General features: G+C 53.9%; 1 protein-coding gene across 2 annotated transcripts; it reads right to left on the reverse strand.

Annotated features, from left to right (window-relative positions):
- Window positions 1-15,637: 15,637 nt before the first annotated feature.
- On the reverse strand, window positions 15,638-56,808 carry RUNX3 (RUNX family transcription factor 3). Of its 2 annotated transcripts, XM_052811589.1 has the most exons (5): window positions 56,184-56,808; window positions 54,960-55,116; window positions 50,106-50,210; window positions 31,623-31,787; window positions 15,638-19,288 (listed from the first exon to the last, which is right to left on the reverse strand). In XM_052811589.1, exons 1-5 carry the CDS (start codon window positions 56,442-56,444, stop codon window positions 18,765-18,767), a joined length of 1,212 nt encoding a protein of 403 aa, XP_052667549.1. In that variant the 5' UTR covers window positions 56,445-56,808; the 3' UTR covers window positions 15,638-18,764. The 2 variants fall into 2 exon arrangements, with proteins under 2 accessions (XP_052667549.1, XP_052667550.1); XM_052811590.1 differs by lacking the exon at window positions 31,623-31,787.
- Window positions 56,809-70,344: the final 13,536 nt, after the last annotated feature.

Below are 70,344 nucleotides of genomic sequence, written 5' to 3' on the forward strand. Positions count from 1 at the left end.
TACGGCCATTGGTGCGAGCGCCTTGTGGTACATGTACCGGCCGGCCGGAGCGAGTGGCTGGACCTCAGCGTTCCCTCTGGGAGATGGGACTTCTTGGGTCTTTTCCCTCAAACGAGCTATTTTCCCCAAACCTGCAGGAGCCTGACTCCTCAAGACCCCACCCAGCTCTACCAACCCTGGAAATGGGCTGAAATTGTCCCATCGCTCTGTGTTTCCCATCCAGACGCCCGGAGATGGACGTGGGGGTGAAAACTGGGAGACCCAAGAGCCGATGGTGGGTCAGGGTGCTGCCACCACGCAGCCCGTGAGCACGCGTGCCCTTGGTGGGAGCAGGGAAAGGAACATGGGAACAGCAGCGTTGCCCAATCCACGCGCATGGAAATGAACTGCTTTGTGCGCAAAAAAAGTCGTCGTTTTGCAGAGGCGCTGGGTGTGTGCGTGTGTGGGTGTTCAGACTCTGCAGAAGCAACCTTGGATGCCTGGAAAAATCTTCTTTGTGCATTTAATTAGTGGTAAATCTGATTTACATGCGAGATGCCTCTTGGTCTGAATCTGCTCGTTGATTAGCAATTGCAGCCAATTTATATTGTGTACTTTGTTTGCCTTAGACCACAACAGCACTACTTGAACGTAACAGATCTTTCTGCCTTTGCATTTCAAAGCCCGGCTGGTACCGGGGTGTTATTGCACAATCTGCCCGCGCTGCCCCGGGACAGGACGGGGAGTTTGGGCCACGTTCCCTCCCGCTGGCTGCGGCTATCGCCTCCCATTTTCCCTTTTTTTTTGCGAGTTGGGGACGGTGTGGCTGCTCAGTGACTCAGGTGGGTGGTGGGTCCGGCCCAGAAAAAACAGATTGCGGGGCTGAGCCGGGCCACGCTTCTCCCCGGCCACCAGCTGATGTGTCTGCCCAAGCCAGACGTGATGCTACACCGCGGCTCTCAAACCATGCTGGGAGTGGGTAGGGGCTTCTCCACGTAGAAAAAGCCTTGCCGAATTTTGTTGCGCGCGGAGGGGATGCCAAAGCACCTCAGCGGCTCTGGTGCCGCGTCGTCGGCGAGACGAGGGGAACGGGGATGCTCCACGGCCGGGTGTACGCGGGCACCGCCGAAGCGGCGGCACTGGGATCGGCGCATCCCTCCTGCCTTCCCGCTGTGCTTTTCCTCCGTGGTGCCGACCGCGCCGCGTCCTCGGCCGCAGGCTGGGCTGTGACCCCAGCGGCTCCTGCCCGTCTCGCCTGCCCGAGCGCTGCCTGCGCCGTGCTCGTGGCCCTGCCGAGGCTGGCAGGAGAGGGCTGCCTGGACGTGTGTGTTATTTCCTGTGGTCAATGCAAACAGCAGTGTGTGGTTTTTGGTTCGGGTTCCTTTTTTCCTCCTCTCTCCCCTCCAGTGCCTGTGCTAATAAGCCGGGTCCCCTCCCCAAGGCTGCGGAGGAGCACGGGACGAGATGGGCTGCGCTTTCCTCTTATCCTGGCAAACCCCAGCGGGGTGTCGGGAATAGCCGGCTCCGCTCTGGCCGCTCTCCACCCGTCCCATCCACATCTGGGTGGTGGGATGGGTCCTTGCGCCGGGAGATGGGCGAAGCACAGCTGGTGCGGAGCGGGGTGCAAGCGTGAACCCCCAGGTGCAAGCCCCTGAGGTTTGGGTCCAAAGGGAACCGCTCCCGGCTCCTTGTTCTGCTCCCTGATGCAGCTGGAGGGGCTCTGCAACTTCTCCATTCCTTGGAGGTGGAGCGAGGAGGGGGCTGATGGTCAGCAAAGGAGAAAAGGAGCTCCCCTTCGATGCCCAGATTTCCCCCCCCCCCGCTGAAAAGCTGGGGTCAGAATCAATTCTGTATTTCTACCGTCTTTTAGAGGAAACGGGGATTTTTTTGGGGTGTTCTCAGAGCTGGGCAGTGAGTGGATGTGGTGTGTTGGGATGCCTGAGCCCAGTGGCTACCGGGTCAAACGGGACCTGGAGCGGCTCAGCCTTGGCAGCGGCCCTACGAGGACCTGGGTGACAGCCCGTGCTCCAGCCCACTCACCATCTAAACAAACAAGGAGGAAAGAGGGGAGCGTTTAACCCAGTTTTGCAGAGACGGAGCGAGATGAAAGCAGTTGCCCGAGGTCATTCCATAAATCTGGGGCAGAGCTCAGATCCGAGCGTGCGCCTTCCCCATCCTCACCCCAGCACGGCCAATCTGGGGCAAGTTTGTGTCTGCTCATCCTCTCCCTTTGTCTTGTCCATCGCTTCGAAACACTCTCGGGCGCTTTCATCTACACCATGCCAGCTCTCGCCGCTTGAGGCCAGCATCTCCTCCGCTCCCAGGAGCCGGGCTGGCGGGCACGAGCTCTGCGCATCCCGGGAAGGTTCCACCAGCTTTTTCCAACCACGGGAGAGGTCAGCCCTCACCTGAGCCAAATCCTGCGATGCTCTTTTGGAGTGGGTGGGAAAGCCGAGTCCTTGTCACCTCAGTTAAAGAGGTGCCCGAGGTGGGTGGGAGGCAGCCGAGGTCCTTTTGCTGAGTTGCAGAGCAACGGGGCTTTCTCTGGGGAAATAGAGGTGAGTCAGGAGCCTCGTTTGGCTCCTGTTAATTGCTCCTGCTAGGCTGGAGCAGGGCAAGGGTTCGCTGACGGCATGTGCCCCCTCTCTGCCCTGTGCCCTTGTCCCCTGCGGGGAGGGGATGACGGGAGATATCGGGCTCTCTGCAGCACCCCGAGGGCGGTGATGCTCAGGGTGGGAACCATGTCCCCAACTTCAGTGCAGCGCCTGCACCCGAGCGGCTTGTCCAGCCTCCCATCGCCGTCATAATTCTCGCTAGATGTGGATATTCCGGTCAGCATGGAAGCCGCTGTCTGCCTAGTTCAGTGAAGCTGGCACTACCTTGCTGGGAAAGACCCAGCGTGGGCTTGTGCATGTCGCAAACCCTTGCCCATCTCGGCTAAAGCTCTGTTTGACAGCGATGCTCTGCCTGCTCCCTCCGTGCCAAAGCCATGGGAACCGGCCGCATCCCGCCTGCCTGACTCAGCGAGGTCCCAGCTGGTCTCTGCAAGGCAAAAATCCATCCCTGGTGGGAGAGGAGGCTGGGGCAGGGGAAGGAAAAAAGCCTTCCTCCCCTGGGAGCCACAAACCCCGTGGAGATGAGTAATCCCCTCCCTTACCAGCTGTCCCGGGTCTCTGCGTGCCGGGAAATGGCTTCTCTGCAAGGGTGGTGGCCCTGGAGTCAAGGGGACCAGCAAAGCCACCGTGGTCCAGAGAGGTTCCCTGCTCCCGACTCTGCATCCCTGCCAGCTTCGCTCATGCTCCCGCGGGAGGTTTGGATGCTCCTGCTCCTCTTGAAAGGTTGTTTGGACCTCCACGGCACATGTCCGTCCCTCAGCGATGTCCTGGCTGTCAGATGCAGGTGTCCAGGTCCCGTCAGTGTTTCTGTCCATGTGTTCAAGCGAGGCCAAGGCTGCCGTCTGGGCTTGCAGGGAAATAACAAGACAAAAAGTCCGGACTCAGCCCCGCCATCCTGGTCAGCCAAGCCTCCACACAGCACGCTTCTTACCAACGTCTTCCTGGGCACCTTCAGCATCTTCCTGCGGTGGCAACTAGCACGGAGGAGCTGGAATTTTCTCCTCCTGCTTGGTCCAGACCCAAGGTTGGTTCCTGGTACAGGGATGACGCTGGCTCAGATTTGGCCCCCACCGAAGGAACAGCGCTGTGACTTTTTTTTCTTTTGTCCCCCCCGCCTTTTCTTTTTCTTTTTTTAACCAGCTGTTTATTTCCCTTGTGGTTTTGGCAACCCGAGCGTTATTGTACCGAGCTCGCCAAAGCTCAGGCGACCCGGGAGGGAGAGGCAGAGCCAAGCGAGCCGGTATCTCATGGGCAGCAAATGGTGGCTTTTTGGGGCAGGGGCTGAGCCGGTGTCTTGGTCCAGCACCCGCACGCCGAGGACGCGTGGTCCCCGAGCACAGCTTGTAGCCGAATACATCCCGACGTGTAACGTGGAAAGCACGCACAGCTCTCAAGGAGAGACCTCGAATTGAGTGGCAAGACTCTGATTTCAGGCTAACAGCAGCGGGGTGGGAACAGGAGCGAGTTTTGACGCTTGCAAAGCTCCTCGTGCCAACACGAGGTTAAAAAGGACCTTTACGTGTGCCGGAGCCAGGCTGTTGTGCAGGAAAAAAAGCTCGTCCTAAAAACCTGCAGCCTAAGCAGATAGGAAGGAGAGGGCTGCGCGTTGCCTTTGCACACCCCGGGAGGGAGAGCCTTGTCCAAGCCCTGCGGGGAGGTGGTTGCAGAGCCAGAGCTGGCTTCTGCCTTTGCTGAGGAGCCAAGGAGCGCGTCCATCCCCTGCCCGCCCTGCCTGCGCTGCGGGAAGCGGGCAGCCACGCGCCTGAATTGCGGGGACGTGGCGCGGAAGAAAACCAGAGACCCATCGTCTTTGCAGCTCCCAGGGTCCCCTTTAAGCAAAAGGCCTGGCTGGCATTTTTAATTTGGTGGTTTTTTGTTTTTTTTTTTTAATTATTATTATTTTATTTGCGTTTATTTTGCTTTCTAGACAAGGTTCGGCCAGCGGGGTCACTGGCATGTGTAGGCTGCTCCGGTGGAAATTAAACTGGACTTTTCAGTGCCTGGCTTTTCCTCAGCAAAGCACCGGCTCTGGGCAGCACAGATTCCCCCTGACGCCTCACCTGGGGCTTCGGGCTGCATTTCCTTCCAGCCGCTCATTTTTCATCTGCAGAGCTGAACCTCTTAATACTTTTGTTGGCAAATGCAAAAAAAAAAAAAAGAAAAAAAATTAATCCTGTAAAAACAGCTGATTCAGATCCGTAGTATCTTGATGTGGCAGAAAGAAATTAGTTCTTGCATGTGGGCTGAGAAAGGCTGTTTGTCCAGGAGAACGGGGGCGGGGAACGGCTTCCTTGATTCCTTTCTTTTTTTTATTTAAATGATTGAAATCTCCCTGCTCGCTGTACGGGCAGGGGTTGTTTCCTTTAGCAGCGAGACAGTGCTGGGGAAACGTGCCGGGACAACCGCGCCGCTGGCGCCTGCTTCCCCAAAGCATCGCTCGCCCTGTCCGCCCCCCGCATCCCTGGGCACCCTTGGGTGGGCTGGGGACCCCCCAGCCCCTTCGGTCCAAGAGCCGAGAGGAGCCAATGCCACCAGCCCTGGTGGTTTGGAAGAGCCCTGGCAGCGTCCGAGTGGTAGATGGAGAGGAAATACCTAGGAGATAATAGGATTATTTATAATATAATATAATATAATATAATATAATATATAATATAATAGGTCCAAGCCTCACTCTCCCCCAAGGATGCTGATGCTGGCAGAAGGGGAGGAGGTTCCCAGCCAGGCTGGCACCTCGCTGGGCACAATCCTGCCAGACCACTTGTCACAGCCAAAGGGTGGGGGGCAAGCATCTCGTTGAGAGCAAAGCTCTGCCCCGCGGAGAAACGTGTCAGATGGTTCCCAGGGCGGTTAATCCTGGTCCAAAAGCTGGACCTGGTTTGGTGCAGCTCCGTGGGCAGGCTGGTCCCATGGCCCCTCCTGTGCCGTGGGGCTGGGACAGGATGGATCTCTGCCCATGGAGGACCACCGGCACTGGCGGATGCTTCCCCATCCCTGGGCTTGGGAGACGTTCAAGCCCGGCATCCCATAAATTATCATTATTGCCCCCCCTTTTTTTTTTTTTTTTTTAAACCAAGAATAAAAATTCCTTTGCAATTGTGAAGCGAGAGCCTCGCAGGGCTTCTGCAAATGTCTGTTAAACTGACTCCGGCTGCCAGCGGCAGTGAGAGGCCATTTCATGGACAGGCAAACCAAGTCATTTGGGAAGTCTCTGTCCTCTCCGTCCTGCTTGTCCTCAGGTATTCTGCAGTGTAGACAGCAAGAAGCTAGGGTTGAGCCTGATTTCCAGCCTTTTCCTTTAGGCCCAATTCCTATTTTTCTCTAAGTCCATCCTGAGCATCTCCCCATGCTGCCGGAGCAGAGATTTGGTCCCCAGCCGGGAATGTCGGTCCTTTCCGGAGCAGCCGTGAACTCTGCATTAGACCAGCAGCTTTCTGACTCGGAGGGTGAGGTTGGGGAGCAAAGAGTTAAAATTTATTCCATCCACCTGTATATTTTCACAAGCCTTCAGATAGCAATCAAGAATGCAGGAAACGGTGTATTTAAGGGGTCTGAATTTGCCAAAACTGTGCCACAAGTTAAACTTTTAAAGCAAAGTTTATTTGTAAAGTTACAGAAGGCTGAAGTATCTCCTGTGAAGGGGTAAGTCTCTTTAAAGCTATCCTAATTTTTTTTTCCACCTCTGCCTTTTAAAATGATTGGGCTCGAGAAGAGGGAGAGGATTCATGAAGAGGGGCTTGGTTTTAATCTAATAAGCATTTTTTTTTCCCCGTAGGCAAGTGCTAGAGCTCATCGAGGCACATATCAACCCTACGCCGGGTTATAGAGGGGCCTTTGACGTTTCCCTTGAATAATTTCAGCTTGTTTGGAGCCAGGCGAGGGACCCGATGGGGCTCAGAGATGCCCCAGCTGCAGCTCCCCAGCTCCGGGGGGGGCCTCAACGCCGCCCAAATTGGCATCCGCCTCCGCCGGCCGGTGGGATGCTGCGATGGTGCACGGCCAGCACACGTGCGAGGTCTGTGGCGATTAACCCTGCCCACCCCTGCGTGCTAATTAACGGGGATCCTTGGATCCGTAAAGGCTCCGTGAAGGTGTTTTATAACCTCTTTACGCGCGGCGTTGAAGTGACAGCCGCAGAGGCGGTAACTGTACTCCTAGCACAAGGGTAACACATTAAAAGTTCATTATATATAAAAAAATTAATTATGTTTGTATTTCTTGTGGTAGGTAGGAGCTGGGTAGCTTTTATTTGGCTGCTTGTTGCTCGTGGGCTCTCGGGGGGCAGGGAGGGGGCTGTCGGCATTCCCATCTTAAAACGAGGACCAGCCACGTCTCCTTTTGACGACGCCTTTGGCTCCCGGTCGCTTCCCGTCGTGCGAGGGGAACGTATCCCGTCCTCTCCCGTGTTGGAGAGGAGGCAGCCGAGGTCGGCGGCACCTCCTGCCTACGTGAGCTCTGGCAGGCAGGCAGGAATGCCTGAGCCCGGCTCTTCCCCACCTCCCGCAGCCTCGGCACCCGGGACAGGCTACTGGGACGGGCAGGAGCCGTCAACCCCTTGAGTGGGGAGCCCAGGGATACCCTGGGGAGGCGGGGAGGCAAAGGTAAAAACCTTAACTCCATGATGCTTCCCACCTTTTTGGTACACTGCAGCCCGGCAGCTGCCTGCAGGCAGAGCGGGCTTGTCCCTGCCTGCAGAAAAGGAGCCCACGCGTGGAGCCCGCGTCGCCAGCCCCCACCCCGGGCTGCTGCCGCTCGGCCGGACCCCTGCCGCCGTGCAGGGACGCCGACTCTGGAAACAGCTACAAAACCAGCCGGCGGCCGCTTTTTCCGAAGGCGTCGGGTCAGCGCGGCAAGGCGGTAGCGACGGCATCCTCGGGGTTCGGCATCCATCACCTCTGTGGCGGCGTGTGTACGGCTGCCTCGGGTTTATTCAAATCCCTCGGCTGCCTCTAATCCCTCTGGAAGGAATCACTGATAAATACGGGCTGGGAGCGCTGCAGGTGATCCCTCGGCGCGGGGCAGCGGGGCCGGGCACTGGCGGTGGCACCCTGCCACCGCAGACTGGGTGGCCCTTTCTTGGGTGGTGACTAATGACTCTTGTAATTGAGATGAGGCTTTAATATACACCAGTAGGTGAGCTGACATAAGGGAAGGGGGGGTGGAAAGAAGCAGAGATAGGGGCGAACGTGGCGTGTCTGGGTGCAACGGGCGCTGCTCAGCCAGCCCAACCGGTTGAACCAGCCCGTGCCGGGGTGCCGCATTTCGGCACAAGCCGCCCAGGGCTGGGCTCGCACCTCCTCCCCACCGCCGCGTGCCCTAACGCGGCACCGAGATGCCAAGGTGCATGAAAGGTTGGTTTGGTGGTTGTTTTTTGTTTTTTTTTTTTCCTGCAAGAGAAAGCACGAAGCCACTCGAAATGCCAGCTCGGTTGGGTTTTGCATGGGGAAGGCGAGCACCGGCTCCCGGCGAGGTCTGGAGGGCGACGCTGGGGTTGCGACACGGCCTGGCTCAGCCGCAGCCAACGCCGCGGCATGGCCCACGAGGAGCCATGCTGGCTGCATGGTTGGAAAAAAGCTCTTTGCAGGGAAAAATGGGACCGTGGTCAGCGGGGACAAGCCCTGGCTCCGGAGGGGACACGCAGCCGTCCCAGCCCAGCACCGGAGCAGAAGTGCAGCATCATGGGGTTCCTCGGGCATCGCTGGCACCAGGCGGAGGTGGGTGCGATGGGAAGGGGCATTTTCCCCCATTTTCCAGCTTTTTAAACCTCACCTTCAAAAATGCAAAGGCCAGAAACCTACTTTAGAGTCACTAAAAAAATTAAAATAAAATAATAGGCTGATGCCATGTAAAGGGGCATTTAGAAAAGCCACCAGCTAGTGCATCCAGGAGCAGTGATGTAACACAGCACTAAAATAATCTCTTTAGGCAAAGACAATGATCTCCACGAAGCCAGCGATGACTTAGAGGGCTGGAAATGCCTCTCTGCTCCCTGATGATGGTGCTCGGGGAGGTACATGGGTGCCTTCAAGTGCTGAGCAACCCAGCTTTCTCTCAATGAAAAAAAACAAAACAAAAAAAAATCCCCCTTTAAAAAAATTCCTGCAGCATTTTCCACACATTTCTTTTCCCCGCCACGTGGATTATCTCCTCTGGTTCCAAAGCCACAAGAAAATATCATCATATTTTTAAAACAAAACCTCAAGGTAAATAGAGGCAAGGGTTTGCATCTGCATTCAGTGCTCACCACTTCTATCACCCGGGCCGGGGGGGAAAAAACGCCGGCGCAGTTTTCTGCCGATATAAGATAGAAAGGTGGAGAACATTTTTTAAATGTTCTGAAAACATTCCATCATCTATAGGAATCAAAGCCCCATTGAAAGCTACAGAACCCCTCACATTCGAGGTTTTTAATGAAAACCAAATTTTTTTCATGCCCTGTGTTTTTCTTTGCGAGGATTTCCAGGGGAATACAACTGAAGCGGGGGGCGGACGTGGGGAACTTGGCTGGAGTTTCTCCTGGCCCAATAGGGCTTTCACTGTGGGTTTTCTTTTTTTTTTAATGGTTTAAAGATAATATGGCCCTCGTATTTTTGGACTTGTCAAAGTGCTCTCTCTTGCCCTGGATCAGCACTGGGTTATTTTTCACTGGAAAATAAATGATGGAGCAGGGGCAGGAGGGGAGATGGGGGTCTCGGTCGCTTGCCGGGAGAGGAGGGCTCCCAAGGTCGGGCTGCCAGGCTGTGGGCAGGAAAGCAAAGACCAAATTTCGGGCTAAATATTTAACAGCATCGAGCTGGGTGAATCCTGCTATGGTGAGAGGGGCTGGGTGCCCGGGGCCCGACCAGCGCCTGGCTTCCCTACCTGGGGAAAACATCCCGCGTGCTGCAAACTGCCCGGCCCTGGGAGTGGAAATCTCTGCGTGCCCTCCCTGGAAAGCAGCGGGATTTTATGTCCTCCCCCCCCAAAAAATTCTGGGTAGAAAACCAGTTAACCAGTTGCTTTGGATCAGCTAAAAGGCTACTGTTAAGAAACATCTTCTTTTTGGTTTCCTTTTTTTTTTTTTTTTTTTTTCCCCATTTGCCTTTAGCCTAACTCCACATGGGAGCGAGCTGTCGTCGCGATGAGGATGCTGACAAAGAGGGGCCGGCAGAGCTGCCGCAACGGCCCCGTCCCGCTGCCAGCACCTTCCTTTGGGTCTCTCTCTTGGCCGCCAGCACCCCAAAACCCCTCCAGAGCTGCTCCGTGCCCGGTAGGGTCCCCAGCGGGGCACGGGGAAGGCGAGGGGGCGAAGGGCGGCCGCCCACCCAGGTGGGGATGGCGGTGGCTTGGCCGGGGGCACTGGACCACACAGCTCCGAGGCGGCGCGAGGGAGGGGTGCGGGGAGCCCTAAAAGCACCCGGCGGCAGGCAGGGGCAGCTTGGGGACCCCCAGGTTTAGCAGGAACATTTAATCCCCTCGTTAACGTCCCCCATTAGAACAATTCATTCTTTCACTCTGGCTTAAACACCCAACTTTACAGCTCATTTCATTTATGACGGAGAAATGAAATTACTGTATCGATTTCATGGCAGACAGCGAAAAAACCTGGGTGTTCCCGGTCGTAATAAACCCGCCGGCTGCAAAGACAAACAGCAAAACCTGCCAAGGGGGGGGACCAGGCTGCAGCCACCCCGGGGACGGCAGCGGGAACAGCACCTCTGGGTCCCCTCTCTGCAGCCAAACCCAGCCCTGCTATGGTTATTTTTCTCCCCATCTTAAAAAATTAGCTGTATATGTTTGCAGGGACCCGGGGGGGCTTTGCAAGTTGCTAGAATGGAAAGGAAGTACGCTGCCTGGTAGCACCGGTGTGAAATATCCCTCCTGGAGCTCAGCCAGAGCCCACGCGGGGGCTGGAGAAGGGGTTTACCGGATCACCGGAGGGGGACGATGGAGAGCACGACCTGGTCCTTGGCTGCCCACCCGCTCGGCATCACGGTGCGGACAGAGCCAGGATTTGGGTAATCCAGCCCAAAAAGGTCGCTGGTGTTTTCTCATCCCTCCTGTTTTACTGCACGGTGGGGCTGACGGGCAGCGCTGCGCCACGGACAGGCGTTTAGGGCAGCACCCCAGCGCCGTCACCTCCACCTGACCGCTTTGCTGTCCCCAGTGCCATCCCAGGGTCGGTTTGGTTGCCCACCCAAGACACCAGTGGGATTTCCAGCCCCGTGCTCCCCTGGAGCGCAGCGGTGGGCCGGAGGCACTCGGTGCGCTGCCTGCCAGGGAGCCACTGGGTACATCACACGTGTTTAAAAGCAGCACCCACTGAAGCACCCTGCCTGACCTGCGGCAGGAGCGGGACCGACCCCTCGGGCGCTGGAGCGGTTGCGGGGATGTGTGACACTCCTGACCTGCTCCCGAGGCCAGATCCTGCCCGGCAGGAGCGGAGCATCCCCAGGGCAGCAGCACATCCCCGCGGGGATCCGACCGGCTGGACGTGCCCGAGTGGGGCTGGCGGGAGGTGGTGGGTGCCGCCGGGTGCTGCCGGGCGCGCGTCCCCCCCCCCCACCACGCGGACATGCCCCGTCACGCGTGTGCGTTCTGCCCACGCAGGCAGGTGCATGCCCGGGGGTGTTCACCTGGGGGTTGCGCCGAAACGGCACCGCGCGCGCACACACACACGCACCCGCCGGGATGCAGCCTCGTCTCCCCTGCCCGCTTCGGCTGGCCTAATTAAAGCCCGCTATCATCCCATCTAACGCGATTCCAAGGTTAATGAGTCCTCGCTCTCCATCCTCCCCTGCCCTGGCTCTTTGAAGTCGAGCTGCTTTCATTGCCCGGTGTCTGACGGCGGCGGGAGGTGCTCGGTGGAGCGATGTGGGATCCCAGCACCGTGTCGCTAACATCGTTTTTAGCCTCTGTGGGTTAAGCCAAGAATAAAGACTCACACGGCATGAGCCTATTTTAATTTAAACTCTTCTGATCTCCCGGCCCAGCCCAACCTCCGTGCAAGAAAACACCTTCCCTGCATCTCAGCCTGCTGCTGTCAGGGAATTAACAGTTATACAGGTGACTGTTTGCATGGCTTAAATAAAAAATAGCATATGTTATTAAATTACAGCCCTCGTGCAGAATGGCACATAAGGTGCTTTGGGGAGGGATTTCGAGATGTGAGTGCTGTTCTTGGTGCAGCTGCCACCCGAGTGGTGCAGCCAGCACCGGTGTGCACGTTCGGGTGCCATCCAGATGCGTGTCCCGGTGACACGGCCCCGCTTGGTGACATCCCTGCGGGGTGGGATGGATTCAAGGAGGCTGATGGGGACCCAGGGAACTGCATTTAAATCTGACACTGGCAAAGACTCCTGAGCTGTGCAAAAGTATTTGGGTGCTTAATTCCCACTGGCTTTTTTGCCTGTTCTAGCCCCAAGTGCAGCCTCAATCCCCAACTGGCTTTAGGGAGAGATTTCCAAGGTGGCTACCTGGGATGGTATTGTAGAAGTGCCCCAGACCCACTAAAAATGAACCCAAACTGTTCCAGCTGGACCATTTTCCACCTGGGACAGCCACGGTGCACCCCAGAGCGGGGGATTAGCCATTGGAGCCCCAGTTTCCCCAGCAGCCCTGGCCTTGGCTCTCCTCTCCTCCCCGCGATCCGGTGTCCAAAGCCCCGACGTGCCGTGGGGACGGCTCTTACACACAGCCGTGCCTCGTGGCTGCACGTGAGCTGGGCTGCCCCGGCCAGGAGCAAGCAGGCGCCGGGGAAAACAGGCATCCTGGCACAAACCGAGCAGTGAGGATTTGTTGTTGGAGTCCTATTTATGGGAAAACACAGCCTGCCTTTTTTTTTTTTTTTTTTTTTTCCGAATCGGAGAGTCTCCTCTGCAATACATGGAAAGATTTGGGGTTGATTTTTAGCTGAACAAGCTGTGGTTCAGGGCTGGATGGTGGCTTCGGGACTGGCCGAAGCTGGGGAGAAATTGCTCAGCAGAGGAGCTATGGCGGACCTGAAAAACGAAACATCCTGGCTTGCAGCTGAACAAAACAGCTCTTGTGACCCCGGAACGATGTTTTTATTGGGTTGTTTTTGTATTGCACCAAACTTGAGAAATTCTGAGTGATCAGGAATGAAGGATTGGTTTTTTCGGGTTTTATAGTTTGGGCACTGAACCAGCCCTCCACCCCCCTCTGCTCTTCTCCCAGCTCCCATCCTCGCCAAGCTTCTTGCCAGCCAGCACCGAAGAAACAGCCAGCCGGGGCTCACTGCCAGCAGGTCCTGGCGTGGCTGCGTATTTGCCCTTTATGGGCCTTGGTTTAACAATTCCTGCCTTTTCCAAGCGGGTGGGAATGGCACCGGTCACCTCGCAGAGATGCTGAACACCTGGGCTGGCCCCGGAGGGGTGGAAGGGGGCAAAGCCCCGGCCAGGCTGGGCAAAGGGATGGCAGCTCCGCTTCGGGGGGGAGAGTTTTGAAGAGCCTGTGAGAAACGAAAGGGCTCGCTTTTGTGCCTGTCTGGAAATTGAATGGAGAGAAAAAAAGGCCAACAACTCCTATATATAAAATATATATATATAAATATATATCTCCCCCAAGGCGCGAGGTCCCGCTGAGTAAGTAGATGTGAATGACGTGTAACCTAACACTTTCCCAGACACCCTAATGAATTTTCCATGTTTTCCACCATTTAGCTTCTAAATAGGCAGTATTCAAAAAAAAAAAAAAACCCAACCTCAACAAACCACCCATCCTTTCCAGCAGGACGGCCCTGCAGCAGGATTAACACCCCGTGAATTCCCAGGAAGATGATGCTGAAGTGGGAGCCGGTGACTCCGTTCATGCTGGTCCAGGCGATGGTTGTCCATGGGGGGGTTGATGTTTGCAGGTTCAGGGGGTGCCCGGGGGTGCAGGAAGGGTGCTAGGCACCTTGCAGAGCCATTTGGCCCCACTATTTCAGAAGGACAGGATTGTGCCTTAATGATGCTGATCGCTCATTTGTGCACGGTTCATTAAGGGCTTGACGAGGGAGAGGGACCGTGTGGGCAAGGCGAGACCCCACGGCAACGAGGCAGGATCCTTCCCCCATGTCCTGCATAGCCTAGAAACTTTTTGCAAGTTAAAAGTTTATTTACTAAGACAGGCGGTTTGGACACAACAGAGTCATTAAAATAGAGGCTAGGGTTTAGAGTTTGGTCTGGAAAGAGAATATAATAAGTTTTTTGCTAAGACTTTTGTTAGCTCTGTTCTCAAAGGAAATATTCTTCATTTTTCCTAGGAGATTTTTTAGCCCAAACTCCACTCAATTTAGTATTTGAATGCTCAGAAAAGTCATCCAAGCCCCAGTGATTTTTTTTTTTTTTTCCCTTTCAGTTTGCATTTGCAGAAGAAAAACCAAATATTTCTGCTCTGATTGCCCCACACTATCACTTTCGGCCCTGTTTTTCAGCATCCCCCTGGAACAGCGGGAACCCTCGGGTACTTGGCTTTGCTGTTTGGCACCCAGGACCAGCATCTGCGGCTGCTCTCGGCTCTTGAAGGGCCTTTGGGAGAGGCTGATGCACCCCACATCCCACGCTGCCACGCTGGGGTCCAGCTTTCCCATTTAAATTCATTAAATTGGTGCAAACCTTGTGTATAAGCAAGATGCAGCCCCAGCATCCGCAGCACGCTGGGTCCTGTGCTTGGTAGGTGGCCCGAATAAAAATAACGCCCATATAAAAATAACACCCATCTGGCCCTCAGGTGTTGGGTACGTTTAACACCATCGGCTCGCTGGGCTACCTGGGCCTCCCAGCTATAATTTAGCTGCTGCCATGTCCTCCCCGCACCGGTTTGGTCCGTACTGAGCCTGATCCAGCCCCAGCCTCACTCCCTTGACGAGCATCGCCCCATCGGCACCAGCACCAAAACCACTTTGCAGAGGGGCTGCCCCCCTCAAAAGCCCCTTTTCCGTGGATGACCCAGCGCATGTCGGTATAACAAAGCCCTTTTTATTTGTCCTCCATTTCTTTTCCCTTTCCTCCTTCTTCTCTCTTTTCATTGCAGCTTTAAACGAGGCTGCGAGTAAAGCGCGGATCAATTTGGAATGGAAAGTTCCTGTAAATAATAGCTACACCTCGGGGTGTTTCCTCTCCCAGTAGCTGTGAAGAAAAGGCGGGTATGTCTAGGGTTTGACTTGAAACACATTTCCGCTGGCCAGGGCTGCGGAGTTGGGTTCTCACCCATATTAGCATTTATTGTGGTTTCGTTCGCGCTTTTCCTTTTTGTTTTTCTCTTTTCTTTTTTTCTCTTTCCGTGCGAATGCCGCTATGGGCTACGCTTACGGAGATGCTGCAAAGAAGAGGCAGAGCATCGGCTCCGGCACATCCGCCCCGCTCGATGGGCAAGGCGCCGGCATCGCCCCGGCACGCCGCTGCTGCTGCCTTCGCTGGGCTCATGAATAACGCTTGCGTTGAGTGGCTTGGCTCCTCGGGAGCCCTCAGCCTACAGCGCATTGGCATCGGATGCTATTGTAGGCTGGGATTTTTTTTATTTTTGCTTTTCAGCTGTCATTTGGGTTCTGGAGGCGAGTGGTGAGTGCTAAAGGGTTTGGGCTTGGACCGCCTGGGAATTTGGGTCCTGTTTAGGATTTGTGCCGGAGCTTTTGTGTCTCGGGAAGCGGTGCAGCGATGACAGGCAGCGGTCGGGGTGTGGGATGCTTGGCTGGGGATGCAGGGATCACCTCCCAGGTCTAGCCCAGTGCAGGGTTAGTGGTCCAGACCTCCCCTTGGAGAAGCCTAAAGGGGTTTTCTTAGAGCTCGGAGCCCGGGATCATCACCCCCATGGCCTCCCTGCATCCCTGTGCCGGCACCTGCCTGCCCTCCTCCCCACACACCCTCGCAACGCCTGCTCGGGCCAAACTGCGGTCAAGAGCAGCCGTGACCCCCCGCCTCAGACTCCGGATCTGGGCACCGGGGTGCTTGCAGAGGTGCCAAAATTAGACCCTGGAGAAAGAGCAGCGTGACGAACCTTCCTCTGTACCAGGGCACAGATCTGCTCCCCGCAGCGAGAAGTGAGCAGGCGGAAGGCACCGGGGAGACTGGTAACCGTACATTTATTATTCCACATGGAAAGTCATTAAAATGATTACACGGAGGCCTGACGATATAATCACGTACATTGGATAAGAACATTGACACCGATAATAGAAAAGCAGAACTGACCACTTCTTTGCTATGGCTTCGTACCAACGTGATTTCCACCCGCTCACGAAGGAGCCCAACTCTGTTCTCATTGAAGCCAGCACAGCAGAGACTCCTCCAGCGAGAGCTTCTTCCAATGACTTCAACAGGAGCAGACCCTCCTCTTCCTCGCCCTCCCTCCCCGCCTCCCCCCTCCCCAGTGACAAGTGCTACAGGTTAAAAAGATGGGCTACATATTAAATATAGGGCATTACCTTCAAGTAGGGTTGGTATATTACACAAATAACCACATTATTTGGTATCACTAGCATATTTTTTTTTTAATGTCCATTGTGAAGACACCATTAAAAAAACCAACAACTTTAGCCTTCTTTATCTACAAAGATCTTTGTTCTCATCTCCTTAGTTGTTTGTTGTTATTTTACCCTGCACATACAAGTATTAGAAGCATTATTAAGAATCGGATCCTTCAACACATTTAAGAATTATATTATTATAACAAATAAGACCAAAAATTAGATTTTATAGTTAAATATTCTGTGAGCCAGACAAAGGGGTTTTACTGTACAAGCGATTGTGCATTTTTTAAAAAAAGCAAATTATAGTGCAAAGCAAAAAACGTTGGCCTGTCTTGTGACCATTTGCATACAACAGAGGTGCATATATTTACACCTTCACATGACAATATGTCATAAAAATAACATCGTTGCCATTCTTTTTATTATTTTCTTTTTTTAATTCACTACGAACAGTCTTAAATTAACCTAGTACTACGAATGCCTTGTTTTCTTTGTGCTTTCAATCAGTGGCGCAATCGGATGATAAACGTAAATGCATCAAAACACAGGCTGCTGTGGTCCAGTTTCTACAGCTGGCGAGCACCGGAGAGATGCTCGCTGTCGCTAAGGCAAGTGAAGGTTGCAGTTTTGCTGGGGTAGGGCTTTTTTTTTATTATTATTTAAAAGAGTTGTTCTTCTTGTTGCTTATTTAACTCATGAGTGGTCATCGCAGCTTTCCAACTAAGCCAGGATGTCTTGCTCCAGTCTTGACGTGGTAGTGCAATTACAACGCTCTGTACCTCAACCGAGTGCTGACAAGCTGCCAACTGAGATTTGGTGATAGGTAGCGTGGCCGTAATGGTGTAACTTAGACAGAGGGGCCGGGAGAGCAGCTGTGGGGTTTCAATTTCCTTATGCTCATGTAAAAAAAAAAAAAAAAAGACTTGGTAACTGGTGGCACTGGGGGCTGGGGACTGTCCGCATCCCCTTGCTGCAGGGTAGGCTCCAGAGGGCAGTGGGTACCACAGTTACATGCTCCCCAGGAACCTGCCCATGCACCCTCAGCCCTGCCAGCACGAGGAATCCCGAATCCAGCCTGAATTCCCACGCCAGGAGAAAGCACAGCCAGCTCATGCCAGGCGATGTAAACCTGTGGCATGCATCAGAGCCAGGCCACTAACCCGGCCTTGGGGGGGCCCCTGCCGCCTCTCCGGCTGCCTACGACCTCCCGTCGTGGTCCCGTTCAGGTTGCAATCTCTTTGGTATCAGCTACGAGGGTGTGTGGTGCCCGGGAGACCTGGCTCCTCCAAATGCCACATGATGCGAACCAGCTACCGATGGGCCAGCGGTACCTTTAGTGCCCCTTCCTCAGCTTATTCATCTACAGCAAGATACCCATGCTCTGGGTCACTTGGGGGAAAGGAAAGGAGGGTGAGGGGATGGAAAAGGCTAGATAACATTGCTTCACAATATTCCCACCACCAAGGGACTGAGTAGAAATTGCTCCTTTCTCCAAATCTCAGTTAGAGCTTTCAGTACGAACTGACAAGTGTAAGTCGTTCCTTAAAAAAAGTCACCATGTGTCAATCCGCTCTGGGTGAAAACATGGGAAAGAATCATAACAGGAATATGATGCTTTGCCACCAGCTGCATGTGTTGCCACTCAGAGAGGATGAAAGGAAGACCCAGAGACCGGTGGCAGGGTCATGCCAAAGGCTCCTGAGTCCCTTTTGCAGCTAACGCGCTTGGAAGTGCATCTTATACATCTTGGATTGTCCTGAACGCCGCCTTCACTTCAGCCACCATCACTGAGATTTGCTAAGAGGAGCAAAGAATTGAATGGTGAGGTCAGGACAAAAGAGCAAACAGAACAAAACACGTCTCGTAAAAAGTACATCTCATATGTAAACATACAGGAAAGGGGGGGTCTGTCAGGCACAGGATCAACCACGTTACTGTTTTAAAAATGACGACAATGACAAAAATGAACAATACAACCTCTGTCGTCAACAACAAATAATAATAATCACATCACAGCTCTTGTTCACATGGCTGATGCCGGCCGACCCGCGAGGAGCGTGTAGCCCCCGCGCGTGCCCGAGTCCCGCGGTTGTGCTGTAAACCAGACTCTCAGGTGCCGCGCGCGGCTCTGGTGTCATCCCGGAGATCTTTGGTGGTCAGGGGCCCTACACTGGCGGGGAGGGAAGGAGAGGAGACAACGGGGGTTTTTTCTTTTTTTTTTTTTTTTTTCCTTTTTTTTTTTCAGTTCAGTCTTCCTGCATTGGCAGAGAGATGGCTTGGACGACTCCCTGGTCTTTTCTCTTCTCTGAAACATTCTGCAGAAGAAGGGTGAGCTTTTTGTAACTTTTGAATGCTTTGTGTGGGGAAGAGGTGCAAGTGAGATGACTGAGAAGTTTTCTGCAAGAAACAAACATCTGATTCCACACGTCCTTTTTTTTTTTTTCCCTATGTACAATCCACATACTTAAAACATACGGATGGAACCACATCAAGCGACAAATTCAAGCCCCGTGGATGTTCATCTTGAAATGTAACGTAGGTCCTGGTCCATCTTCGCTTGATGTTTGCCCATGCTTGCATGCAGAGGATCCTGATTTACTTTTGGTTTGGGAGACTTTGGTTTCCTTTTTCCCTAGGCATCATTTTGCTCTATTCACTACCAAATGGAGTAACGTAATGGTGGCTGATTAAGTTAAAGCTATCGGTGCCCAGCTGAGTTCCTCCTAATAGGGTCTCCAGACCGACTCATCCATCCTCCCAGTAGTCGTCATGGTTGTCGGCGAGTTACTGTGGCTCCCGTCTGCATCCACCCCGTCGTTCTGATTGCCCAGGTTGGGATTCATTAAGTTGTTCCCCGCTGAGGCACTTGTACAAGAAGAGAGCATCCGGGTGGGGGAGCGCTCGCCGCCTGCCACCATGGAGAATTGGTAGGAGCCCGAAGACGTGCCGTAATACAAATGGTAGGGAGAGGGGTTGGCCTGGAAGGGTCCACTTTGGTTTTGCGTGGAGCCGGGGTAGGGGGGTGGCAGGTAAGTGTGGTGGAAGCGCGTCGTGGTGGGCATGCTGGTCATGCTGATGCCCCCAATCCCCGTGGCGGAGGGTGTTGCGGTGTAAGGGAAGGCAGCGGACATGGCGCCGGGGTAATGCATCCGTGGGTCGGAAAACCTGGTCTCGGTGAGAGCCGGCAGCGTCGGGAAGGAGCGATCGAACTGCCGGGGGTCAGAGAAGGGGCTCAGATCTGACGTGCCTGTTGGGGTGGAGGAAGAAAGAGGGTTGTTAGAGCACTATCCTTGAGGCTTGTAGAGTTTGTCCTATAGCCTGGGCCATCCCCCTGCCCAAGGAATTAAAAGTCAGAGGGAAAAGCATCTCTTGGCTCTGCCAGGGAAGAGAGCTAGGGAACTTAAATACAAAAATCCTAAACCCATTTGTTTAAGTTGTTCCCATTTCCTGTCCTTAAATTTGTTGTTTCCTATCCAAGAAGGGACACGGCTAAGCTGATTTCTCTAGGGGTCTATTCATCTCTGGCAGATTAAAAAAACACACCCCATAAACACAGAAAAAAAATGTTTAGCCATTACATCAGCTGTGTAGTAAATAAATGGATGCAGGCCCCAGACGGCCGGTCCCTGAGATAGTCGGTGGTGTGTATACACACACAAGGAGACAGAGAGGAAAAGCTGGAGTCCAGACCAGCCTGCTAAGCCTTCTTGTGGGTGGCCTGTTCGTGCTGATACCATCAGGGGATGGAGCTGATAAACACACAGCTGAAAACTCCCAAGCTAGGAGCCACAATATCCCTCTGCTTGATTTCTCTGTGTATTTTTCTCCTTCCAAGAGGATAAAGAGAGTGAGAAATTCAGGCTTTCTTCTGCTGGGGGAAGGGAGATTTGGGTCAGCATGGTGGGGATGTTACCCAGCTCCCTCGGATGCTGGAGCCCCCCGTGCCTTTTCTTGGTGTGGGGTCTAAACCCAAAGGGGGTCGCAGCCAGCTTATAACTGGAGAGGGACCTCTGCCCGGTGCTGCCGGGTCCCGTTCTCCTGCGGGAAGCCCAGGTTAGAGACAGGAATCCACACAGCAGATCCTTTGAGGATCTCAAGGCTTTTCTGTGGCACTCTCAGCTGTCCCGAGGCTGGTGCCGGTTCCTTCCAGAGCCCAGCACACCTCTGGCCTTGGCGCATCTGAGGCAGAGAAGTGAGTTTTGCTCTCCAAGGAGAGATGCGAAACCTCTGTCCTCGAGACCTCAGCGGCCCACGCGAAGCTCTGGCACTGGTTATGCCAGAGGGCATGGCTAGAAATGCCGCGACTGCGCCTTTCTCAGCCTTTTAAGACCCCTCATGAGATGAAAATCTCTAGAAAGAGCAGTTCTAGCTCAAAGTGCTCGGCTGGTGCACCAAGCTCAAAGCCTTGGCCAGCTGGAGGTGGCTCTTCAGCCTTTCTGTTTACTCCCAAGACACCTATTTTTCCCTTGTTCAAAGCAGGGGCATCGCACCTTTCTGCTTTGGAAGTGGGATGTCATCTGGCCTCAGCGACTTTTTTTTGTCACATCGGCTGGATTTTGAACCGACTCAGAGAAAGAAAATGTGTGAGATGAATATGCTAAACATGCTTGTTGGGTTTAGATATGCGCATATAATATACAGACACACACATTCATATGATTGTGTATTTGCTATGCATGCATAGGGATGTATGTTTTATATATATTTATTATGATGAAGCATTTTTAACTTCTCAGGGCTGGTGTTCCAGGCCCTGCAGCATTTCCCCAGGAAAAAATACTTGAGCTAATCCCTTCCAGCTAACTAGTGGCAAGGGCAGGCTCTGGAGGAGCAGATCGGGAGGGGATTTGATCTGAACCCTCTTTCTCATCCCAGGTGAGTCCTTCAGCCATCGGCCGCTGGAAGGAGAAGGGGAGAGGAGGTTCCTCCCTCCCCTCCAGCCGTTTTGCGGGCGATCGGCTGCGCCTGCCTTCCCACGCAGGCTCCACGGAGGAGAAAGGCGGGGGAGCACCTGGTTTGTGAACGTGGCTGCGGCTTTGGTGCGAGATAAGAGAGGAGCAGCTCAAAGCTGTCACGAACCGTGCCGCTCTGCACACACGCGGGGCTGGATGCAGCCGAGCCGAGCATGGAAGCGGCTGCCTGGCCGCAGGGCCATCCCTCTTGCATGCTATGTGCAGGGGTAGCGTGCTTGGGCTGGCTAGAAAAGCACAACTCTGCTAAAAATGCTCATAACTGACCAAGCCACCTTGATTTCACATCTCAGCTTGCCAGCAGGACGGTCTGCCCCATCCCAAAGCCATGCTACTGCAAAAACAGCACCAAAACTGCGTCAGGTGTTGTGAGCTGAAGTTTGGAGACCAGCTCTGCAAGAAACAGCTCAACCACAGCCCGTAGCTTTAGCAATCCAGCAGCATCACAGCAGAAGATAGGACCATGGGACAAAAATCCTGGCTGAACTTGGACTGGAGAGCGAAAGTGCTATTTTCTGAACGCCTCCTCCTTACACGCACACAGCCCTGACGCTGCGGCCCAAGTAGCTGGACTGTTTTGCTATACACTGAGAGTAAGCAGTGCCAAAATCCCTCCCAGCCCCCAGAAACCCAGACTGCTGCTCGCTACCTTCCCAAGAGCAGATGACAATCTCCAGTGATAGGACGGCGCTCCTTCGTTAGCTTTCACATGCCCATAAATAATATTCCATAAAATGCAAATCAAAATAAAACGTAAGTGCTCAGGGCACATTTCCCTTTTCCTCTATAACACACTCAAAGGGGTTTTTTTTTTTTTTTTAGAGGTTACGTTTTATTGGCCTGAACTTGCAACGTTTGGCAATGGGTCCTTGCTACTAATTTAGACGCAAGCATGTAAGAGTGTTAATTACAAGCTGCATGCATGGCGAGCAAAGCACAGTGATACTGTTGGGTCTAGAGACACTCCAGCTACTGCCCGCAAAACACCGGTGGGCAGTGGGCAAGCTCTCCAGGTGCCAGTCTTTGAACCCCCCCGTCTCTGACAGACAGCACTCTGCAGGGCTGGGCCTCTATAAAATCTGTGTGTGGGTGTGAATCCCTTGGAAAGCAAATCCCTTGGAAAGCGAATTCCTTGGAAAGCGAATCCCTCGGCTGTGCCTGCCCCGGCCAGTGAAATCCACAGCCCCGCAGAGCGAGTGGGGCATCTGAGCGACCATGACCAACTCGCTTTCACCTTCGCTGGGCCTTGAGCTTAAAGTCTGGCCCAGAATAAAGCTCCAGCTTTCCCCGACCAGTCTGAGGCTAAAAAAAACCCCCAAACAACCCCCAAAACCACTCGTGTGTTTCGTCTCTGTGTTATTTTGGCGGGGGGGGGGGGTTGGTTCGGCCTTCCCAGGCTGCGGCAACCAGACACCAGGCTGCTCCGCCGTATAACGTTGGTCTCTATTTCCCCGTGGTCCCCAGCAGCCCCCGGTGAGGCAAAGCCCGCCCAACCCCACTCCCCGCCGCGACACCCGGGTGGGAGAGCCGCTTTCTCCACACGGGGCTGAGGCGGCCGTGGCCGGGCCAAGGCACGGAGCCGCCCTGGCGGACAGCGGTTTCCACCCCTCCCCGGGGGCCTCCTCGTTAACCACCGCCACGTTGTCCACGGCCCGACCCGCCGCGGGACTCGCCGACGACCCCGGCTCCCCGCAGGGCCCACGGCGAGGCGGGACAAGCGACCGCCGGCTGAGGGGAAGCCCCGGCCGCGGCCGGGGCCCGTCCCGCCGCCAGCAGGGGGCAATGGCCGCCGGGCCCCGCGGCGGGAGGCGGGAGGCGGCCGCTAGAGGGAGCCGCGGCCGCGCCGGCCTCGCCGGCGTCCCTGCGCCCTCACGGCGGGGTCCGTCCTCCACCTCGGCGCCGTCGGTTCAGTGCTGCCCCTCCGTCTCGGTCCTCGCCTGGGGGCTGCCCCTGCGTGCCGTGTCCTTCACCTCAGGGCTGCCCCTTCCAGCTCAGTGCCCGCGCCTCAGGGCTGCCCCCTCCATCTTGGCTCCTTCACCTCAGGGCTGCCCCCTCTATCTCAGCCCTCGCCTCACGACTGCCCCTCCGCCTCAGCGCCCTCGCTTCAGGGCTACCCCTCCATCTTGGCCCTCTCTCCTCGGGGCTTCCCTTCCATCCTGTCCTCTTCTCCTCACGGCTGCCCCTCCATCTCGGCTCCTTCGCCTCAGGGCTACCGCTCCACCTCACGGATCCACAAGCCACCCAGCCCATGCCTGCAGCCCCGGCCAGAGGCATCGGCCCTCCTGCCCTGCATCCGAGGAGATCTCCTCTGAAACAGCCTCAGCAAGGTCCAAATAAAACACCACCATTAATACCCTCCATAACCACCTAACTCAGCAGCAAAGCAACCCTCCGTCACGCTCAGCCAGCCGTCAAACAGCAACCTGGAGCAAGCAATGTGCTAAGCAAATGCCAGGGAAATAGGAGCGGGTGAAGCTGTACCCTCGGGCCCCACGCTCCCTTCGAAATCACAGCCGATGACGGGCTTTAAAAAAAATCACGTCTCACTGTCCCCTTCTCCAGCGCAGGCAGAGCCCAGCGCATCTCACACACACATCTGCGTGGTAGCGCTGCCTCGGAGGATTTACTACGGTTTGCCTCCCTTACTCGCCGTCCAGCCCCCATTTGCTTTTTTGGACCCTGGCAATCTGAGCTTGAGTATTTCAGTTGTCCAGTTGCCAATCAAAATATTTGAAGGAAATGTTTATTTTCTTCTCGAAATCACACCAGCTGCTGCACTAACTGAATAAGCCCATTTAGCTGTAAGAATTTAACCATTGTAAGAGTGAATTGAGTCCCCCAACTACTCCAAAATCTGACCCAATCTATCAGCGGAAATGTCAATGTTTTGGATGGGAGTTTGGGGAAGCGTGGAATGTGTATTAAATAAAAGCCATGTAAAGGTCAAAGCCCTGATTAGTAATGCCACTGTCTCCTCGTTAGGGCTGTGCTGCCCAGGGGACCATGGAGGCCGGGACACACCCCGTTATTTAATTGTGCAGCTGCAATTTGCACCTTTTGAGGACCCCCAAGTCCCCCCGCACGTGGAGCTGGATAGAAACAGGCTTTCAAAGCCGCTCAGCCCCTTTCCAGATAAAACAACCTCGCTCAAGTGACACAGCAGCTTTCTTTTTGCCTCAGAGACAATACGGGTCTTTTCTTGGGTGGATGGCAAGGAGATAAATGCAAAGAGCCGCCTCTGAGCGCCTGCGCGGCGATGGGAGCTAAACCTCGGCTGGTTCACGGCGGAGCTGGGCAGGGCGGCGAGGGCCGGTCGTGAGCATGGAGGTGGGGAGGCTGGTTCGTGAGGCTGCCGACCACAGAGGTTTCTCTGGGTGTGTTCGGCCGCCTCCCTTAAGACCGTGCCGGGTTTGGGAGCTGCCTTGGATGGAGCAAAACTGGTCCCTGCGCCCTTGCTGGGTCAGAACTGGTGGATCTGCTCTGAGTTCCCTAGAAGCCTTCGCGGAGCCAAGGCAATGGACCCTGCAAGAGGTTTTTAGGGACTAACGGCACTGATGTGGCTCCATCCCAGCGAAGCGATGGGGGCTTCCACTGCTTCCAGACCCAGGAAAATAACTGTTCTGCCTGGAGAGAGGAAAGGGCAGCAAAAGCAACGTCAGGACCTCTTCAGTGCTACAGCATGGAAAGAGCTTTGAGGGACAACTAAACAACAAGCTCACCCAGGGCATGTGTGCAGAGCACGGCACTGGGGCTCGATGTACAGCAGGAGGAGATTATCAGATCACCTGGGGCCGTGCAGTGACATATGGAACGTGAGCAATTCCACAGCACCCAAGATATCGCCGCTGGTCCCCATTTTAGAGATGCAGGGAACATGCAGTGGCTTATTGAATAAAGTCAGCAATAAACCTAGGCATGTGTGTATATTACACAACACACACAAATACTCATAGTGTGCAGTACACACAGAGAGAATAAAGGAAATCTAAAGGGAACTTGATAGTGTGGCACTCTCCAAGTGTATGGAATATATAAATATCTTCAGCCTGGCCATATATCACCAGTTTATTTATATGCATGTATGTGCCTTGCAAAATTGTCATGAAAAATATAGCCCAGGGGAAGAAACCCCCCTCCTTTCGTCTTATGCCATGATGATTGACGACAATGTAAACACTAATGATACTTTATGCTTATGTATATAATACACATGCATGTGTGAGATGGAGCGGGGACAGAAATTCTCCCTCTGTATATACCTTTGGCTATTTTTTCTCTACTAGTTTCTGTGACGCTTGGACCTCCAAGTTGTCTTTCAGCATTTTTCTGACCTCTCTTCCTCTCTGCTTCCTTCCCCTGATCATAACGGCTCCATCTGGAAGCACGGAGAGGCAGGTGGCCAAAGATGGAGAGAATTTGCTCTGTACGGGAAGGTGCACGAGATGCATTTGATCTCTGAAGACCCAGCTCATCTCTAGAGAAGGCGCCGCTCTCCTCCCCACCCACGCATGCAGGCACGCTCTCACGCCTCTGTCACATATGTTAACAAGTTCATTCGTTTCCAAGTCAGAGCCAACTAAAAAAGAAAACAGCCCCTTCCTCCCACCCCATGAAAAATAGAGCAAAATTTATTTTGGGGGAGGAGGGGAGGTGTTGAAAAAAAATGAGGGTGTGATCAGCATCCGCTGTTACACGCCCTTAGAGCAATTGTTCTGTATCTGATATAACCAGCTCACAAACTGGGTGCAAGTACTTCCTCTGCAGAGTTTGAAAAAAAAAAAAACCCAAACCAAAACACAACACCACACATGTCGCTTATCACAGCATCACCAGGCACCACCTCAAGATTGCCGAGCATGTTTGCTGCTCAGTTTTCTAATTCTCTTCAAACACCGTGCGCTGCCGTGCAGACACACACTCAGCCCCCAAACCTACCCTGGTGAGCATTGCAAACCTTAACTCTGCTCTCCTAGGTCCTCTCCCAGCACTTTCAATCAGACCCCACGTATGCTGGGCAACAGCCTCCTGGTCTATACAGGCGGGCAGGGCAGTGAGGCAGGGAAATTCCCAGCTATTCCCAGCTCAGTGAATCATGCACCGCATCACAACCTCCTCTGGAAACTCTTCAAGGTCCATTGGGATACTCCCAGCCATTTGTTGGACCCGTCCTGCCCTTCTGGGGAGGACCCTGCTTCTAACATCCAGTCTGGATTTATTCAGTGCCAGTTCAGGCCCATCTCCTGTGCCAGCACTGTCCTTCACAGCTTACATTAGCTCCTCTCCCTCCCTGATGTTTACCCCCGGACGTATTTATCCAGAGCAATCAGCTCCGCTCCCAGCCTGCCTTTTGCTAGACTAAACAAGCCAGGCTCTCGCAGCTTCCTCTCCCGCGACAGCCTCTCTCTTCCTCTCACCATCCCCAGAGCCCTCCTCTGCCCGCATCCCCCTGCCCGGCACATACCGCATCAGGCTCAATCCCCGCCACTCCATCCCACAAAACTAATGAATAAGCTAACGGTGCTAATTGGAGCTGGTGGGTGGGCTGAACGGGAAACGCTCCCTTGATTGCAGGCACTCCCTCTGGCCTGCCTGTGCTTTGCTCTTTACCTGTATTCAAAGGGTATTAAAAAAAATTAACAAGCCCTGACTACATAAAAGGAAGTTGCTGAATTTACAACCCAGCCTGCAGCTAGACCACCTTGCCTGCCGAGCAGGTTTGGACCAGGCCAAGTCTGCCATGGGAAACCCACTGCGGAGCGGCTGGCTGATAGGGGAGGCTGACGGGGTGATAGGAGATAGGGCTCCGGCCCTGCTCTGCTGCTCCTGGGCTGCACCGCAGCCAAACAGCCCAGCAACGCAGGCAGTGCCCTCCTGCAGCGGGACCCCTGGGCTGGAGGCTCCCCACCGGCAACCTGAATCTGGCAGCGCGGATGCCAGCACGTTCGAAAATCCCGCGTCAAAGGCAGGATGGCATCCCTGGAGCCTGAGGCGAATTCAGCCGGGCTCGCTGCAAGCTTGTCTGCTATTTCGCCTGGCTGCTGTTTTATAGGAACTGCAGCGCTTCAGCACCCAGAGCTGTGGCTGGGAGACGGAGGCGGCTGCACGTCAGCGGCAAAAGCAGCGGTCGCGGGTGCTTGGACTGTCTCTTGGGGGATGCTTCTGCCCAGCACTGGCCTGTGGTTCATCTTTGACGGTTACATGCCAGATTCATTTAAGGGACATCCACTGCACAGCGGGCAAACGTAATTGAGAGGAGCAGAGAAGCAGTTTAAAGATAGGCACAGAAGCCTGCAGAGCCTGAAAGCAGGCAGGAAACCCATCTTAAGCGTGTTCCTTCCTTTGAGGCTGAAGCTGAATCCCACAATATGTTTTCTTCCCACTAATGCTTGCCTAGCTTCCTTTGGAAACAATTTAGTCTCTGCCCATGGTAGAATGTTTTTATCCATTAAGAAACGGATATTTTAAAGAAACCATAAGTCGATCTGGACAGGGATTAGGAAGCAGCAATTCAGTGTATTTGCTGGGCCCATAATTCAGGACTTAACCTCAGAGCAGCCACGTTGCATTTCGGAAACAATAGGGCACTCGCTGCCTATGCCAAGAGGCTTCTTAAAAGTAATGTAATACTTTAAAAATGTATATTTAAAGACAAAAAGAGAGAGAGAGAGATTTTACTTTAAATGCGTACGGTGAAGCATTCTGCTGATAACTGGCCTACATCAAAAACCTTGCACTGGCTTTAAGTAATGGATTGGAAATCAAGCTGGTTAAAGCTGAGCAGTTTCCAGATCAGGAGATCTGAAAGCTCTTCACCAGCAAAGACAATGTCTCCCAAACCGTTCAGCAGACACTAAGGCTAGGAGAGGCAGGATGGAGTTTGGAAAAGGATCCAGCATTTACTGTTCTCCCTGTGAAGTCGAGGGAATTTGGTTTCGCTGGAGCAATATGAAGAGCGTGCAAGGGGATGTTAAGTGCATTAATCAAAACAGCTTGCTCTGTTACTGAGTAGATCAAATTTAAAATCACTTTGCAATTGTCGTCGTGTACACAAGGCCCCTACATGTTGCTGGACAATGCACACAATTGCTTTTGAGTGGTTGAGGATGTTTCCACCACAAAGCTAGAACACAGGAGCCGGCTGCATGGGCGGTCCTCCTCTGTTGCAATGGGAATAAAATGGTTCAGCATGAACCACTGCTGAAACATGGGCAAGGGCAAAGCATCGTGCGGAGAATTGGGGGCTGCTAGGACCATCCCGGTTCTCCCCAGGAGGACATGTATCTGTCACCATCCCACTTCCCCAGAGCGAGGGGGCCCCGAGAAGCAGCCGAAGGCGGGCAGAAGGAAGTTCCTTTAACATCTTGCTTCACTTTTGAGAGCTACTTGATTTTTTTAAGCTAGAGGACAAAACTCAAAATGAAGCAAGCACGCAAGGCTCTGGCTTCGCGTGCCCCGTAATAAGGAACCATTTCAAGCCACCCTAATGACAGCTTGGTGTCTCGCTGCAGAGATGGGAGAGCCGGGATTTCAAAACCTCAGATTTTCCAGACCTCACTGGAGAAGTATTGGGCCAAATCCTCAACAGAGGCAAACGGCTCTGCTCTGCTGAAGCCAGGGAAGCAGCGCTGGCTGATACAAGATGAGGGTCTGCCTGTCCTACCTGCCTGGCTACCAGACCAGGTTCTCATCACAGCTACACTGGGGTGAACCCAGAATGATGCTATTTTCCCCCCAAAGCAGCGTAAGTGGGAATGAAATCTGGTGTGTGGAAGGTTGCAAATGTCCGTCCCGTTTGCAGACAGGCATGGGAAGGGATTGATTGTCTGCCCATCTGCATGAGGTAAGGCAAGACTGAAGCCACCGAAATACACTGACACTGGGCAGTGGGAAACCAGTGTGAGAGCAGGATCTGACCCGCTCGGCCACGGTGCTGAGCACGCTCTCCTCCCATGTTTCCTGGCATGCCCTTCAGAAACGATCGGTTTTCTCTTACCGGGAGGTTTTTGGTTTGAGACCATTTAACCTCAGGATGATCATTTTACATGGGGGCTATTTATAACCTCCAGGGGCTGCTTTACTGAAAGTCTTCTGCAAATGGCTGAGGGCCAGATTCTTCTCCCATTTACACCAGCGTCCTTGCCGTGATCTCTACTGCGGCCACAGCCTTTGCTCCCGGGGAGGAAAGAATGGACTGGGCCAGAGCAAACACATCTCCAAAGGACCGCAGTTCCTCCCAAAGATAAACGCTGTCTCCTACGTGCCTGTCTGCTTCAAAGCACAAACCCCAGGTGCTGTGTTCAGGGATTTGAGGTGCCTGAACCCCCCTCGGTGGCTGAGGCTGTTTCTGAGCATCTCAGCTCCCCCGCCTGGTTTTGCCAGAAGTGGATTAGGAAGCGTTCGTGCAAACTGCTCAGTCAGCAGAACAGAGAGGCCAACCACCTCCGGCACATGAGCGGAGGGCTGCCGGGCGTAGGTGATCGTGGAGGGAAAAACCTGCCTCTCGCTGGCCCCCTTGTAATGCCTGCACAGGATTGCAAGGATGCTAAAAACATTAAGGTTGCAAAGCACCCAGGTAAAGGATAGCAGGAGCCAGATGAACTCCAGCCTGCCCCGTTCGTCCCTCCTAACCGATATCTCATTATGCTTTTTGCTAATCGGCTTCTCGTGTGTGTTACCTAAGAACTTGCCAAGTTGTGAGAATTACAGGCCTGTTAACTCCTGTGTTATTCTTGGCATGGGCTAGGCTCCACTTGCTTGGGTAAAAATTATGATCTTTGTGAATAAGCCATGTGTGTGTGAGAGAAAGAGGGTTTTTTTATTATTATTATTATTATGATTGGTTATAGTCAGCATTGTGTCAAAAGGACAGGGCTGAGATTAAAATTACTGAGCTGATTCTGCTGCCAGTTACACTGGTAAGAACCCACAGTAATTTTAAGACAGTTCCTCCAACTTGGGAACGAGGGAGCCAAGAGCAGAGCGTGCACGAACTGCCTTTTGCAGCATTCCTGGTACTTTGGATTCACTCCGCAGGAATGATTTTAGATGGCTAATTTTGTGTGTCTCCACTCCTGCTGTCACTTGACATTTGGGAATTTGGCATGGACGGTAGCTTGTGGCCAGTTTCATTTTTTTCTTGTTGAATTTGTGTCATCACCTGATTCTTTGCTCCAGACAACGCTCTTTGGGTTTCTGGCACTACAGGGGACTGTGCTAATTTAAAATACGCATCTTTTTTTCTTCTCCCAAGAATCTCTTTCTTTATTATGTAGCCAATGGGATGAGCCTATAAAACTCTTTCTCTCTCTCCCTCTTGCTTTTTAAAACAAAAATCAAATGATAGTCCTACACAAAATGCCCGGGTTCTTCTCATATACCATGCTAATATCAATGAAAATTCCAAGCATGAAGATTTGCATTTCAATGAGAAATAAATTAAATTTTCACTGTAATTTTGAGTTGGGAGGAGCGGGGCAGATTTTACAGTTCGGGTAACGTTTTCAAACATGTTTTTGCGCCTGAGACACCCTCTTTGCCAATGACACTGAGGTTTTCAAACATCTACGTCACTTCTGAAAATGCAACACAAAAGCTTTTGGAACTTTTCATATGAAACCTTCCAAGAAGGGCCACTTTTCACCAAAACTAAAAATGCAGACAGCTTAAATACCATCCCTTAAATCCCCGTTAGCATTTCTGCTGATTTTCAAAGGAAAACACCACCGAGATTAAAAATGCAAGGAAAAAGGAGCACGTCTCACGTGCGGATGGGAGAACGGTCTCTCTTAATACATCCTGGTGGCATCTGGCTGTGCTGAGAAGTGCAGAAAGCGGGGAGCAGCAAGGCAGCTGGATATTTTCAAATGCAACGCTTAGTTTGGGGCTGAAATTCAGGTGCATGGGAATTAGCAGACTGACCTCTCTCGGGTAACTCTGGTGGCAATTCCTACCTCTTTCCTGGCAACAAGCTACGACGCAGATTCATGGGGAACGCCCGAGGGCTCAGCTATGCTGATGGCAAATATGGGAAGAGCAAAGCCTCTCTGTGTGTGTGTGTGTGTGCGCACGCGTGCGCCCATGCAGGTGTGCATACGTGTGGGGAATTATGCTGGAGTTGGGTGATGGATCACCAGACTTGGCATAAACACAATGCAACAAGATAAGAAACCATTTGGATTAGCATGTAAAGTATAATACACCCTTTCTAGTTGATGCTTAACCATCTATGCGGGTGCCTTCATGTCAAAGAAGCTACTGGATTTAAAGTACGTTGCTCTGATCTCCCTCACGTTCCCGCTGAAACTGCTCAGTTTTTCCTAAGACCCTGTATCTAATGGTGCACAGAGCGAAATCACCTGGGTTTATGATTCAGCAGCTGTCTACTTATTTAATGGGAGCAAAAAGGCTTCCATGGTCAAGAAACACAACCAAACCCCTCCCTGGCTTGTCCCCCAGGCAGGGCTCCTTACCCAGGGGAGAGCCAGACTCCAGCCCTAAAATACCATCCGGAGGGAAGCTTGCTCGGCCGGGACAGCTCCGCTCCCTGCCCAGCCGTGTCAGGAGCACGAGGGTTCGGGGTGCGATGCCAGGCTGGGGCACCCAGCCAGTTACCTTGTATTGGAGTTTGAGCCTGGGACCCAAAGTGGCTTGGGGTGCTGAGGGATCCGCGGGGGTTGGGTGTTGTTGGGGTGACTCTCATGGACTGGCGCAGCCGTTCCAGCTCCCCATAGCGGTCGGTGAAGGGTTTGGCTTGGTCTTCTAGCTTTTGTCTGTGCCCTGGAACATGATAAGAGAGTCTGATATCTAATCAGTTACCCTTTGGCTAGAGCACCCTGGTTACACACAAAGTCAGCGCAGCCTCCACCTTCGCGGTTTGCTATTATTCGGATGGGGGTAATGCGTGGCGGCCCCGGCGGAGATCGGCTCCCCGGGGGGCTTTGCACAGCACGCACACACGGGAAGACCTCGCGGTTCAGACAGACAAAGCGCGACAAAGAAGGGACACAGACTGACCCACGCGGGAGGCCCCAGATCGTCCGGCAAGTCAGCATCCAATCGAGGAGCAGGATGCCGGTGCTGGGGTCAGGATGCCCTGTGCTGTGCCTGAGCAACCAGCCTACACCAGCCCTCAATCCCTCCGAACAAGGAGGGGAGACACGTGCAAGGCCGGAGAAACTCCATCTCCTGGCAGGGTGGCGATTGGGGAATCAGCAAAGGAAATGTTGAATTTTACGTATTTTCTACAGCGCTTTCTCAGTGCATAGAGAACAAACTCTTGTCTTACTCCAGCCCCCGACCCAGCTCTGCCCACCCAACGGGGTCAGAGCCAAGCAGGGCTGGAGAAGGTGCAGGAGGAGGGATGGGAGCAGCCCGCCCTGGTACCACACCTTGGCCATCTCACTTTGCTTCTTTCTGTTCCTCTTTTCCTACCCGTAAAATGGGGAGACTATTCACCTACCTCCCCCAGGCAGGGCAGCAACTAATGAGCGTTTGTAAAGCACTCCCAGCTCCTTAGGTAGCAGCTGCTGGCACAGGGCAATAATTATTAAATTTATGTTAATTGTCCTGAGGCAAGAGGCGCATGAAATACACTCGATACATAACTTTCGCATTTTACTATATTAATCATCGCCGAACGGCTTCACTCTCTCTGGGCCGGATTCCAGTCTCAGTTACACCCGCACAAAGCTGGAGGGACTCCAAAGAAGCCGGAGCTGCTTCAGTTTTACATCAGTGCCAGGTTCAGACCTTGGATTCTCCTTGCTCTTTACCTGCCGCAGCCAGACGGCCGTGCAACACCCCCAGCTCTTTGCACCTGCCATGAAAGGACCTTCCCAAGGTGGCGAATGCCTTATCCTGGCATAATCGAGAGCAGAGCTTGGGGGCACTGGAGGTGTGCAGGCACGCCGGGGAGATAGGAGAGAAGCTGGGAAGAAACCCTTCTGCAGCTCTTCTGAGAGCTGGGCCTTATCAGATCCAGCCCTACGGCCCAACATCTACCAAGTCAAGCTCAGTTCTCGGTGGCTTTTAAGAAGAAAAGCGACGCATTTAAAAGGCGAAAAATGCAGCCACCTCTTGCTCGCACCCCCCTCCCCTCCCCCCTCACATCTGCGTGGCGTGAGCTCAGTGTCAATTTATAGCAAAGTCACAGAAAGTCCCCAGACTTCCCCCTCTTTAAATCTGATGTCTGATATCTTCTGATCTCGCATTTGCTTGCCTCGTCGAGCTCAGGCTGCACTTGCCAGGCTGTCTGCGGAGACGCCGGACGGCTTGGACGGGAGGGGAGAGCATCGACTCCGGAGGGGATCTCGCGCTCCCGGCGAAGTTCCCTGCCATGGCGGTGCTCCATGGGTATCCCAACAGCAAACTGCCCCCAGCCACAGTTTTTGAGGGGCTTTGGCCCTGCCCTGGGAGCTCCACATCCAGGTGAGCCCCACCATCCCCCCCAAACTCTCTAATCCGCAGGCTCCTGGGTGTGTATCCAAACCGAATGAAAACTTGCTGACACCAGAGCGCCAAACTCGGTAAGGATGAACTCCCAGCAGAAAGCAAAACCCAGCGGTATTTTGAAAACGTATCTTCCCTGCTGTGTGAAGTAAACCAAGGAAACCTCAAATCAACACCATAAACGATTTCTTCTAATCTCTGTGCGTCCCTAGACCTCGGGCATCTCTCTGTTATCTGAGGGCCTTTGGAGACGTGAGCAGCATCTGTCACATGGTATTTGTGCTTTCCCCAGGGGGGAAAGCGTGTGCAGTGAGGTGTCTTGTTTTGGTCCACATTTTATTATTGCAATATACATTTGAGCACAGAAGAAGAAAAATAGGTTTATGTTTTTCCTTTAGCCAGTTTTCTCAGGCAGAGCTTAGCAGAGAAGCCAAAAGGACTTCAAAGACCAAGTTCCATGGAAATTTAATGGAAATTAAATTCTCTGCTTCTATCTCAGCTGAAACCCTATCCTGTGGTAGTATCTGGCATGTGATGGAGAAAATCCTGAAAAATAAATCAAGTGATCTCTATGTTGATAATGTTTTTAAAGATTATTTAGCCGTACGACTTAACCGAGGGCTTCATGTGGCCGCATCATGCTGCACTGTGGTTGCTCCAGTCCCCATGCTGTCTGAACGCGGGCGCAGCCCCGTGAGGTTTTTAAGCCTCAAGTAAATAGCAGTGCTGTACTTACATCCTCTAAAAGGGGCTGGTTTGTGGGGAGACCCAGCAATCACCAGCAAAACCCCCAAAACCCTAAAACTATCCTGATAAAAAGAAAGTAGAAAACTTGATGCAAATATAAGTCAAGGCAAACACAGGGGCTCATTTAGGAGTGAAAGCCCAGAGGAGAGCTGCGGTGGGATCAAGACCCTTCCCGGCTCTTCTAGATCCTCTCCGGTTTGTATCCCACCCCATATCCATGGGTGGGACCTGGCAGCACTAAACCATATGAAACAAGGCAGAGAATGAGTTAAAAACCACCACCTTGGACTGGCAACCCTCTCTGGTACAGGCTGTCTCCCCAGGACTTCCTGCTGCTTGTCACTTAGAGCTAGGGACGTCAGACTTTGTCACGCAAGAGAGAATCGCTATTAATGGGTTTCTTTCATCAGAACAACCTGAGCTTTTTAATTTCTGCAGCGGTTGGCTTCATTAAAAGCCCTTCCCCATCTACCCACAGCTGTCACGGAGAGGAAACCAATGCCGTCAAGTGAACAATAGCTCATACCTTAGAGAAGACGGAGGTGGTTTCTAGCTTAACCCAAGGACTGACTCAAAGCCTCCCGAAGCCAGTGGGCGGATTTTCAATCAACTTCAAACAGCTTCAGACCTCATCCCAAGAAATCTGTCTGAGAAGTCTTAATCACCCCGACCTGTGAATTTTGGGGCATGAAACCTGCTGTTGGGTTGGAGATTTTGCACTGCATTTCCAGCTGTGCTAGCACTGGCTTGCAGGTCAATATTTATGGAAATGACAGTCCTTAGTACTATAAAATGATGGCAGCTACTGACCTTAGGCACTTCTTGTCAACAGTGCAAGGGTTTTAACACTGGATCGGGTTTCCGAATCAGTTAACTCCGATATTGAACATGACATGATGTAAACATTGACAGATCACCTACGATCCTTGATGCAATAACAAGATCTGTATCAGCATATCAAACAAACGATCCCATTGAACACTTCCCAGCTGGAAGAGCCGATGTGAATTTGACACTTTAGGCCAGTAATAAGAAGCATACTGGAAGTTTTGGGTGTTTCCTTGGAATGCAGACAGCGAAACAGTGTGCGCCACACTGGAGCTCAGGCCATCAAAGCTATGATTTAAAGACATGCTTTCTGCATTAAAACATTTCAAAGACCAAACAGACCCTGCTCTTCCTTCTAGGAGTGTGCAACCTGGTGTGGCTTCCGAAGCTGGGACCGGGATGGGGTTTCCAGGCAGTCGGGGGGGGGGGGGGGTGTCCACAGTGTTCACCAAAAGCAGCTTATTTCCCCAGATTACTGAGATGCAGAATATAAAGTTGATCAAAGGTAGAAAGGGGATCCAGGAACTTCATGGCTTGAGTGACACCAAATCTCAGAGCCGATTTAAAAAAACCACTCTTTGGGGTGCCTGGGTGTCCTGGTCCCCTGATTTATCTGTGCTTAGATGTAGATGGGGTTACAGCTGGGAGAGACAAGGAGCTGCACAGCCTGCTCTCCAACCTCGGCGGGTTTGGATTTGGGTGTCACGTTTGTCCCCGTCCCCCACCGTAGCCCCGTGCTACCAAAGGATGGGAGAGCAGATGGTGGGAAGTGGCTTGGCCCTCCCCGGGCGTCTTGCTGCGAAACGCTGGCGGCAAGCTGGAGCGAAGGAAACGCGGAGCGTTTCAGCTCGGGGGGGGGATGTTCATTAACACACACATTTGCAGATCATTTCCTTAGCTCCAGTGAGGAGGAGACAAGAACCAGGAGACGGTAGCATGGGCTGGGGCAGCAGCTCGAGCCGAGCCATCAACGGCCACAGATGCCCCCACTTGTCCACCTTCAAAGAAAGGCTCCAAGCATCCCACCGGCAAGTTCCCACCATCCTCCACCCAAGGCTTTGCTCAAATACTAACAGCCAAGCTCTACAGCTTAGCCGAGAAGGAGGTCACCAGGAGCAGTCCATGCAGCCATGCTGCACACAGCCCAGTGGCTTAGTCTCTACACGTCCGTGAGAATGGACCACAAGAAAGCAATCAGCAGCGGATAAAACTCCGGCTCAATGCGCAAAACACCTTTCAAATCACTCTTGTAGCCCTCAAAATAGGTACTTCAGAGAGACAGGCCAATCCTCTACAGAGGGTTGAATTTTTTCCCAGTCTGAGTCTCGGCTAGACTATCAAGTCCCAGCATGTGCTCCAGAAACAAGCCACATGTGAAACGCCTGTGTTATGGGAACAGCAGGCCTGTCCCTTACAGCAGATGTTGGGGCGGTTTCATCTTTGCACACCTATAACACAAGACATGAACATCCCTCAGATTTTCCCTGGAAACCCACCTCCAGCTCGAGACTTGCCATGGGAAATTCCCAGCCAAGAAGAATTTGGTGGAGCCCCATGGCCAGTGAAGGAGGGAGGGGAGGACAGCGTGGAGACAGGAACCGGGCTGCCCGCAGCGCCAGCAGCTGGAAGGGACTCAAACATGACGTCTCCACGGAGGATGATGGAGATCTCCACCGAGCTCCGGTGAGCAGCAGCGGCCGGCAAGTGCCAATGCTACTTCAGCCCACTTCTAAAAGCTGAAGCCCAGAAGTTCACAGGAGGGAACAGGAGGAAAATGTTAGAAGGAACCGTCTCTTCTGCTGCCGAACAAAGTCAAGCACAGATAACTCATTATTCACATGTTTGAAGTTGGCCTGCTTACGCCATTTGGAAAGAGAATCAGTCACGGCAAGGCTTTGCTTTGGTTTCCTCTGGCTTTCGTGAGACACTACCGCTACTGTCTTTCTCCAGCTTGGAGAGAAAGGGGAGTGTGTCGCAATGCGCCTCGGCTCGCATGTCCTGGCAGAGGATTTACACCGACTTGAACAACGAAAGGAAAATAATATTTAAGGGGGTGGGGGAGAGAATTTTAAAAAAGGCTGCTAATTTATAAAGCTTTTTTAGCTGGTGGTGGTCTGAGATGAATTGGCTGCCTCTAAAAGGATGAAAATAAATATCCCTCTTTTTGAAGGAAATAGGCTGGCTCCTGGCCAGCTGGCAGGAAGCACAGAGATATGTTGCATTTACAGTAGGTTTTTTACTGTCTGAAGCTCCAGCAGCGGGAGAGATGTTCGTTCTAGGCAGCCTGGTATTGATTAGCTGGCTTTGCAAGCCCTAATCTCTTCTCACTTACGGGTTAGTCCCTTGACTTTGCCTCTCCCTCGCTCCCTGCCCACCCTGCGATGGGAGGCCTTGCAAGTGGGGCAGCTTCTGACAAATCCTATGGTGGCCTTTAATTACACTGGGAGACCCCAAACCTTTCCTTCTGGAAGGAAAACAAAGCAGGGCATTAATTCAGATATTTAAACAGAAATCTAGGGTAGCATTTCCAAAAGCTCCTGGGATGCAAGAGCCACAACCCGTGTTCAAATCAGAAGGAACATCACACCCAAATTTCCACGCAACTTCGGCACAAATCCCTGAAGGACAGAGGCTCCCCATTCCCAGGGTTTCAGCAGGGAGACTGAGTCTTTCTGGATTTGCAAAGATATTTAAAGCACTTCACAGCACAGGGAAAGCTGGGGGCAACAGACTGGGTAAAATTCATCAGGTTTAAGCATTTAGCCCACTCATGCCTTGCTGAAAATCCCCACAAATGCTTTCCTGCTGCATCTTTCCATCCTTAAAGACCTCTGAAAATGTGACTCTGAGACTGCAGAGTGAATTAGGTGGGTTTTAAAAGTTTTGATTTGCAGATGTGAAAATTTCACCCCGTGTATCACAAAATTAGCAGATCGGTGCACATCTGCGGGAAATGCAGCAGCTTTCATAACAGGGTGCAAAAACCACCAGCCTCACTGAGTTCTCTGCAGTTGCTCCCATTTCCAGGAAGGCAAAATTCATTTATGGGCTGTGATCCAGTTCTCATGGAATTAGGCAAAACCCCTGATTCAAAGATTTCAAAGCTGGGTGCTTGGGAGGAAGCAGACAGATCTCAAGTACATCCAGCTGGTATTGCCTCAGTCACGTCTGAGATCAGATTTTCAATTGCATATATTAGCTGTCACTACGTAGATCAGTGGAGTGATGCCAGTTTACAGTGAGTTAATGCCTGCTATCTAGCAACTTGAAATGGGACCTGCGTGGTACCAGTATAGCTGGTTTTTCCCAGTTAATAACCTGTTCCATTAGGGCAAGCACATCAAATTCCTTTGGGTGACACTGGTTAAGGATACTCTGCCCAGGATGGGGAGGACCATCTGCTGGGTTCAGACCTGTGCAAGGAATGTGCCGTGGTACAGCTAATGGATATGAGATGTATCTGACGCTGCAGGGCCATGCAGCAGCCAACTGGATATAGCAGCATTTTGCCAGGCGGTCCTGTGCTCTCGGTAACACGGCGCAACCCAGATCAGACCCAAACTTTCCCAAGGTTTGAGGATGCTGAGCGCTGGGTTTCCCCTTTGCCCTAGGACAGAGCTGGAGCCGATCCCTGACATTTGAATGTTAATATCCCCCGATCCCAGGACTAAGCTCCAAGCTCCATCTCCAGAGACTGGCTGGTATGTTGGATAATTACAGCTCCTGCCGAGCTTTGCCAGCACACACAGCGCAACGCTATAAGCAAGAGCCTCAGAGCAACGCTACCTGCACAGCACCCTTAATACTCTCTGCCACGCTGCTCCTCCAAAGCCAAAAAAGCAGAGCTATGCACAGGCTACAACCGGGCTCCGTGGCTGTGGGCAGCGTGGGGCTGCTGAGCTGCTGCCTGCTCCTGCACCCGGTTTCAGGATGTGCTTGGCTGGGAACCTCCAGCACGGCAGCACGGAGCTCGGCTGCTCAGCGCCTTCCCGCTGCCGTCGTCCTCGGTGCAAGGGCTCGGAGGTTGAGATGGGCACCGGGGATGCTCTCTGCTTGCTGGGTCCCTCTTCTTCCTCCCCTCTCTCCCCCTCTCCCACTACAGCACGTAGATTCACTGGAAAGAGTAAGATAAAATAATGCAAAATCATGTCTAAGCACCTTCCGCTGCAGGATATGATTTATCTCTGGCTGATTGCAGAACAGGTGACTGGTCTCCAGCAGCGGAAGAGAAGGGTCTTAGGAACTAAATTTCATCTCACTTTGAGTCAAATCCTCTTCCTCCCTCTGCCACATCATTAAAGTGATTGGTTGCGCTGATAAGCCCTTTCGAGAGGGAGAAACGAGACGTGTCCTGCCCTGACATCTGATGTGATCTTGTGGTTTTGTTTGATAGTTATGGTCCTTTAGCTGTTGTCTTCCCTGAAATGAAACTTGCCTTTTAGCACTGACTACTTTTTTTTTTTTTTTTTTTCTCTCTTTTCCAATCTGTGACCCTTTGCATTGTCCTCGAGCTTGCAAATCCTGCCCGAGGGAAACGGGGCCACATTGCGTTAATAACCCTGCAACATACAGTCCCAGCTACAGCATGATAAATCCTTGCCGATGACAGCCTCCACACATGTGCAACGCTCCCGCATCACGTGCTGCCCACTAGGTTATTAGATCTGCTTTACAAATAGGTAAACTGAGGCACAGGGCAAAACACTGCCCCTTTGCGAAGGAGTGAAGCTCACCAACATCCTTGCCACAATGCTCGCAAATACTCCTTTTTTAGTGCCAGCATGTGCCCTCACCTGCGTCCCATCCCAGCCCACGCGTCCCTTTGCACAGCTGCCTTTGGGCCGCACCGCTGGACCCAGCAGGAATTTCTTTTGCTATTTATTTGTACGGCACCTAGCACAACTCACCTCCGCGCCCGGCATCAAAACACCGCCAACATCCTTCTGGAAGAAGCCTACAATGAAACTTAATTCTCCAAACATCCCCCATCCACCAGACGATCCTTTTGCTCCGGTTTAATCTCTTCCAAATACACTCTCAGTGCCCACTTCTCTGATTCTGATTTATTTTCAAAGCCAGAGCAGGACCAGGTATGTCTCTTCCACCCCAGCTGAGAATCGTGCCCTGGGGTTTTCCTGAAGCTTTCAAAAGCAGGAGGTGTTGCAACCAATTTCAACAAAGATTTCTTTGTACAATGCAAGCAAAAATAATTTCCCTGTTCTGACTCCCAATACTGCTTTGCTTAGAAAATATTGGTCATTTTTAAGTGAAATGATTCTGAAGTTATTATGCGCCTGGTGATTATAAAAGGAGAGGTGGAATTTACTATAAGCAGCAAATAAAATAATTAGAGGAGTGAATTTACTGGAGCCCATATAATTTGAGTTGCTCTATTAATACTTCTTTTGAGGCCGGGATTACACCCTCGAGCTGTAGCACCAAAGGCCCAGGCGATGCAAACCCATTGCTTTGAGCACGGTCGGGCAACCTTTGTCCCCGCTTCGCTCTCCCCAGGGAATGCTCTGCAAGCCCCCAGCACCCCGGTGTCCCCCGGGGCGTCCCCGTGCCCTGCCGAGGGGCGAGCGGGTCCCACACGGGGCTGGGGGTCTTGCACAGCCCGACCCACAGAAACCCAATGCCGGGCTGCTTTTCTCCTGGAGGGATTTTTATCCACTTGCCCCAGAGCTGAGCTCCGATTCCCCCTCGCCTTGTCTTTGTGGGATTGAAGCCCGAAGGGGTTAACTGGATAGCAGTGCCTATAAGAAATTAGAGGAGGAGGTAGTTTAACATAATTGCTTGCCATGCATGTATCAACAGCGGTCCGAACTGCCTCTGCAAGAAAACAATGCCCTGGACGGTCTCGGCAGATACCAAAGGGTGCAAATTTCCCCGCTGGGATCAAAACACATTAGCGATGGGAATACAAACAGAGAAACCCTCCTTCGCAGCAAGTACCGATTTGCAAGGGCTCCTGCATGAACTCGGGAGCCCCGAGCCTCGCGCCGGCGTCTCCTCATCCCTCCCCAGCCCGGGGCCGGCGGCTGCCCCACCACCTGCGGGCCTCCTCCACGCTCCGAGAGATGCGGGTTCAACCTCATCTTTTGCCTCCTGCCCGGCCGCTCGCTGCAAAGGCCGCGGTTACTGGGGTGTTAGGGAGGTTTTTAAGGGATCTGGCAGATGGAGGGCGAGAGCGGGCGTCGTGCCCCGCTCGAGCTGCCTGGTGGGGTGCGCAGGGATGGACCCGATGCTGTGCCATCCTCCCAGCCCCTCGGCTCGGCCAGCGTTTGGTTTTCATTTGTCTTCATCCAAAGAGCAAACGGGACAGGGAAGGGTGGGATGGAGCTGAATGGTTTCCGTGCCGGAGGCACGGGGCGGTCGGGGTTCTCGGGCACCGTCCATGCAAGTGCCCTGACCCAGGCACCAACAAACCCAACGGCAGCTGGAGGGATGGCAGAGAAAACACCAATAAAATTAAAATATTAAAATACCTTGCATTCCCATGGAGGATATCCCATGCCTGCTTGGTTTCAGGACACCCCAAAAAGCCTACGTCCCATCCACAGCCCTTTTCCTCCCCGAGGTAGGGCCCTCTGCGGGGCTGGATCGGCGTGCGGAGAAGCAAAGACCCACGAGCTCTGCACAGGCTCCGACCGGCAAAACCAGAGGCTGGAGCACGGCTGGGATTAGCCTGACGTCCCTGGGCAGCATCATCTCCCCCCGTGCCCAAGGGCCGCTGCGGGGAAGCACCATGGCAGGTCCCCCACCAGCAAGAGCGATGCCGAAGCGCCCGGGCGGTCGGAGGGAGCCTGCAGGGTTTCTTTAAACCTCCGTCTCAAACGGCTGCAGCTCATCCAGAGCAGAGAGTTAATAGGGAAGTGAGAAAGTGTCACTCAGGATTTCCTCCTCTTCCTCCCCAGGGAAGGGGACAGGTCTCGAGAAGTGGGAAATCAGTGTATTTTAAGCACCGCATTTTAAATTAGAACAAATTATAGCAATTTTATATCGACAAATAACTGTCCAGGAAGTGGTGAGGTCACTTATTTATTTAAATGATTTTGTTGGTTTGATTGATTTAGTTGTCTTTTTTTTTTTTTTTCTCTCCTTATTTTTCCTTTTTCTTTGCCATTTCCTTTTTTTTTTTTTTTCCTAATTCCCGGACAAACTGGGAGATGTCTGTGTATTTATATCTAGCTAAGGACAAGCAGGGGAATAACACAAAAGACCCTAATAATACCCAAAACTATCACCCCACGGGAGCACTTCAGCACTGAGCCTGCTTTTAATTACAGAAACATCTCAAGTTCAAGTTTTATGCATCCCCACAAGGAAGCCTTTTTGCCAAGATAAAGATCTGAAATCGTACAATACTGGCACAACGCAGCCCCCGTCCTGGGTCTCTATTCGAGCTTCTGAGAAGCGCAAGACCCTCTAATAATTTATTATCTCTTCTCCAAGCACTTGCCAAAGCCATATCAAATCTCCGAGGGTAAGAGGCGCAGGAAACAGGGTGTCATTGCCCCGGGCACACTGCTGACTGCGGGGTCCCAAAATTGCCCATAAGAATACGGCAATAGGAGATCATTTTGCCCTTGCTCCTCTTTGGCTCCCATCCTGTAACCCTGTCCGACTGCCCCACTCCCTCTTCTTCATCCTCAGCTATTTTAGGCTGGCCCTCACTGACCCGCACCCGTGTCTGCCGCTCCGTAGAACCTGATTCCCCCGTGTCCCGGGAACGGGAGAGCTATAGATTTTATCTCACCATCTAGATTCACGGAGCTGGCATCCCAGAGGGCCACGATGCATCTCCCCAAGCCTCCCTGAGCCCTGCAGAGCTCTTCCAGGTCCCCGTCTCCTCTCAAAGTTGCTTCGAATCATAACAAAACCATGAGACAACCTTTTTTTTTTTTCCCCCCATGTGGAGGAAGCACGGTGTGGATTTACACAAATTCCCCTGCAGCACAGATCCAAGCATCCCAAGACGGGGCGGCCAAAATCCCCACCGGGCTGGGGGGCAAACGGCAGCTTTGCCGTGGGGTTCCCGGCATCTGCCCCGCTCCCCGAGAGCGAAAATGTAACGGGAACATTTCTGCTTCATCTTTCTCTCTTTTTTCCCCCAAAATGGTGCAAATGAGGGAAGCCCTAAAGAGATGCTCTTTGTTACAAGCAATTACCAAGGAGTCAGAAATCTCACCAGAAACCATCAATGCTTTTAAAGACATTACAACCCAAAAGTTAGCAAGGAAATAACTAACTCTGTGATATATTAAACACATCATTTTGTACTTTGGATGGCATTTAAGCCATTAAGGCATGAAAATATGATACTGCTAAAGGAATCAAGTTTGCACAGGGCTGCTGTACCCCAGGAAAAACAAACAGGAGCCTGGAAGGTCACGCCACGGGGAAGCCCCCACCGCCGAAACCCCCCAAATCCGAGCCCTGCTGCCAGTGAGCGCAGAGGGGCTGACTCAGCTCTTTGGCCTCACCCAGCCACGGCACGGCCTCGACTCTGGGCAAGCTGCCTTTGTCTTCAAATAAACACATCCCCGCCGTGCTTCGGGGGGAGCGGAGCTGGTTTGGGGGTCGAGCCCGGTGCCGAGCAGAGAGGGCGGCGGGGAGGGACCGACTCCACGCGTGCAACGATCCCAGTTAAAGCACTGGAGCTTCCCAACGCAGCCCATGGCAAATGCAAAACCCAAGTGCTCAGCCTCGCACCACTCTGTCCAAAATCTGCTGGTTATATTGGGCAGGATGGGAGGCTCAGATTAGGGCAGCACCGTCTTCTAGGGGATGCCTGGTGATTTCTAGTTGTTGGCATCATATTGGGGTGTCCGCAGAGCTTATTCTGATTAACGGGGTGGAATATTGCACCTCTTTTCCCTTCCCTGAGTAAAATGGGTTGTCAGTTTTGCTATTTCTGGTAGTAAATCTCAGACTCGCCTACAGCCATGAAGGACAGTGGAAGTAGTGGGGGAATCGCTTGCCTCGCTAGCACAGTCCTGCGTATCCTTTTTCTCTCTAGCCTCAAACTGCAGCATCCACTAGGAATAAAAGGGAAAAAAACCCATAGACCTCAGAACTCAAGAAAAATGGATCCAGGTGCACTTCAAATAATTTTTTTTAAAAAGCCAGAAAGGCTTTTTCAGGGTGGTTTGCAGACGCGCCAGGGTTTGGGGAGCCGGGGCTGGCGAGGTGCTGGGTGTGGGATGAGAACCGAGATGGAGGTGGTGAGATACGGGGGTGTGGGCAGCGGTACCGAGGTGTGTCCGGGCTGGCGGGTCCGACACAGGACGGGGTGGTTCAGGGTGCTGCTTTTATCAGCGTAGCTTCGAGATGGATAGAGAAGCCACAGCGAGGTGTGTGTCATCCCCAGTAAGTGCTGATACAACCCCTTCTCCTCACCGGCTGCCACCTGAGCAGCACAAGCACCGCTGGAAGAAACGCTCTTGCAGCGGGGCTGGGGGTACCCAGGGCCACGGGCACCCTCCTCCCGCAGCCACCCCAGTATTAACAGTGGCAAAGCCCTCTTCAGGCTGGATTTACAGATAGGATTTTCCCCTTTACAGTCAATCTTCCTCGCAGTTTTTTGCTTTTTTTACCCCATACTTGAAGCCAAGAGTGCCCAATGCAGAGGGTGCTCAAAGGCAGCCAGGACCCAAGCTGCAGCCTTGCACCCACCAACCGCCAACACCTCGGGGACACAGATGACACTAACACCTTGCACAGGCACGGACGAGGGGGTTTCCACCCTCTGCAGATCCCAAACTCTTCATTTCCCAGCCAAGAGCACAGGGCCGGGCTGCGGCTCAGGCTGATGTCACGCACAGGGGGCAGGCGGGGAGGGAAATCCTCACGCAGCTGAGGATCTCGAAAATAGGAAAGCAAAAAGCGGCGGTTCTTGGAAACAACTCAGTGCCGTGGGAGGTGAGAAGCCTTTCTACCCGCTGGCTACATGCCACACGAGGGGTGAACGGGTGCTCGGGCTGAGCCGGAGCGGCAGCCGCTGGGCTGTCCCCTCTGGGGTGGCACCGCTGCCGGCATGGCCCCATCGCTCCCTCCCCAGAGAAGGAGCCTTTTTGGGGAGGAAAAGTGGCCACGGAGGGGATTTGTGCCTGTGCAGGATGGGGCCCAGCCAGAAAAACCCCGCAGGGCCAAGAGGGAGAGGGGACATGAAAAGCTCTTGCCTGGCGAGGGGATGCCCAGCCACAAGCCCCCTCCTCTTCCTGGTCCAAGCCAGCAGACGCTGCAGGATGGGGACACGCTCCTGGCACGCGCTGTGGTCACACCAAGCCGGGACACGACCGAAAGCACCGAATCTCTGACGCACACACCCGAAACGAGCAGGGCGGGAGACACCAACAACCAGCACCAGCACCTCCGCCAGCATTCGCGCTGCTGCTGTGGCTGAGTGGGCAACAAGAGGGGACACGGGGACCCTACTGCCCCTCACTCTTTGGGTGTGGAAACCCGAGCTACAACCCTCCCTTCCTCACCCTCCGTTTCATCATTTAGCCCAGGACAGGAGAAAATTAAACTGCGATGTAAGAGCAGGGAGGTCCACGCTGCCTCGCTCCAGCACCTCACTCCCTCTACTCGCCTCCTTTGCTGAGGTGGGGGGAAGAAAACCAGCTCCATTCACCCAAACTTACGCAGCATTAAACCTCAGAAAGCAACTTTACACTCAAAGAGGTCCAAGCCCTCGCCACGCAAGCGGCGAGGGCTCTGCCCATCCCGGCGCGGCTGCCTTGCACCCCTTCCCACATCCCCGGCACCGGCACACGGGGCTCTGTGCATCCTCACAGCCCGAGGGATGGTTTTTACCCTAGGTGAGCATGGCTGGGTAGAGATGTGCTTCCCCACAAGGGTTATGGTGGGTGATGGAGCCCTCCTGGTCTCCCTTTCCTCCTTGACACAGTGGCCAGGACAGCAGGGATGGGGTGGAAATCAGAAATAAGGGGTTAAAGGCAAAGGAGATTTAGAAAGGGGGGAGAGAGGTTAAGGAAGACTGAATGGCAGCAAGAAAAAAGTCAAAGAGGGGGGAAAAAGGCATTTAAGGGGGAAAAAAAAAAAAAAAGACTTTGCACAATAGTTCTCAGGAGATGGGCAGAAGGGCTGGTGCTGCAAGGGGGAGCTGGGAGGAGGAGAGCAAAAGTGACAGCAGAGAGGAGGTAAGAGCGGTGGGAAGGGAAGGGAAAGGAAAGGGAAGGGAAAGGGAAGGCAGCCAGCAGGTGGGTGTGATGGGGGAGGCCCTGGAGATGCTCCCATTTACCCAGGAACAGACTAAACATCCCTGTATAGCTTCCAGCTATTCATTTTAACATGTTCTGCCTCTTGTGGATTATTTTGCAAGCAGCTGTGGATGTGAGAGGGCTTTGCACCAGGGCTGCAGCTCTGCCGAGTCGGGCTCTTGCTAAATAAAGAGCTGCAGAGAAGGGGGGAAAAAAAGAAGGAAATTCCACAGGAAGTTCAAATATTTTATTACTTCCTGTTTGTACAAAGTATGTCAACACTTGGCACCCGCTGCGCCATTTGTTTAGAGCTAAGGTGTCAACTTGAAAAAATGTCCTTTTTCACTCCAGAGCTAACCCAGAAAGAGCCTGAGCGCAAGAAAAAAAAAATATCTCGGAGCGAGCGGGGCGCTCGGAGGGAGCGGCGGGATGGCTTGCAGGGGATGCTCAGGGACCGCGGCGGAGCTGCCGAGACGGTGGCTCGGCCAAAGCCACCGCTGTTATCAGCCCCACACACGCCTTGGCGTTGTTCCTCGCTTGGCTGTGGGTCTTTCAAATGAGCACGCTTGGGTGTCTTCAACACCGTGGTCCGGTTCTCCCGGTCCCCCCATCCACGCTTTAGCCCCCGGCCCCACGAGGTGCTCCGACTGTCACCCGCTTCCCTGCAATTTCTCGCCCATCTCGACTCGATTTCGAACTCCTCAGAAGTTTTTCTGGGCGCAGCTTTAGTTAAAAGACTTGCTCAAGGGCTGAGATGAAGCGATGGGACAGGGGTGGAAGATGAATGGCATGCTCAGAGGTGGGGCGTGGAGCCCAGCCGCGTTTCTGGCCCAAAAACCCCACGAGAATGTTTGCTGGAGGAATTTCGCCGCATCTGAGAAGACGATGCCCAGGGCTTTCCCAGGATACCAAGACAAATGGCCAATTCTTTCCACATTAAGGGTGCTTTTCTGCCCGCTCGCACCAGCCCCACATCCAGCCTCCAGCCCCGGCCAGCGCTGATCCTGCACAACAGGAGCCAACACACACCATGTCCCACTCATTTGCAACACTGCAGCCAAGAAGGGGAAAAAAACCCTTATATTTTTACGCACACACACATATATATGCACATATATACACACACATATGTATTTACATATATATGTTAAAAAGTGTATATAATACATATACACACACAAAAAAATTGCAATTCCTGCTGGCAACTCTCACCTCCCAAAGCCAAGACAGCGCGAGCCATCGTGTTTGGCCAAAGGTGGTTATTACCGGAGCTTTACCGGCTCCGGTTGCCGGCCTGTGAGCCCGGCGGGTGCCGGTGCACCGAGGGGTGCTATGCCGGAGAGCCACCCAGTGGCAGGTTAACCAGGAAAACCACGCTGGGTTTCCACGAGCGAGCCCAGATCATTTTGCAGCCGGCATTTCCACACCGAGGGTTTCTGCAGACGACTGCGGTGAGGGAAGGGCGAAGGGCATTATTTAAGTATTTTTTTAAGTTTCATCTTCATTAGAAAATGCAAACCAAAGTGTGGCAAAAAAGAGGGTTGCGTTGTTTTTTTTTCTTCCAGTGCAAGACACCGGATTTTCATCAATCATGAATTTAAGCCCCAGGGTCAAACTGGGATTCAAAATATAACCTTTACTGCCAAAAAATCTATGATCATCTGAAAAAATTCCCAAAAAACACAACTTGGGTCTAAACTCCTTTGATCAGCAATTTATGGGCTGTGGAGGTGCAGGGCTTGGGGGGAGAGATCGACGTTTGGGGTCCACACAAGGCAAAGGCGTAAGCAGCAAATAAACGCCACGCAGACTTCCTTAAGGAGCCTACACCTCCTGCACAAACATTTTGAGGTCCACAAATCAGGGAAAAAAAAAACAACCAAACCAAGGAGAAAATTGCTGACCTTGCAGCCCAGGACGGCGTCCCAGGGAGGGCATCCCTCGGGCACGCCAAGCCAGAGCCAGGGCAAGCCGCTCCATCCTCCAGTTTTGCCTAATTATGCCAAACGAAGGCACGGCCCCAACCCAAACATCGCAGGGCGAGCACGCCTACGGCTCAGCCCCCCAGCTCCCTGCCTGGCTACGAAGCCTTCGTCTCCGTATCAGAAAATTTAAATTAAAGATCGGGAGCGATGGGCCGAGCTGTTGAAATTCAGGAGGAGCGGGTATGATTCAGCGGGGGTTTGGCGAGCGGTGGCTATCGGTGAAGTCAGAGCAAACCAAACGCTAAGAGTAGTAACTATCTCGCCTTGTATTATTATTTATGTATTCCTGATTATTATTATTATTAGAAAGGCGATCTGATGCAGCAGATAAGGGGCTGAGCCAGGAGTCAGGAGACCTGGTTTCTATTCCTGACCTGGAAGAGTTGTGAAATTCCCTGCCTAACCCCTGCCTGCTTTCCCCTCCCAGCCCCGGGCTGAGCCCGTTCCCAGTGGCTGCAGCACCCACCACGACCCAGATTTGTTCGCCACCCCAGCCCCACGACAGGGACCTGCCTTGTGTTTCTGGCTTAAAAGAAAAACCAAGAGCGTTGCATCGCCTGGATGCCGGCTTTGCAAATCCAGCCCGGCAGCTTGACAAGCTCCTGTAAAGCCGCTCACATTCCAAAATAAAAATCAAGGGGGAAGAAAATCCAACGAACCCCGATGCAAATAAACTCCCTTCGCCGAGGTAACAGCCTCCACCTGGCCTGACATCAAGGGGCACCGATGGCCCAACGACAGCATCAACAGAAAATATTTTCTAAAGCATATTTAGAAGGATCAAACCGTTTCCCCTCAATTTGGGCACCGACAGCTTTACACGCGAAGGGAACAAACTCTGCTTTATAGTCCCCGGGGTGGTGTTGAGCGAGCAGGAAGGTGAAGGCAGAGCAAAAAGCTGGAGACGGAGGCCCCGGGGACAAGGTCCCACCGCACAGGGGGTCCAACAGAGCAAATAACGCTCATGGAAAGAGGAAACTCCTCCAGCTGACGGCACCGGAGCATTTCCCCGCGCTCCTCGCATCACAGGAGATGCCAAAGTGAGCTCAAGCCGGCCCGACGCCGAAAACCAACCCAACGAGGGCGATTCGCAGCCGCCTTTGCCAAGAGCCACTCTCAACCAAAAGGCACCATCCTGCACCCAGGAGAGCCTGCCCGATCAAAACAGAAAGACGTTTCTGCGGTTGAATCGTCTCTTTGGTTTTCTCAAGCAACGCAGCCCCCGGCCGCGGGCGCTGCCAGCCGGAGCCTTTGACAACCCGAAAGCGAAACCACCGCTAACCAAAAGGGGAAGGTGCTCGCCGAGCTCTCCTGGGCCTGTGCGGACAGACAGGCAAATACAAGCACAGTGTGGAGGAAACCTGCAAACATTTTTGGTTTAATAATCAGCAAGTCAGCCTCTGAAGTCAGGCACAGCATCTCTGGCTTTGTAACCCCCCCCAGAAACGTCCTGCACGCCGCCAGATTTGAGTCCTTTGTATTTTTGCTGTCGAAGCCCAAAGCATTTTCCCTACATCCCAACCACCACGAGGACCGGAGCTATCAAACCATCCCTCCACGATGGGATACGGAGCGCGGCGAGAGCAAGCAGCAGGCAGGGACACACGCCACGCTCCGCCGTACGGAGAAAATAAAAGCAGCCGAGCCGTGCCCGCCGCGGCACGCGTTCTCGGGGCTCGCTCGGCCACGCCAACGCCGTCTCGTTAGTTCCACGCGCTGCAAACGGTGCCTGCGCCGGCTGGCTTTGCCCGGCCACCGAGGCATCCCGCATCCTTCGGCCACGGAGAGCTCGGCCTCCTGCACAACCCCCCCCCACAGCCGCACTTCTCGGTGGCTGCCAAATAAAACACATCACTTACTTCGTGGCTCCCGGGGTCCGTCTACAGTCACTTTAATGGCTCGGTGATAGGTAGCGACTTGGGTGGGGTTGGTGAACACGGTGATCGTCAGGGTAAAGCTTTTTCCTAAGGAGGGTGGGGGGAAAAAAAAAAAAAAAACAAAACGAAGAGAAATGAGGATATTCACATGGGTTCAGCTCTTGTGGGAGCGAAAGGCTCCTGCTGGAGCAAGCTCAGACAGAAATATCCACATCCACCGAACTCCAACACACACATCATTTAATTTTATGAGACATTATTGCCGAGACACAAAGCTCGGCCGGCTCCCGCTGGGGTTCAGCTGGCTGCAGCAGAGAGAGGCTTGGACCCAGTTCAGAGCGGGAGCCAGGACCTTCCTGGATGGAAAAGTCACTTATCCCCCCCATCCCCTGCCCTGTCCCCATATCGACCCCTCCACCCACAGCAGCTTCCTGGTGCCTTCCCGCTCAGATGCTTCCCCTTTTCCCATGGGAATCCAGCCCCAAAACACAGCGCTGGACGTGGGACCCCCCTCCGCGAGGGACGGATATGGTCCTGGCTCCCATGGGATGCTCCTGCGGGAGCAAGCTGGTGAGATGGCATCAGTCTGCAGGCGATGGGTACTGGTGTTCGGGAGGAGAATCCCGGTGGCTTTGGCCCTGCGGCTGCACCCACGCAGGGACGTTTGGAGAGGACCTGCGCCGGGCTGTCGGCCCTACGGGCACCCGCAGCCCGTGTACGGGGGCCAGGGCCAGAAATTGGAAACTACAAAATGGGAATTGAAGCCGGCCAGCTTTGGCCACCAGACGGGTGGCCCCGCCGGCTGCGAGGACTGTCCCCCTCTCCCAGCCCTGACCAGAAAACCATTGCTGGGAAAGAGTTCAGATACCATCCTGGAGGCTTTTCAGGGATGCTTTCGAAGCACCGAGCTTATCTCCTTTTTTTAAAAAAAAGGGGTGAAGCAGTAAAAAGCCCTTGGGAGCCCAATTTTGCAAGAAGACAACAGTCACCCCTTGCTCCAGCAGAACACGTTTCCATCCACAGCCGGAAAAAACTTTTTGGCATCACGGAGGGTGTTATCACCCCTGCACCCATATGCCACCTCGACCACCAAACCCATCCACCTCCTGCAGCCTTGGCATCCCCATCCTGGACCCTCCGCCTTTTCCTTGCCCATGGGAAGGGCCTCCGCTCTCCCGCAGGCTCCCCGGATTCAGGAGTCCTTTGGGTAAAGGAGAGAGGTTTGCACATGCAAGGGAGCAAACCTCTCTAACCAACCCCCTCCAAGAGCAATCACCCTGAGATTTCAAAGCTATGGAGTATTTCAGAGGTATAAACCCCAGCAGGAATCAGTCTGGAAATGCCCATGCAGTAGCCCTTAGCTCCTCCAGCCTTTATTTCACAAATAAATGCAGTAAGAAACCACCTCCTTTCCTTTTTTCCCTAAAGGGATTAGGGGTTTTCAGATCCCGACCATGATCTAGCTACAGGGTTGGACCTGAGAATATCCATAGCAAAACAAAACAGTATTTATACAGCTAGAAGGAAAAAAGAATAAACGGAAAAAATGAAATTATCTCCTCCGGAGAACATCCTGCAATTATCCCAGGTGGGAGAGTTTCTCTACGGGAGCGTCGGAGGGGAGGGAAATGCTGGCTTTAAAGCAGACAGCAAACATCAGTCCCTGCCCTACCTCAGCTTTCAAAACAGGACTAAACACTGCACAACCCTTCAGCTCATTTTCTGCACAAAAAGGAATTTTTTTTTTTACCCTCCCAAATACAATTTTAATCCCCAGTGAAACGGTCGTGCTGACAACCTGCATGGAAGAGCCGTGCTGCCGCAGCCTGTGGAGCATGAAGGCTCCCGGGTGCCTGCACGGCCACGTAAAAACCAAACACCACTGAATATTTGTTGGCAAAAACGTTTGCAGAACCAGAGTGCAGGGATGAGGATTATTAGGAGCAATTATTTAGGAAATTCCGCGGGAGGAGAGGCAAGGGGAGGCAGCCCCTTGGTTTGCACGCGAGGGAGCAGGCAGCGTGCAGGCAAGTCCGGCTTGTGAGACATATAACCCTTCCGTATGCTGGGAGCTGAGCCCAGCATCTGATTTATTTTTATTTTTTTAATTTTTTATTTTTTAATCTCCATGTGAAATAACTTCCCTGCATTTCAGTTTCCCCCTCTGCTCGCTGCAGATACGAATACCTCTCCAGGGAGGACGGCCGGAGCGCGGAGAGCCAGCCAGGCCATTTTTGTGTCTCTTAACAGCTCTCAAAAATCCTCCCATGAATCGAAAATGACAATTATTACTCAGCATCATTTTTACTCATTTCCCGCCTTCTCGGGAAGCTGGGCTGAGGTTACTCATTCCCACCGTGCCCCAGCCCCAGCCATGGTTCACCCGCTGCGTGGGGCTGGATCCCAGCTCCTGGGTGGGTTTGGGAGCACCCACGGCTCCGCAGGATGCTCCGGGGGGATATTCCAGCTGGGAGAGGAGGTGGTGGGGTGCAGCGGGCATTGCAGCATCCCACTGGCCTTGGTTTTCATTTTATACAGTGCAATCTGAGCGGAAAAGGTTTTTTTGGGTGGGTTTTTTTTTTAAGAGCAAAGCATAGAGAGAAACTGGTCCCTTTCCCCTCCTTTTGTCTTGCACATGGAGATGGTAATTTGGGGGTTTTTTTTTGGGGGGGGGGGGAGGTAGGGACCTGCTCTTCCCAGCTCACAGTGCCAGGGAATGATCCCAGACACATTAATACTAAAAATGCCCAATTCTGAATCATTTCAAGTCATGTTTTCAAAACGAGAGCCTCACTGCTTCTGATTTTAGAGGGCTCCTGCAGCTCAGGCACACGTACGGGCTGTTCACGGAGGCAGACTCTGCGTGTTTACAGACACACGCGTCCACACATCGGATTTACACAAACATTTATACACACACACAGAGCTCTGCTCCAACAAAATATTTTGCAGCGAATCCAAATTTCTGCCAGAATAAACGGGCTTTCAGAGATTAAGCCAAACAAGGGAAAGCAAGCGTGACACCCAGAATAAAAATGGAATAGAAACGATTTTTCACACTAAATAGGTCTGAAAGAGCCTCTTGCCAGGAAAGCACAGCCGTACACAGGGAACTAAGCACATGCTTCATGCTGCGAGAAAACCCCACTGTGCCGCCTTCGCGCCAGCCCCAGGGAGCCCCGGTGGGGGTTATTTCTCTGCAAATATTACAAAGCCTCATCCCACAAGAATATATTAAAAAAAAAAAAAAAAAAGAAATCAGCACTTAAGTTATGTTTCATGCTCCGAAGCCTGTTAGAGGCAGCGGAGGTGTTTCCACTGCTGTAATGAGTATTTGCCAGGACTCTGCCCAAGGAGGGAGACTGTTCACCCAAGTGTTTTCTGAGACTGTAAACTACTGTCAATTCAGAGCTTGGGAGCGCAGAGGAAGAAAGTTAATAATGAATTCAAGAGTCAAGCTGAGATTGGGTTGTATTCAGTTTGGAAATTTGTGTAACGAGGATGAAAAAAAAAAACCAGAAAGAAAAGAGCCTAAGAGAATAATTGATTACAGAAATGAAAGCTTAATTCATAAAAGAAAAACATTTTCCATCCATCAACCTGCAACCAGTTAAGTGGAGAGTTTTAAAGAAACTGCAACATGGAGAAGGAGCCAACAGGAAAAAGGAAATGTATGAAAGAATGTAAACTATTCGAGTTTCATAAAGAGGAACAAGTAAACAGTTATTACATGCAAATAAATCCTAACATCACTGCTTTTAATTAATGCAGAGAAGTCAAAATATATCTGACATTGTGCACATACATTCGAAGCCTTTGAGAAAATGCTGCCATATGGCCATTAAAATACAGCATTCTTATTTTTGTTTAAATGAACAATTAAGCGCTTCGATCTGCAGCGTTTATTGGTGATGAAATGCTGAATTTCTATTTATACTTTTGAAATTCAGGTACAACACAGCTGCGAGGGATCAGGCAGGGCTCTGCCCCTGCCACCCGCTGCCGTTCAGTATTTTCCGGGGATTTATTTCCCTCTCCTCGGATGGCACAGCCCGAGTTCCTTGACGGTTTGTTTTGAAAAAGCCAGCAGCGTGATCCGTTTAAGGCTAAACGATAGAGCCAACCTCTACGGCCAGAAAGTAAAATTTCTCTCCCACTTTTCCATGCAACAAGCGTGGAAAAAATAAGCCAACCCCCCCCCCCAAAAACCCCAGAGCTCTGCCCTGCGCCCGCATCTCCCGACCGCAATGAACCTTTCTGTCCCCCTATCCTCCGCCTTCCCTTCATGCCCAACACCTCATGATTATTTTACGTGAAACACTTGATTTTCACCATTTCAAACCGAGCTGCCAGGTGGGTTATTAACCCCGGAGCACCTTCCCCGTGGGAAAGGGACGCACCGACCCACCGCCCACCCACCCGAGAGCGCCTGCCTTACCCCCCCCCCCGCGGAGGTTTTACAACCAGCTATTTGTTTCTATTTTTATTTTTATTTTCCTCCTGCATCGTCATTTCCCGACACCTCGGCAAAGGGAAAACCCTCGGGATAAGCGGGGCAGAGCCGCTCCGCTGCCGGGGAGGCGGCCGGGGCTGCTCCCGCATCCCTCCCATCACCCACTCGGGAACCTCTTCGGGGCTGGGGGGGGGGGATTCCTCCCTGCGTGACAACCCCAGCCCGCAGCAACAAAACCACCGGCCCGCGAGAAACACGCCGTTAAAATCAAATAAACCAAAACTAAACCTGGTTTGTTTTTTTTTTTTCCTCCTCTTTCTTAAAAAAAAAAAAACCAAAAAAACCCAAATAAAAAGAGCAACCATTTCCCGGCCGGTACCTACCCCTGCCACTTCTCCCAACAAATCTGAGGTCGTTAAATCTGGCTACTTGGTTTTTCATCACGGCGGAGGCGTTGCGGAGCTCGGCCGAGTAATTTTCGTCGTTCCCTGCCATCACCGTGACCACCGTCCCATCGGGAACATCTCCGAGGGCTACGACCTAGGGCAGGACCAGAGGATTTTAGGCTAAAATTAATTGCGGTCGGAGCTAACCTGCCCTACGGTTCCCCCCCACCACCTCTAAACCCCCCTCCCAAAACCCCAAAGCAAAACCAAAAGCAATCTGAGCCCCGGAGGAAGGCTGGAAAATCGGGGGGAAAGGGGGAAAATGAGTTTAAAAAAGGGGGTTAAAAGGAGCGAGGGGCTTCCACGGGGCGGGGAGCGGGGGGGGGTCAGCCCCGCCGGGGGGATTTGTGGTTTTATTTTGTTTGATTCGGGGGAAAAAAAAAAAAAAAATTTAAAAAGCGCTGACCGAGCGCGGAGCGGCCGCTACCGGGACCCCGGAGCCTGCGCCCGGCTGGGGCAGAAGGACCCCCCCACCACCCCCCCTGCCCGGGGAGCAGCACCCCGAGCTCCCGCCGCCGGGACGGCCGGGGGAACCCGGTTTGCAACCCCCCCCCCCCCCCCCTCCGCCACCCCCCGCCGGGCTTCCCGGGACTCCGCTGCCATCCCGGCCGGCTCCCCCCCCCGCCCCCCCCCCGCCTCTCCTCCTTCTGATTTTTTGGGCTTTCCTCGTCTCAGCCCCGTTGCCCCAAGCCCCGGGACCGCAGCGGGGATGCCCGGCCCGGGGGTGCCCCGTCGGGTCGCCCCGGCCCGCGGGAGCGGAGCCGGGCGGGGAGCCCGGGCAGCGCAGCCCGGTGCTTCAGCTCTTTTTGCTTTCTTTCTTTTTTTTTTTTTTGCAGATTAGATCTTCCTTCCCTACCTCTCTCTCCCTCTCCCAAGAAGGTAATTAACCTCCACTCTCATTAAACTTCAAAGTTGCCTGAGAGCTCCTAACTGTACGGAATATCTAAGATGCTGTGACCGCGGGGCAATGCGGAGACTTGATTAAAAATAATAAACCCGGGCTCCCTTGAAGGTGATGTCAGGAGCGAGTTAAAGCGAAAGGGGCGGAGGGCAAGAGGCGAGGGGGTCGGGGCGGAGGGCAAGCCCGGAGCTCAGCCGGTCCCACCGAACCACCGGGATTTACCGGCCCGGTCGAAGCCCTCCCCGGAGTTCAGGGCTTACCTTGAAGGCGACGGGCAGCGTCTTGTTGCACCTCCAGTGGGACGGTAACACCGAACACAAGAAGTTGGGGCTGTCGGTGCGCACCAGTTCACCGGCGTGATCGGCCAGTACATCCACGACGGAGCGGACCTCGGGTCGAGCCCGGGCCCCCGGGGCGGGGGTCCCCAGCGCCCCGCTGTTCTCGCCCATCTTACCGCAGGGGAAGGCCGTGGAGGGAGGTGTGAAGCGCCTGCTGGTGCTCGGGTCTACGGGAATACGCATCACAACGGCGGGCGTCAGGGAGCCGCCGCGGCCCGGGGGAACGAGGAGGGACCCGGCGGGGCCCGGTGCCCACCGGTCGGTTGCGGTGGGGCTCGGGATTCGGGGGCGGCGGGGGCAGCGGCGGCCGGGCCCCGCGCTGCCTCGCTCCGTCCCGGCAGATCGCCGTTCTCGGCGGAGCGGTGAGGGGAAAGCGGTGGAGGGGTGACGGTGGTAGTGGTGGTGGGGGGGGGGGTGTCCGCTCCCGCCCGGTTCCGGGGTTCGTTCCCGGTGGTTTCGCTGAGGTTCCGTCAGCCCCGCCCGGAAAAAGGCGGCGAGGAGCCCCGGCAGAGCCACGTCGCGGCCGGGCGCCCTCGGCTGCAGGCGGGTCCCCTCCGCCGGGCGGCCCCGAAACCAGCTCCCAAGTGTCAGCCGCGCCGCCCGGTACCGTATTTACTGCCGGCCCCGGGGGGGGGGCGGGCCGCGCCCTGACGGACGGGGCGCCGCGCCAATGGAAGGAGGGGGGGGAGCCCGCGGGGGGGCCCTTCTCCCCGCCCACCACCGGGGTCCTACGCGAAGAAGGGGCGTGGTCAGAACCGAAAGGGGCGTGGGCGAGAGGGGAAAGGGGCGTGGCCCCCGCCGAAATAGGCGTGGTCGCGGGGGACCACGCCCCTCCTCCTCACCCCGCCCGGCGGGGCGGGCGCACGTCGGGGCCCCGGTGGCTTCTCGCCGCCGCCGCCGGAGGGTTTTGGGGCTCGATGGGGCCGGTTTGGGGCCGTAAACCGCCGTCGTGGTGCAGAGCGGCTGGGAATACAGCACGTCCCCAGCCGCGGAGCGCTCCCGCTGCCGCCGTCCGCGCTCCCCGCCGTGCCTCGGCCGTGGCGGGACGCGGGGGGAAGCCGCGGCGGCGGGGCAGCCCCTGGGGACCACCGGCACACGCGTCCCCGACGGCGGGGGGGAGCGGCTCGCTGAAAACTGCCGCTCCCCATCCTCCGCCTTCTGCCACCCCCCCCCCCCTCAAAAAAATGAAAACCGCCTCCATCTCCGGCGGTCCCGGGGCACCCGCAGCTCCCGGCGTCCCCGGCAGCTCCCCCGGGGCTGCGGCTGCGGTCAGGGCCGGCGGCTCCGGCCGGAATCGTTGGCGAGAAAATTCGTGGCGAAGCCACCGGTTCTGCGGGAACGGAACGAAGGTGGCGGTTCGCTCCTGTCCGCGGCTGCCCGCGGCTCCCCGGCCGCGGAAACGCCGAACCGCGGGGCGGGCGGAGGGGCAGAACCGGGGGACGAGGCGGAGGTTGCTTTGCCCGAGCTGCCCGGGATGGACCGGGACGGCCCGTCGGAGCGGAGCCGACCGGGCCGCAGCGTTCCCGGCTCCGGGCTGCGCGGTGTGAAACGCATTTTTGTCCTTAAAACAAACAAAAATAAACCCCAACACTAAATATATATATATATATCTCTCTATAAAAAATTTCTCCTTTTCCTCAATTCCCTCCACAAATTAATGAAACATTTTCCTCCACAAGCCACAGTGCCCGGAGGGGTGAGCCCGGGCCGGGCTCTGCGTCCCGCTGCTCTCCAGACCCAGAAACTCCCCGTGTTTGTCCAAAAAAGAAAAAAAAAATATATTTTCTTTTTTAACTAAGAGGAGCAGAGGTTGCCCCGTTAGTAACCGAGGCAGCTCGGGTCCCCGCGCCGGGGCCGTCGAGCCGGTGCCCGGGAAAGCTCCGAGCCCAACCGGCCCCGGGAGCGGGGGGGTGACGGAGCCCGGGACGGGGACGGGGGGGGGGCAGCCACCCTCCCCGCGTGTCGGGCCGTCTCCCGCGGTTACCGGCGCTGAAATCCTGCCCTTTTTAGGTGAAAGCAGCCGCCGGGTTTAGTTCTATTTTTCACCCCCCCTTCAGCAGCTGGGGGGGGGACCCACAAAAAACCCGGAATAGGGGCAAGGGGGGGGGGGGGGGTGTGTCTCCTACCGGGCCGGGTTGCCCCGGCCTCACGCTGGGATTTACCGGGGGCTCGACACATCCCCGTGTCCCCCCCCCGCCACCCGCGGAGGGAGGCACGGGGGGGATATGCGGGGGGGGGGCACACCGCGCATGCGCTGCAGCGCGGCGGCGCGGCCGCTAGTTGGCATCGAGGTTCCGCCGTGGCGGCTCCGCGACGGGGCGGGCGCGACGGGGCGGCCCGGTCCGCTGATTCCCCCCCCCCGCCGCCTCCCCGGCTTTCTGCAAGGCGGTACTTCTCCTGCCTCTTCCCGCTGCTGGACCGACTCCCTCCCGGGGCTAACCCGCCTCCGTGAGCGGTTCTGGGGGGGTTAACCGGTCACCGTTTGTCGTTCCCCCCCCCCCCCCCCAGGAGGTGCAGCCCCGGAGCCGCGCAGGGTGGGTGTCCCCGCAAGCCCTCATCGGGTGATTTTGGGCTCGGTTTGCAGCAGGACAGAGCTGCCCTCCCCGCAGCACGGTGCTCGTTTCCAGGTTTACTGGCTTTACGTCTCCTGCTTTTCCTCCTCCGGCTGCTTTATCCGTTCAGTGTCCGCTCACGGTCCTGCCATCCCCGCATTCCTCTAATCCCTTTTTATACCGGGAGCAACTTGTTGGAAAGGGCACCTAATTACATCACCCAGGTGTCCTCAAGGTACGCCGGGTCAGTCACCAAGGCTGGGTATTCCCGGGGCGCAAGGTACCACGTCCTGCTCCCTCCCCAAAAGCCGCTCTCTCCGGCACCCTCTGCCCTCCCACCCCGACTTGTTCTTGACTTCAGGGCGACGGGATGCAGACTCACCCCCGTAACCCATTGCGCGGCCCTGCGCTTCTCCTCCGCATCGGTGCAGAGTTAGTCGCCAACTTGCAGCACTATAAAACGAAACCCAAACCACAAGGCAGTGGCAAACCGGGCTCCCCCCAACCCCGTGTCGGCTGGTGACCCCCAGAGGTGCAAAGACCAGTAAAGCAAGCCAGCGGCTGTTTCTGCAAAGAGGAGTTGAAGTGAGCAAAGCCGTCCCAGAGCTTCGGGGAACCCACGGCACCGTGCCCTCGCGGGAATTATCTTTCTTTTGAATTATCCTTTTCAGCACAAGCAGGATTCAGAGTCTCAAACAGGGGGCAAACCTCACACTGCTCTCATCCTCCGCAAACCAGGAGACATCGACACGGGGGGATTATTCCTCTGCCACCCTCCCTGCACTCCAGAGGAGGTTAATAGAGTATAAGACCCAGGGTTTGCATGGGCCTCTTTTCAAATACTTAAAAGCTACTGTTCACATCGCAGGGAGGTCAGCGGCTCTTTAAATCATTACTCGCTGGGATTACTTCCCTTACAGGCTCCTCTGTAGTTTTTAATTCATTTGAGCTGCTATTTAGCAGCAGAGTCACTCGTTTCGACAGCAAGGAAGCGAGCGCAGAGGCTTATAGGAAGCTTTCTATTAAAAATTCATCGCAAACTCTGCCTCAGAGCTCTCAGGAGCACAGCGCTCAGTAGGGCCATGCGGGTGTCTGGATCTATTTTGTAGTTAAGGGAAGGGGATCTGAGAGCAGCATGCAGGGAGGGAGCGTGCTATTCATTCATAAATCAAACAACAGATGCTGGGTCCAATGGGGTGCATGACGGTGACAATTTTTAACCCCTGAGTGTCACCGTTAAAATGGGCTCCCACGGGGCAATTAGGGGCGGTGCAGGCAAGAGGTTCCTGTGGGAGGAAGCTGTGGGGTTCAGGGGAAGAAATAAGGGGAAACTGGGGGAAGAAAAGGCAGCGGCTGCCCCAGACATAAATCAGGGGGAAGCCTGCGTTTGGGCGAGGGACCAGCTGCGAGACCGGCCTGTTGACGACTCCAGCAGGGCTGCACGGAGCTCTGCTGTGCCCCGGGGCTGGGTGATACCCACAGCGGGCGAAACCCTTCTCAGCACCCGCTTCCAGGGCCAAGACTGCAGCTTGACATCAAATCCTGAGCCAGGACATCCATTAACCCCATGGGAGCCACAGCTGCCCAAATCCACCTTGCTGTCTGCATATGCAGCCCTGGCGCCTGGCGTCCAGGATCCTTGCTTGGGGCAGCAAGAGGACGAGGAAGGCTCTAGCAAGAGTTTTGGATCCTGGCATGAACCGATGTCCCCAGGGAAAATCAGTATGAGATTCCCACCTGGTTGCCTGGGGCCAGGTTTCATCCACCATCAGTTGAATGACCAGAAAAGTCCACAGCCGGAGAAGTGGTCGCTGACTCTCCTTACAGCTTTGGGGCTTGCCTGTCCTCCCAGTTCTCCCCGTTTCATACCAGTACAATTTATTACCAATCCTCATTTAAATCAGCATCCCCAGGGAGACACTCCACACGCGCCTGCACCCACACATGCATCCTCGGCCACTTGGGGACCGGAGCGGTGAGCCCCAAGCGCACGCACCGGGGCGAATCAGGAGCGATGCCACTGCCATTGGGGGATTTATCATCTCTAAATAGCGCACGAGGGGAGCCAGGACCCATCGCTCCCCCGGCACCAGCCTTTGGCGGGCACCCTGCGCTCCGGGCATAGCACAAATGCTCGAGCGTGTGCAGCGCCGACGGCATGAGATGGGGTTTTCAAAAGCTGCAAAGTGACTTAGGAGCACGAGTGCGATTGACGTGAATCCTGCGGTTCTGAAGTCACGAAAGTGCCATTCTTTGCTGTTCGGGACCGCGATTCTCCTCTCCCCACAACGCCCCGACAATGAGGAGCATGTTCAGGGCTCACATCCTCTGTGCTATTGATAGCACGGCCGAGCTTTTTGGAGCGTGGGTCCCATCTGCCACTTCCACTCCTTTTTAAAAGATCCTAATGACTGTCAGATCCTTTTAGTTCTTAATTAATTTCAGAGTTCAACTGCAAATAGGAAACAAGGCAGCTTTTGCCCTTACGCATATGAATATTACTGTTCCATTTAATGTGGTTACTGGTGGAATGCTGTTATTCATTCCTGCCTGCAATAAAAGCCACATGTTTTTAAAACTTTGCACTTGAAAAAACTTTTAGGAAAGAAATCAAGTATGTTTTGTATGCATGGCATGAGATAAAAACTAGTCATAAATATTCAAAGAACAGTTAGAGCTTTATGCTTGATTTAAACAAGTGAACAGAGAAGTACGACGGTTGAAGTAAGTGGAGAATGAAAGCCCAATGCTCCTTTAAGAATGTGCTTATGCAGAGAAAAGGAACTATTCATGCAAAGGTTATGGAGCACCTAAGGACATCCCAGCTCTTCCAGAAATGCCCAAAGGTGGATAGCACAACTGGAAACATTGGGCTTTGTTCAGAGCTATTCAAGTTCATGGGAGTTTCTCTTTCTTCGGGGGTTTCGGAGGAGTTTTAGGGGGGTGCGATGCCTCGTGCCAGACTCTACGGGCAATGAGGACTCTTCTTGCATGGAGACATCTCCAGCGTGTCCGTTCCCCACGTTGGAAGGCAGATGATTGAAGTCACGGTGAGTGTTTCGTGGGGCTCCTCGGACCCTGGGCAGACCTTCCCCGGAGCCCGGCACAGCCAAAACCATGAGGGAAGGGACTGAGCGCCGGGGCCCTGGGCAGTGCCCGTCCGGCGGCTGTGCCGCCAGAGCCTGGGACGATGTCGAGCCCTTCAAAACCCAAAACGCGACAGGGGGAGAAATAAAAAAAAATTCCAAAGGAAAGAAAAAGGGGAAACGTCTGGATGGTGGAAAGAGGAACCGAAAGGCACATGACAACGAGAAAAGTACAACGGGGTGGATGCAGAAAAACATGATATGATTTCTAATTGCAAGGAGAGACGCTCGGAGGAGTTGCTGTCACGGAAGGGCTCCTGGGCAGAGCACCAAGGGCCGGGGCACAGGGAAATCCTCCTGCACGTGCCCAACAAAGCACTCTTGCAACACAAAAAGACTGCAGAAAGCAGTTTCTTGTCTTGGAAAATAGCTGTGCATTGGCAAAACTGCCCCATCGCTCGTCCCCATCCCCGGTGGGGTGGGAAAACCAACCTCCTGTCCCCATACTGTGGCTGAACATGCAATGGTGTTTCCCAAAGAGCCTTTTTCAATGCTGTTCCCTGCAACCTGGCCCAAAATGTTGGGGTGATGCTGGGTATCAAATGGGTGCTCAGTACTCCCGTGCTACGCTGGGAAGGGTCTTGCATCCACACACCGCAACAGCGGCCGGGGTACGTGCTCGAGCCCTGGCAGGGTGAAGCATCCGTGCCGTCCTGAGCGAGGCTGAGCTGGGCTCCGGCTGCCGAACGATCCCTTTGGGGAAGTCAAATGTGAAGAGAGAGAAAGTGAACCTTGGGAATCGCTCACGTTCCTGCACGCTCGCCTACCTCCCTGCGAGGGGCAGCCGGCTGTTAGAAAACCGTGGCCAAAAGTTTCGCCGCTTCAGGGCTGCAACATCTGCAAATACCTCTTGGATGTGGGGGCAGAAATGGGTGTTTGTCCCCCCCCCCCCGAGGAGGGCAGGAGGGGGCTGGCAGCCGCCTGCGCCGGGCGTCAGACAGGGAACTCCAGTTTCCCTTTTCGTTCAGGTCCGATAGAGCATCTTAGGGTCATGTCTCAGTAAAAGCAGTTTTACAGGCAAGTGCAAACACACCATATCCGTTTAACTTCCCTGTGGGACATCAGCATCGCACAGGGAACCCAGCCCGGTCGGCCCGAGGGCACCCCGCTGATTCAAGAGCCCTGGACACCCCTTTAACCAGGCACTCCACAGATGTGCGTTCTGCAGTCGCCTTGTGCATCGTTTGCATCTTGCTCCGAAGAGGATGACGGGGTCGTGCCACCTCACGCTGGCTGACCACAGGGCAGCGGAGGTGCCTTGTGGCAGCTTTGCTAAATTTCCAAAGCCCTTCGTGGCATATCCTCTTGCTGGAGGTGGAGAGTTCCCCCCCCACCCCGAACCTCGGGCTGTGCCGCCTCGCCGGGAGAGCCACCGGCATGCCGTGGTGGCCGGCGGTGACACCCGCACGGGAATCTCCTCCCCTCCTGCCACAGCCCCAATGCTTTCCCCATCTCCTCCCCGAGGTGGTTACCCCATTTCTCTTGTCTGGGCTGAGTCCTGATGGAGGCAGAGCCGGCAGGTTGGGAGGGAGGCACATCACAGGAGGTGCTTGATAAATGTGTGATTTATAAATGTGCCTAATCCAGCAGCTTTCATCCACGCAAGGGTTTTCCCCACGTGTCTGCAGGCAGATGAGCTTCGCAGAGCAGTGCCAGCGCAGGGGGGCTGATAGTTGTTCTCCAGCAAGAGAACAGTTTGGAAAAGCCCCCAAACCTGATATTTAAAGGCAGAGGTCAGGGACAGAAGGACGGGACCGATTGCAGCAATGGAGCCCAGCGAAGCTGCAAGGTCTGCACCAAGCGGCATCGCATACAGCTGGAGAAATGCAAACAGGAGGCTGGCAGTGCATTTCTCCAGCCCATTGCAATGCTGCTTGGTGTGGAGCATGAACAAACGGCCGGCAGCGTACCGGTTGCCTGCGGGCAGCTGCCTGCTCAGCCCCGCGGGCAGATCCTGCGTCTCTACATTCAGTTGTCAGCCCAGGTCCACCTCACTCGGGTTGCTCCTCAAGCAGCTTGCCCATGAAATCACCGGCACACACAGGTCATTAACTCTGCCTTATGGCTCAAGGCAGAAGATACAGATGAGGTTCGGGCTGGCTGGCAGCCCTTTTGCTATGCCAGTGCCGTGACTGCAGCCCAAACATTTCCGTCAATGCAACACATTGGCCATTTTCCACAAAAAAGAAGGTCCTGGGCAAGGACCAGCTCTCACCGTGCGAGGTGTTTATAATCCCTATGTGATCAATCCTGGATTTCTGCCATCCCCACGAGACTTTGTGGCAACCTGCGGGAGAAACAGTGAAGCTCCTCCAGCAGTGACACGGAGCAACCTCAAACTCTGCTGCCAACCACTCGCCTGCAGCAAAGTAATTCTGAGAAAACCAGCCTCTGGTTCCAGTTGCAAATTGTCCTGCAGGCCCGCACCATTTTTTCCAGGTTCATTTGCTTTTTGCAATTATTCACTACTTTCACTTCTATGAATAACTCCAGGCGATGCTATTTTGCAGCAGGGCTGCGGTTGGACCGCTTTGACTAGATGCGCTCTGGGTTGTGATGCTTCTGCTCCTTCCTCGGATTATTTTTTCCTGTGCGAAAGTTTTCTTTCGTATTTGCCCTTCCATAAAGACTCTCATTGATGTGAGTTTGCCCTATATCCCCCACCAATCGGTCTGGTAGTTGTAGAGTAGCTCCAGAAAACAAGCCCCCAAGAGCGTTCAGCCTGCGAATTCACCCAGCACTTACGCATCCCTTTAGGCACAGAACAAATCCCTGACTTGGAGGAATTAGTCACAGGCTAAAAACGATGCAGAAGGTACTTCTCTGGTTTCTGGCTATGAACTCAGACAAATCAAACACAATGTTATTTAGGGACCGCTGTTAAGTCACTGGTTGCTCCTCATCCACCTCCAGCAGCTTGGAAAGGGAACCATGCCTGCTCGCCTCCATCAAACCCCCAGCCCTGCGCTCATCAGCATGAGCTCATTTTTTTTTTTTTTTTGCAGAAGTTTCTTATAAAAGTTCATACGCAAGCAGGAGGTGCCTGTCTGCCTGGGTCAGCTGGCTGACACCACGAGCAGGCTCCTCACCCCAGCCCAGACAGCAGCCTGGGAAGTTGGAGAGGTTCAGTAGCAGGTTGGGGCTGGAGACAAGAGAAATGGAGAACTTGCCCAGACGAAACGGTAGCGGCTTTCGGTCTCGCATGAGCAGCCAGATCTGTGGGGACAGAGGGGATCTTATCTGCGAAACGCAACCTCAGCCGTGACCTGGGGTCTGAGCCGCTCCGCGCTTGCCTGACCCTCCAAAGCTGGCGGTTTTCAAGAATGTTTTTACATATTCTCCTCCAACCGAGCGGCGGGCCCTCGCTGGCAGGAAGCGCGGGCTCTGGGAGAAGGCATTGGCGGGGGGAGCAAGATGTCTGGGTTCAATCTGCAGCTCCGCCGCAGCCTTCCCCAAGGAGCCCAGACGCGCTGCACGGGGGCCTCCCTGGCAAGTGCTTCGGTTCCCCCATCTCCCACCCCTCGGCCACAGCAACCCCCCCCCACCCCAGCCCCTGCCACGCAACACGGTCCTGGCACAACGTCTGCATCCCACCTCCGACAGCGAGGAGCCCCCGATTTCAACCAGCCCCCCCCAGGCGTGACGTTAACCCGAGGAAAGCCCCGCGAGCCCCGGCAGGCTCGCGTTCGCATTCTTGGCATTTCGAGACGCAACAGGGACGAGCCCATCCTGCCGCCAGCGAGCGGTCCCGGCTTCCATTGATGTCAGCGGGATTCAAGCAGGTTGGATTTTTGGCAGGATCGGGGTCTTTTTAGCTCCCACCAGCGAGGGTCGGCTTTGCTCGCCCGCTGAATGGCAGCGGTGGAATCGCAGAGGTGATCGGGGATGGGAATGTGGGATGTCTGCGGTGAAAGTTTGGGGAGGTAAACTGTGAATTCCCCATCTCGGGAGCATATCCCAATGCCCCTGATGTCGTTGGAGGTGGTGAGGGTATTTCATCTCCTCTGACGTGGGGTGGGACGGTCAGACCGCCCGCCCAAGCAATGATTTCTGCAGTGTGTTGGGTTAAATGGTGCCTGCTGGCTGTCGAGGTAGAAAGAGGTTTGAAATGACTAAAAGATGCCACTTTAAGGGCTTGGCTAATCCACCTCCTACGCCAAAGCGTGTGTTGACTTTCCAGCGCAGCAGGAATCCCAGCGCTGCCGGTCCTGTCTAACCCTTTCTGCGAAGGGCATCCAGTTCCCGGTGCAGCCGGGATGGAGGTGTTGGGAGCCGGCATCGTAGGCAACCTGCTTGTCCCACCGCAGACTCAAAGCTTTGACTTTGTGGGTCCCAATCCCTCCCACCATCACAGAGTCAACATTTTTTGTGGGCTCCCTTCCTCACCGTTAACCAACCCCATTTGTCTTCTGCCCGACCAGATCCAACCACAGGCTGTAGGGCCACATTTCTCAAGGATAACTTCCCCTCCGGCCGGGGCTAGCTGGGCATAACAAGCCCCAGAGGATGGATAGGCACATATTTCTGGCAAATATGAGCAATGTTTTTGCATTTTAATAATATCCTATACTGCTGTCCTCAGAGTAAATGCAGATGACCTCTGGCATCACAGCAGGAATGAGCCCCTGCAAACAACTGGAGAAAAACTTTTGATGGTGGTGCCAGCTAGCACAGTTCGGGCTCGGAAGAGTTAACCAAAGCAGGGGCTGATCAGGAACTATCTCATTTTCATCTATTAGCCCACTGACCTCCATCTGAGGGAGGAAGGTGACGGGGAGAATTGCAGGACGGAGGACTCGGGACTGAACTGCCAAGCTCCGGCTCCCAGCAACCCCCGATGCACACCGAGGTCCCACCAGCACCCGCTCCACCACAAAACATCTCCATAATCCCGACCCAAACTTAGCCCTTCCTACAACAGACCAAAAGTCCCCAAATGGACAAAAGAAAGCAAGTTGTGATGGATTTCAGCAGCCCCTAGGCTTGCAAGAGCGGGTCAAGCCCCTGCTTGTCATCGCAGGGCTGCCACGCTTGATGAAAGCAGAGCTAAAAGGGAGCAGAAACGTGATATTTGGGGAAAAACCAAGTGAAGTGAAGCTCTGTGCCCAGCTCGAGGCGCAAAAGCGAACGCAGGGCACTAACACGGAGTAAATTTGGGTCTGAGAGGCTTTGCCACTTAGAGGTCCCTATTAGCTACAGAGGTAGGAGAGGTTTAAAGCACGTGCAGGGGGATCCAACCCCCATGGGAACGGGGCCCAGATGCCGGTGGGTGTCCCACCACCCGCTCAGGGACGAGGAGTTGGGGCTGGGGCTGCTCCTCCCAGCCTGGCAGTTTTGCTGAGTTTTATGGAAAAAAAATGGTACGTTTGCTCATTCGGCGAGATTTTCCAAACCGACCCAGGGCTAATAAAAAAAGGTGTTTAATTACAGGGTTCAAGGTAATTGGGCACAAAAGCAGCCAGTAAAATGCAGCGCGGTGCAAAGGAGCTGCAGAACAAGGGCTTAATTTTGGAACAGCACATCTGATTTAGTCTTTACGTTCTCTGGCCAGCACTTTCTCTCTCCTAATGAGGGAAAATGGCACAGCCTTTCACAAATCCCCACTAAATAGTTTATTCCTGACTTCAAGTCACTGAAATCACAGCACCGTGCTCTGTCCTTAAATTATCTCCATGCATATGCTTCCAGTTTAAAGGGAAACGGCGCAGCCCATGTCTGGCATTTAATGTCTGCCAGGCTGTGAAGGAACAGCCTCCCTGGCTTTGCCGTGCACCCCATCGACGTGTGGCCCCGCTCCCAGCTCGAGCATCTTCTCGACACTGACTTGCACCCACCATCGCTGAGCGTGGGATGCAGGGAGCAATATTCCTTTAAATATTTTGTAAGCAATATGAACAGGAATGGAAATAGGCAATTTTCGCGGTAGTTTTTTAGTATTTGTAATTGAGTGTAGCTTCCTCCTCGGCTTTTTGGCTTCTCATTGGGAGAGAAATTGAGCTACAGCTGGGGATATTCCTGTAACAGCCCCGCTAGCGGCAGCGGCTGGACGGGAGGCGTGCGCGGGCTGCCTTGCTGGTTAGGAAACGTGCCGCTCCCGGGAATAACCCACGTGCTCACTCCAGAGATCAGAAAGCAACCGCTCCAGTCGCTTGCTGAGGTTTTCCTCCAAGAAAACTCCCCTCCAGCTGCAAGGCAAGCACTATTTAACCAACAGCCATCTAACGGACACACGAGCCCCGTGCCGTCGGCTCCGTCCTGGGATGCTGGTGTTGCACCCAGAGCCATGCGGGAAACCTCTTGCAAAGCCCTGACCAAGGTTCGTTAACACAATGAGCATCTTTTAATGACCAGCTCACCCTGTCCTGCAATCACAGGCACTGGTGCGCTCTCCGTCGGCACGCGGAGAGTTTGCGACACCCTTTGTCTGTCTGTCTGTCCCCGTGCCAGACTGAGCCCTGGCCTGGACCCAGGAGGCACAGAGGGTGTGAGAAGCCAGGGCAGACTTTGGTCCAGGGTTGTGCCGCTAACATCATTCCTACCATTTTGTTTTGATTTTTTTTAGAAGCTATTTTAACAAAAACCATGCTGCCTTGTGAAATCACATCCCAATATAGCTGCCATAAACACACACACACAGAGCGACTGAAAAAAAACCAAAAAAAAGCAGTCCCAAAGCCCTAAATCCCATCATTACCAGGAGAAAAGACCCTTGGAAGGTGAATTCTCCCAGCAGGGCTCTCCACGGGCTCCCTGCACCGACAGCTCGTGGTTCCGAGGTCAAACCCCGCCACGATGCCAAAGTCACCGGTGAAACCTCAGCGAGGGTGGTTGGTGCCCTGGACCCCAGCGGGATGGTCTGGGGTGGGATGCGTGGCCGGTGCTGGTGGTTATTTGGGGCACCACTGCCCCGAATCACGACCATGAAAGTGGTGGCACCACAGGGACACGAATGCCTGGTGGGATGCTCCTCGCTGGGGCGATGGGACCAGTCAGGGTGGCAGGAGGTCCCTTCCCAGCCGTCACGGGGAGGGCTGCATCTCCCCAAGTGGAAATACAAAGCCAGGAACTTCTTATCCCTCCATCCAGGATCTGGCCATCCCAGAGGCAAAGGTCAGGTTTCTACGGGGCCCTCCTGCCCAACAGAGATTTTTGAAAAAAAAAGCCCGTTTTTCAGTGTCTCCCTTCCCAACTGAGGCCTTTTTTTTTTTTTTTAAATCTCTCCCTTCTCCTCCTATTTTGGTTGTTTTTATATTTTATTTTACAATAGCTTGAGTAATATGTTCCTCATGTTCCAAACGCACTCGCTGCTTCCAGTGGGAATGGAAAATCATTGTTTCTTTTTATTTTCCCTTTTCTTTTTCTTTTTAATATGTTTATGTTATGGAAAATACCCCCAGATTGCAGACGTGTCGGCTGTCCCACTTTCTTGAAAAAAAAAAAAAATTAACTAAAAAAAAAAATTAAAGCATTTTTTAGAAAGACAAGAGCCGAGGAGGATAACACTGTGGTTGAAGGCTGAGCCTGGCACCCCGCAGACTGCTGTCGTGGCCAGCTTGGGTGTTGCTTTAGGCTGTCAGTACATCGCAGCGTCACGATGGTCCCTACAGCACCCGGTGCGCTGGGGCCGCATCCTGCCCCCTCATCAGCGGCCGAGGCAGGATGCCGGTGCCGTGCGTGGGAGGTGGGTGCTCTCTGTCCCCCCTTTCCCACGCACCCTTCTCCTCCGGGGGGGTGTCCAGGAGGGAGCTGCTCCCCACGGATGCTTCCCCACCAGCCGGGAAACCACATTCACCACCGACACGGCAGCTGCCAGGGTGGCAAAGGGAAGCAAAGGGAAGAGGCAGAAACGGGTGGAAACGGAGAGAAGTTTTCTCCGGACAAGGCACGGAGCGGCAGCAGGTCTGGGTGGTGGAGGAGGATTTGTGTTTGCAACCAAAAAGGCTGAAGCATCCTTAGTTTCAGCTGACTCTAACGCTGGGGATGCCGCCCCATGTTGCAGCAAATGCCGATAGCCTGCGTATAACCGGGGGGACCGTACCAGATTTGTAGCACGGCTGCTCACCGTGGGTCACTGGTTATACCAGCAGCAGGGCAAGGTTAATGGTTTTTGGCCAAGAACTGAAGTTAACGGCTGCCAGGATCTCTGGGATGAAAGGGCCGGGAGTGCGGATTCAGCCCCAGCCTTCGCGCCGGCTCTGTCCCCGGCACATCAGGGATGAAGCACCGGAGCCAAGGAAAATGAAAGTGCAATGGGAAGCCCCGGGGGAGAGCTCAGCCCTCTGGATCCTGCATCTCTTGCACAGCTAATGGACGTCACCCCCGCAGTGACATTTTCTTCCCGCCCTGGACATAGCCAGGAGAAAAATTGGGTACAAATGCACCCTG

Source organism: Harpia harpyja, chromosome 16 (assembly GCF_026419915.1).
Source record: "Harpia harpyja isolate bHarHar1 chromosome 16, bHarHar1 primary haplotype, whole genome shotgun sequence".
NCBI lineage: Eukaryota > Metazoa > Chordata > Aves > Accipitriformes > Accipitridae > Harpia > Harpia harpyja.

Coding starts and splice junctions, on each gene's coding strand:
- RUNX3 (XM_052811589.1), bottom strand. CDS start 56,444: ATGCGTATTCCCGTAGACCCGAGCACCAGCAGGCGCTTCACACCTCCC. Junction 31,788..50,105: donor CGGACCCCGGGAGCCACGAA/GTAAGTGATGTG, acceptor ATCATGTTCCAG/GGCACAGACAAAAGCTAGAA. Junction 19,289..31,622: donor GGCTCAAACTCCAATACAAG/GTAACTGGCTGG, acceptor CCACCCCAACAG/GCACGTCAGATCTGAGCCCC.